At 54.9% G+C, this 66,152-nt stretch overlaps 1 protein-coding gene across 2 annotated transcripts; it reads right to left on the bottom strand.

Annotated features, from left to right (window-relative positions):
* Positions 1-9,305: 9,305 nt before the first annotated feature.
* IFFO2 (intermediate filament family orphan 2) lies at positions 9,306-54,484 on the bottom strand. 2 transcript variants are annotated; one of them, XM_037140069.2, is made up of 9 exons: positions 53,486-54,484; positions 23,705-23,765; positions 22,387-22,482; positions 21,037-21,177; positions 19,648-19,787; positions 16,125-16,245; positions 15,894-15,986; positions 14,806-14,936; positions 9,306-13,590 (listed from the first exon to the last, which is right to left on the bottom strand). In XM_037140069.2, the coding sequence occupies exons 1-9, from the start codon at positions 54,157-54,159 to the stop codon at positions 13,485-13,487; spliced, it is 1,563 nt and encodes a 520-aa protein (XP_036995964.1). In that variant the 5' UTR covers positions 54,160-54,484; the 3' UTR covers positions 9,306-13,484. The 2 variants fall into 2 exon arrangements, with proteins under 2 accessions (XP_036995964.1, XP_036995965.1); XM_037140070.2 differs by lacking the exon at positions 21,037-21,177.
* Positions 54,485-66,152: the final 11,668 nt, after the last annotated feature.

The raw sequence follows: 66,152 nt of genomic DNA, 5'->3' as shown, positions 1-66,152 counted from the left end.
ACCCGGACCCAGTCACCCTCCACCTCCCGGCCTGGGGCTGGACCACTCAGCTTCCCGGGGCCAGGCGCCTAGATAAGCAGCCTGACTCCTTGAAGACTGACATCTATGAAGAGAAAAGCTGAGCTGGTTATGCCTAGCTTTTCTTTCAGAATTTCTGGCCCCGGAACCAGCTGCTCCTGCACTTTATTCCCTCCCCAACCCCCTACCTCGGATTAAAATTTCAGTTTTCAATTGGAGAAGTTTGGTGAAGGCTTGAAGGTTATTTAAAACAGGTTCTGAAGCTTTTCTGATGACAGGCATCTATTCCTAAACTACTGTTCCAGCGTTTCTTACACTCTCTTCTAATTTATCTGTTTATATTTCCTCCAGCAGCGTGTTCCAAGAACCTGCTTAGTAGTCCGATCCAATCCTGATTGCCGTTCCTCCCTGTCACAATGGCAAAATACAGAACTTCCTTGGGCCTGTTTCCCTGTCTATAACGTGGGGGGAATGATGCACACCTTAAAATGACTTCATTATCTCATATTTACTCTTTCTTCAGAAGATCACACTCAGGGAATATAAACAGTTGGTAGTGGGAAAGAGAAACTACAGTAAGCTTAAGTCTTGGATATGGTGAAAAGCAAATTGGAATTGGTGGTGGTGCTGCAGGAAAATGACACAACCAGACACCGAAAGATTTCTGGAATAGGAGGTTTATTGACATGCATGGGCCCAGAGGAGTCAGTCTCCAAATTCTGAGCCCTGAATAAAGGGAAAACAGCCATTTTATAGAGTGGGGGGATAAGAGCAAGGGGGAGGCCTGTCCTTCAGACCAAAGCAGGAGATATTGTATAGAAGCAGAAAGCAGAGTGTTTCACTATCTCTGGTATGTAGGCAATAAGCTAGAAGAAACAAGGTAAATCACTGGGCTGTTAAATATCTGGGATGTAAAAAACAGTCCCCTAAATGCTGTGCTATATTTTAAAATAGCTATAAATTTTCCCCAACATCCTCCCCTTTTATGCTAAACAGCACTAGTGCTTGTTTAAGCATAACAATATTCTTCTTATAGGAATAAACAAGCCCCCGCTTTTCCTGGATTCAGAGCATTGATGAGGTTTCTTTTCTTATTTTTCTCCTCCTGTGACCTACTATCAGGGAGGGGTTCTGAGGCCCCTTTTGTCTTCTGGATTATTATATACTTCTTTGTAGAACTACTTACATAGTCCTAATAAAGCAAACAAAGATTCAGAACAAAAAGAATACAGATCGTGTAAAGACTAGGTATTTCCTCCTGCTATCGCCTACAATTTCAGTTTCATTATTGCAAAAGAGCAGTCAGAAACTAAGTTTTTTCAACTTAAAATACTTTCATGTCTTTGCTCTTTATTTGCACTGTCCTAACTCCGGGTACTATAAATCAAGAAAGAGCATACATCTGTGTTTCAGGCTGCTGGCATTGTCAACTGTATCAGGTAGGATCTTTAAAGATCTAAATCATGCAGCATGATTTAGATTAACTTTAGATTATCTAAAGTCTTTAGATGATCTAAAGTCGTGTGGCATTCTTTCTCAGTCTACTGGCAAGAGTTCTTTTATACCAAGTTTCAGTCAAAGTCTCTCCTGCTTTCTAGGCCACGTGGCCAAAGGGGGCACCCCAAAGTCTCGTGGGCCTCCTCTACCAAAGCTGCAGGGGTCTGTATTCTACTAAAAGCATGTGGCTTTCTTCTTCACCTGGCTGTAGGGATCTCTATTCTGGCAAAGCTGCGTGGTTTTCCCTTTTACCTGGGAAAGAGGGGGTCCTTACTCCGCTGAAGCTGTGTGGCTCTCTCCCACATGGCTATAGGGATCCTCACTCTGCCCTAAACCATGTTGCTCTCCTCACCTGGGCAGTTATCCCTTCATGTCCTGGAGTCGATCTTTTCTAAGCTCTCACACAGGCCCCCTCCCGAGGGGCTCAGTCCTTAGTTACATCCTGGGCAAGTGACTTTATCCCCCAGTTCTAAGCTTGGCCACACTATTTAACATATCTACGAAACCAGCCAAAGGTTATAGGTATGTCAAATAATTATTCTAGAGGTCAGCTGCAAAACCGTTGCTATGCAATACAGCTCTCAATGGCCCTACTCCATTCGTCCTTTCTCCCTGGGGGAGGGGTAGGATATCTCAATATTTCTTGGACACCCTGAACTTCGGACTTTATCCCAAATCCTTTCTGGGGGCCCCCCCTTGGCTGCACCCCATATCAATATTCTTCCTTTCAAATTTATATGTACTTTATAATTATATAAAGGAAAATGGACAAAGGTCTCATCTTCTTGTAACTGCTTCAGGCTGGAAATGGACACTGTCCTACCTACCCCTGGGTCAGGGGTGCCCTGAAAAGGGGGGGGGGCGGTGCAGCACGGAGAGAGCCCTTCCCGTAAGAGGAAAGACCTTACAGGGTCCTGGTCAGTTGGCTGTCACCTGGACGTTGCAGGCTTGGTGTCCAAAGGCTGGTATTACTGGACTGTTGGCATCCTGGTCAGGTTGTATTCTGTAGGTGACAGATTAGGCAAGAAATTGGAAGTACAATTAAATTATAACTATTACATGACAAAGGCAGGGACTTCAGTAAAGAATGGCTTATCTGGAGGAAGGTGCACAAGGCACGCTACACCTATCTCAGACTTTTGTGGCCCACTATACTTTACTCAGGCTGAGGGGAATACATTAGAATTTCCCTCCTTTCAGATTTCTGAGCCCTTTCTGTCCAAGCTATCAAGGCAGAAAAGGGAAAATCAGTTCTAAAGTGAAGCCCACAGACCGCCCTAACTCTTTATTAACTTATTTAGTTCAATCAAACTGTTGAGTCTCCAGGGGCGATGACAAAGATGGGCTCCTTAGGTGAGGCCTATATTGTAACTAATTACTCATAGGCATAGGCAGGTCATAGGCATACGCCCTATGAAAACAGAAGAACATACAGGTTAATTTATACAATAATCTCTAAACCAGTCTCTGTACTTGTCAGACTGTCTTTTGGGGTGACATTCTATTGCAAGGTCTTTCTTGCAATGACATTTACTGTGGCAATATGACAGGTCCTTTGCACTTGTATATTGTATATCTCTGGTGACATCGCAACCCTGGTTTCAACTCTTAAATGAAAACAAGCTTTCGAGATAGTTAGTTGTGCTATTCTGATGTCTAATATTGAGCATTGTGATTTTCCTTGAACTATAGTTTTTCTCCTTAAGATCACCCTCACTGTTATTACAGGGACTACTTTGGGTCCCGCTTTTGATTTTGACTGTTCATTTGCATAAACACACCAAGAGCAGCCTGGATCACTCATGATCCTTAAGTCCGCTTTGCTGGAACTCACACAGGGAACTTTCAGACTGACATCTTAGTCCGCCCCTCGGGGCACAGAAGTAGAACCACACATCTGCAGTCTGGCTTCGCCTGTACCAGTTGTTTTATTTAACTCCTTGAGCCTCTATTGTGCTTATAGGTTCCTTTTTAGCCATCTTTCAGGAAAGCAACCTTTATTCCTTCCCTGGAAAGACCGGCATGAACTGTACAACCAACCAGAGTACCAGGCTTTTCTCGTGGGCTTTTGCTCGCTTTACAGGTCAATCCCAGTTCCTCTGAGCTTTCTGGTAATGACCAGAACCTATATATGCCTCCTTCAGGTGTGACATTCCAGTCAAAGTCCTGGTTAACAAAACTACTATTAATGACTGGTCTTATTGGTTTTATGTAAAGAAACCTTATATTATTATTTATTCCTTCAGAATGCCAAATTCTGGAGGGATTAGGTAGGGAGAAAAACACAAAGCTTGAAGGAAAATCTTTCTCCTTCTAATACCTATCAAGATGTATCTCTATGCCTTACACCTTCTATTACTAACACTACATAATTGTTTCCAAAACTTTCACATCTCTATTTATTTTGATAACTTCCTACAGACTTTCTGCAATATTCACAAGCTTTCTATAGCCTTTTTACTTATCTAGATTTATCCATAATTCACTTTTAATCCTTGTTCCTTTCCTACACTGGGAAGGACTGTACTTAAACTTAGTATCTGGCAGCTAAAGTCCCTAGCACTATAGGCATCTTTTACTAAAAGTCCCTGTTTGCAGGGACATTTGCACCTTTCTGAAGTTTAGACCTTGCAAACACTTTATAACTTAGATGGTCACTCTTGGACTTCAGTTCGTGACCTTCAAAACTAAAGCTATTCTTATCAGAACCAGTTACACAGAGAACCTGACTGCTGCGGTGTCCACACAGCAGCAGCATATAGCTCATAATCTGAAAAGAAGCCTTAGCCAGTTCCAAGATGGTGATGCCCATGAATGCTCTGTCCTCCAGGTGGGGCACTTACGTGGCTCATCTATTTTATCTACAATGGCAGTACCCCGACTCTGGTCCTGCCTACCTGTGAAGGTCCCAGGACTCCGGTTTCAGGAACCCCGGAAGCCCCCAAGGCCCCTTCCACCTGTGGGTGTGGAGGCACCACAAAGCCACCCTCCACCCATTGGGGTGGTTTACTGAGGCTGCAGTCAGTAGTGGAGGCGGGGCAGAGGTCTCGCCAGCCTCTGAAGTGGGGGCCCTGCGGCTCCGTTTTCGGGAGTCAAGGAAGCCTCTGCCAACCCTTGGTTCGGCAGGTGAGCAGAGCCCACTTGCAGAGGCTGCGAATCCGTGGTGGAGACTTCTCCCACCTGCAGGGCAGGAGAAGCTGTAGTGGGCCTCACTTTCCTGGAGGGTAGCGTCACTACCGGAGCCCCTGCTGTCTGAGGTCCCCCTCATCCATTCTGGGGATGGAGCGAGGCCCCCCTTTTATCTATTTTGAGGATGGGAGGAGGTCTCCTAAAGACTAATCCACACGGGGCACGGCCCCAAGGGCTAGGGGCACTCCCAAACCTAAGCAGCGCCAGTGGCAGCAAATCAGTCCAGCCTCCCAGTGGAACCCAGCCAGAGCTTCCCGGAGAGTCCGGTCCATGCGCTCTACCCTTCTCAAGCTTTGGGGTCAGCACGCAGTGTGCCTACTCTGCCCCGACCTGCGCCCCTTCTTGAAGGACACCCAGCACCCTGTCCTAGCCAGCAGCTCAAACAGCTGGCAAGGGCCCTCCCAGCACCGATCCTGGGCCAGTGTGGCTGAAAGGAGGCCACCCACACACCGCAGCAACACTGGGTTAGTCTCCCTCCCTGTGAACGACCCCAGATCTCTGGCCAGTCCCCCGCCTGTGAGGGGAGTGGGAGAGTCTCTGAAGCCCTGTGGCAGTCCGGTCTGGGTCTAAGCCAGCTAGGCTGAGGACTGTAGGCGCCTGCAACCCTGGCCTTTGTCACTTGCCAGTGGGCTCCTTTTTTTTTTTTTTTTTTTTCCTTTTCAGAGCAGACACGGAGCAAAATCCGAAACACAATTTCAAAACAACACACAGGTAGAGGCACTCTCTTGCACTAATGCGTTCACTGGTGCCTTGCAGAGGCATACTCCTTCAGACCCGGTCTCATGGCAGAGACAGGCTGCTTTGTCTCAGGCTGAAACACACATCAGACCTAATTAACCCTTCCTGGGCAGCAAAGATCAAAAAGTAGATAACATTTCAAAGAGGTCTGAGGGAGTGTCTGTCAGGAAGAGAGTTGCAGAAACCCTGGGAGACACACCCATCCCCTCTTAGACCCTTATCATATCAATGAAACACTCCTAGCAGAGCCGATTTCACAGGTTTATCAGCAAGTCTTTGCGACGCCAGATTTTCCCCAGGACACACTCCAGCAAGGCAAGGAGCTGCACCTCTCCCTAGCAGGCATTCAGGCCTCAGGAAGTACTTCTCCCAGAGTATATGGGGACTCAGGGCTTTGTCAAAGGGGGGGGGGGGGGCTCAAGAGTCCATTGCTCTTTGTTATAGCCCCCCCCCCAGTCCTTCCATGAAGGTCTCCCAGGTGATCGAGTCTGGCCTAGGTTGCCCCCCCCCACCCCGCTGTGAGGGGTCCCACCCGTTATTGACTTCTGACCAAGCTCTGGGGACAGGGAGAGGAAACTGAGGCAGCGTTTGCTACTACAGACAAGCTTTGTCTCCTGCGGCTAGCATTCCAGAGGTTGTCTCTTGCCCTTAGCCCCAGGGGGTAGAGGTACAATTCCTAAAATCAGTCAGAGCGGTCGTCAATATCTCCCTATTCTTGTTTATAAAATTAAATCGAAATAGGCCTGTGAAATCTGCTATTTGCTATTCTCGAATGCAATTACAAGAAAACAACTTCCATATACATCATAGGGTACAAACAAGAATTAAAATAAGGCATTCCCGGGTTGTTATAACTCAAACTCCTAAATTAAGTCAGTTGAAAAATAATATAAACGCATGGGAAAGACAAAAGTAACAGGTCTGGTCACATTTCAATTTTGGGAAGAATTAGTACAGACTTCACAAAGTTAAAGATATACAGCAAGGGCTAGTATCTGAACTCAGGGTGAGACAGTTCAGCATGAAGAATCTGAAAAAACTCCTGCTTGGTTAAGCGTTAAATGTCCTGCAGCATTAATTTAGTCCCTTTAAGTTGGTAGGAAAAGTCTCTCTTAGGTGACCACTCCAGGGGTGTTGGTTGGAATTCCACACAGCTTGGAGAAATCTGGATCAGGAGAGTCTAATGTGTGGAGATGCGTCACCCGCTGGGGAAGTCTTTTCTGTGATATGGCTTCACTCTCATCACCTGCAGTTCTAAAGTTCATTCCGAAAAACAAACAGCATACCCTCTTCTCCAAGTTAAGAGTTAAAATGGCCAATAAAATTAAATTTGGGGTGGGGGAAGGCTCAAGACTCTCCCTTTTTGTTTGTTAAAGAGATTTTTTTAAAGTATGATGAGCCCGTTTTACAATTGCCAGATTAGTTAGATTGTAAGGTCTTTATTGGCAAATATCTTAGAACTAAAAATTCCTCACACCCCAAGACCCGCGCTTGGAAAACCAGCTTCAACGCTACCAGCCCCCCACCCCCCCCCAAATCTTACCTGTTGCTAGGAAACAGAGCTGGCGCTGCTGGTGCGGCCCTTCCAGCAGGGGGCCACTGCTCTGGTCAGTGTTCTCAAACTCTTTGGTAGTAGCGCGCCTGGCGGCAGCTGCTGTTGATGCACTGGAGTCCGGCCTGGGGCCCTGACTCCGCTTCTTTATTCTCAGCTCTGTGACCCTCCTCCTCCTCTCCCTCCCTCGCAGGTGTCTCGGACTCAACCCTGCGTGGCAGCGTGGCAGCGGGTCACCACCGGGGACACGCATCCCCGGGGCGTGGCACGGCGTGCGAGACTTGGCCTCAGCACAAGCCGCCCGGGCCGAGGGGGGGGCCGCGAGCGGCGCGAGGTGGAGGACACTCCCGGAGGCGGGGAGGCGGAGAAGACCGCGGCCTCCTGCCTGCCCTCGGGGAAACCTCCTCCTCCTCTGGGCCCCACAGCGCGACCAGCCCGGGGCGCACTGGGGACAGTCCGCCCTGCCCCTGGCCTCGCCGGCCCCCAGCCCCTGCCCGCCCACCCTGTCTCCAGGGCTAGGGAGGGGAGAGGGAGGGGATGGGAGAGCGGTTACGCCGTGGGAGGGGCAGCCCCGCCCTTTGGCAATCCCGATTGTCCGGGCGCTTGACCTGAGGAGATAGCCCCCACCGGGCTGCCACCTGGAAGGCGCTGGCGCTAGGAGCCCAGCCCCGCCTCTAGGTGGGGATCAGGGGGAAAGAGGAGGGAGCCTGAACCCTCTGGGGACTGCTCCGGGTGCACTTGCTTCTCCAATCAAAGAAATTCTTTTCTGAGTTTCAGGTTCACTTATACAGCTGAGAGGGCTCGGAGCGCTGGATATGAGCTTACCCCCCGAGCCCCAAGATTCAGTGCGGACACACAAAGGGCAGGGGCACATTCACTCACACTTTCACTCTCAAGCACTCTGTATTTAAACAGTCCCTCCCCCCTAATACCTGGTGGCTGGACTGGAACCAACCTAACCGGTGGTTGGACTCAGCATGAATCCGACCCAGATTTCTGATTTGAGGTGATCTGCCTCTCTCCGGTCTCGGGTCAGGTCCCTGGGGCTTTTACCGATTTGGCGCCTCTGGTCTCAGGTCAGGTCATAGTCCGAAACCCTCGCTTCCCATCTGGAGTGAGAGCCGGTGGCCGTGGGCCCCAATCGGGTGGGGCCTGAGAAATCTCAGGGTATGTGCGCACCCATTTCTCCAGTTGGAACTCCGGCCGCCACTTGCTTAACCAGGCGGCAGCAAGTTGACCCAAATTTGTGTAAGGTCGTTTCCCGGCCAATGCACCAAATGTTGCAGGAAAATGACACGACCAGACACCGAGGGATTTGTGGAATACGAGGTTTATTGACATGCACGGGCCCAAAGGAGTCAGTCTCCAAATTCTGAGCCCTGAATAAAGGGAAAGCAGCTGTTTTATAGAGTGGGGGGACAGAGCGAGGGGGAGGCCTGTCCTTCAGACCAAAGCAGGAGATAATTTACAGAAGCAGAAAGCAGAGCGCTTCACTATCTCTGGTACGTAGGCGATAAGCTAGAAGAAACAAGGTAAATCACTGGGCTGTTATACATTCGGGCTGTAAAAAAACAGTCCCCTAATTGCTGTGCTATATATATATATTTTTAAGATTTTATTTATTTATCTTTAGAGGGGAAGGGAAGGAGAGAGGGAGAGAAACATCAATGTATGGTTGCCTTTCGTGCGTCCCCTGCTGGGAACTGGCCTGCAGGGAACCTGCCTGCAACCCTGGCATGTGCCCTGACTGGGAATCGAACCGCGATTGTCTGGTTCGCAGGCCCGTGCTCAATCCACTGAGCTACACCAGCCAAGGCTGCTGGGCTATATTTTAAAATAGCTATCAATTTCCCCCAACAGTGGCTGTCTCTTTGTCCTTGAAGAAAACCTCAGTCGGGTAACCCAGTTCATACGGGGCAATTTCTCCCTGAAGAAGAAACCACAACATTGGACAATGTCAAATCCAGGGCCTGGGGGCTGGGGTGGTCTCATGGGCCATGCGAGAAAACTTATGAAATGGGAGTTTGGTGATTAACAGGGCTGCCATTCCAAACCAGGTGCTTCCAATTACTCAGCCTGCGCGCTCTTTTGGCTTTCTCTTCCCCTTTTGTAAAATGTGTATAATAAATCCTGCTTGTAAAGATTTTATTGTGAGATGCAAATGTAACAGGTGATGTGAAATTTCCCTGTTTTATCATGCACGGGCTAATTAGTTTGTATTAGTGTTTGTATGAGCCTCAATCCTCCTGGCCCGCCCCTAGCACCACCGCTTTATCCTCCATTAAAAAAAAAAGTACACCATCAATTCTAAGACATTTCACTTTATTTAAAAGAAGCCAATATACAGGATATAAAGGGCATGATATTTACAACAGTACAGTAAACAGGTTGGTTTCCTGGTAGGATCAGTAGTCTTTCAAATAGTATAACCGCCACCCCCCACCTTGATGCTAGACCCAGACAAACACCAACAGTGGGGTGGGATGGGACCACGAGACAGGGGGTCTCCCCGGACGGGATTGCAAATCACAGAGATGCTAAAATGTCCACAGAGGGATCTTGGGTGCCTTTGCCTCATTTCTTTGAGGGCTTGGCAGCAAGAAGAGTGAGGGATTTGCCCCAAGACTAACATATAGTCCACCCTGAGCCTGGAAATCACCCACCCATGGAAAACTCCCTGCAGAGAGAGCCCTCCTTCACCCACCTGGTCATCTCCAGACGCCCACTGTAGAAGAGTGCCCTTCTAGGACCAGAGCTTGGAGTCTCCAGGTAGAGGATGTAGGTCTGGGGGAGCCCCCAGTACCCCAATCCCTCATCCTGGGCCCTGAAGGAGCTCATAGACTGGCAGCCCAGGCAGTGGGCACACAGCCAGGACTGTGGGCGCCTCGTGGCACTTCCACTGTGGCACCGGCTGCCTAGCAGCCCCAAGGAAGCGGTGTGGTACCTGAACCCAGAGCCCTGTTGCCACCCACACTCTCCCAAACCCAGCTGATTTGGAAGTGGATCCTGGCATAGTTCGAGAAGCCAATCAGAGCCCACTCTCAAAGCAGCTTGTCCCCTGTCTAGGGCCCCCTCTCCCTCCCCCCCCACCTCAATTCTGAATTCCCCACTGGCCACCCACTCCCACAAGTGCCCTCCCCGCTAAGACTTCCAAAAACCCAGGAGCTGGGAGATCAAGATACAGGGAAATGGGGTGAGGTGGGGTCTATACTCTGCCGAAGCCGTTCATGGGGGTGGATGAGTAGGTGGTGAGGACAGGGGGACAGGGAGAGGGGTACCGATTATACAAAATGCAGCAGCAACATGCATCACGCCCACAGAAAAATGCTGGGCAACCACAACTGCCTACCCTAGATTAAAAAACCCTTCCTTTCATAAAAATAGATAAGAGTATCTTGCTTTATAAATAGACTACATTTAGCTTAAGTTACGCCCTGCCCGAAACCTCTCCCTCATCCCAGGCCAGAGTGGTCTGAGTCTCCCCAACTCGACTGAACTGCATCGACAGAGCCAAGTCTGAGACGGACTTGCCCTTCCGAGACCCCAAGACATATTGCCACAAGAAAACAAAACGCGTTCATGAAGAGTGTGTGTGTGTGTGTTTCACAACCAGGGAACCAAAATGAATTGCTCTCCCTGCCCCTCCCCAACCCTCTCTTTTTATAAAATCCCCAAAAATAGGAGAGTGTGAGAGAGGGCAGACCAGGAGAGTCCACCGAAGAACAGCCTAAAATACCAGCGTCAATGTGACCCTGGGCTGAACAATAGAAAACCAAAGTCAAGTATTTACAGCTTTACAAAAGACAGCCCAGTGCGTCCCGTCTGGACCTGGGGCTGCCTCAGAGAGCGTTGGGGTCTTTCTTGGCAAGCCATGGGCTCACGGCGAGGGGACAAGCAGGGCCCACTGGCCACTCACTCAAAAAAGAACTTGGTGGGGGAGGAGGGAACCAGGCCAAGACCCAGCACCCTGCCCAGGAAAGAGGCCGGGCGCACCCTTGCTGTTCCGCCTTCCTGCACCTACCTGCCCCAAATCTTTGCTCCCCAGGAGAACATAGTAGCTATCTCAACAACCAGCAGGAAGAAACTTCTCAGCCAGTGCCTATCTCTGGCTCCTGCTCTTCCCATAGTCCTTGGACAAATTCAGGGTCCCGTATCCCCAACATTGACGAAGGGGAAAGCAAAACTAATACCTCTGGACGCCAGTCACCATGGCGACCTTAGTCACCCTCAAACTACACTGTTGCCTTGCCTTACTGTCTTAATTCTAAAGATAGGTCTGTCGCCCTCCCACCCCCTCCAGGAACAACCCAGGGCCGGCTTCCACTGGACCACACCCTGCGATGCCTCCCACAGCCCTGCACAGTGGAGGCCTCGGGGGCAGCCATGGCTTGCCCTGCCCCTGGAAACGGAAAATCTTTTTAGCAGCTGAGGTCCAAGCCCACTGGCTCTGATAACCTTTGGTTAAAATAAAGCTAAACTAAAACAACAATAACAATGAACAGCAATACTAGTCAGGTGTGTCTGAACCCTGTAACCTTTAGAACAAGGGTCGGTACGGAGGTGGGGAGGGGCCGTCTCTCCCCTGGAACCGCCGACCCTCCCTGTACCTACCGAGGGACTGTGCGTGTGGCGAAGGAGAGGCGCCGGGCCCGGGAGCCTCTCGCCCTGACCGCCACAGGCAACGGTCCAGTGTTCCCCCAATGACAACAAAAAGGAAAAATTAGGAAAAAAGATAGAGGCTGCCAAGTGCTGATAAATAAAAATAACACACCCTCACTAACACACTCTTTCTCTCTCTCTTTACATATATATATATATTCTGTGAATATTATGTACAGTGATTTTAAGACTGCAAAACAGGTGCGGGAAATGGAGGAGAAAGAAGGTCCTTAAAGGTGGTTGGTACCCTGGGGAGGAAAGACCAGGGCGGTAACCTACCCAGAGGGAGAACCCAGCCTCTGCCTCTGGACAGAAGCAATGGGTGGTAAGGGGTTCTGGCCCTGGGGCACAGTGTGCTCCTTTGACCTCCAGGGGGAGCTGTTGGGCCAACAAAAGCAAAAATTGGAAATCAGACCCACAGGAGTGGGTGGGTACAAATTTTTTTTTTTTTTGGTAAAAAGCAAAACCTGGTCAGCTGGCTCCAAGCTGAGATCTGGCAGGTGGCCTTAACACAGCGCCCTTCAACAAAGGTCCACTCAGGTCTTGGGGAGGACTGGCTCAATTAACTCCCCAGCTGGTCAGTCAAGAGAAGGGGAGAAAGAAGCTCACATCTGTCCAGCAAGGGTGGTTCTCACTCAAGCGCCAACTCCCGCCACCTCCGCTCTGCCAGCAGCCCTCATCGCCCGCCCCTCGTCCCTGTCCGGTGCAGGCCAGTGGCCAAACAGTGGGCGACCGGGGCCCATGGAGAAGCGAGGTGGCGGCAGGTGGGCCCAACAGGGCCCCAGTGAGGAAGGGCCCGAGCAGGCCTGGCTCCCTTAAGACTTTCTCACAGAGAAGCTGAAGCCCTAGAATGCTGTATAGTTGGCTGGAGGGAGAGGGAAAACATCAAGTCACAGGGCAGTAAAAGGTCCTCCAAGCCCACAGAGGTCCCAAGAAAGCAAACAGGCAGCGGAAGACCTCGAGGGACCCAGGCCTCCTTATTGACCTTGACCAAACCCCTTCAGAGGCTGCGAGAGACGCCGCGCTAGCCTTGGCCTCCCTCCCAGCTCCAGGGGAAAAATCATGAGTCTGGGAGAGGGCCTGCCTTTCACAATGTATAAGGCAAGCTGCTTTTGTGTGTGTGTTGTGTTTTTTGCATAGTGGTTTCAACACAGTGAGGCTCTGCCTCCCCCACAGTGCCTTGTCCCTCCGCTTTGCCACTCTATCCAAAAAGCAAATAAAAATTTGTCCTCCCTCCCTCCTTCCATCTTTTCCCTTTCTGATAAGTGGAAAAAACCTTGAGAGGTCCCCACCCAGGGGAGTTTGCGGAGGCAAACAGCTCTGTCCTGGGCGGAGGCGGGCCACCGGAGGCCCAACTCGCCGAGTGCTGGCCAGCAGAGGAGAGGAGGGCAGAGGTCATGGCCAATCAGAGGAGCAGGTGGAAGGGTAGAAAACCACACTATACCCCTCGGGGGCCCCGCACCCCGCCCTCACCTTCAAGTTTTGTATAAAAACACCTGCTAGGAATAATTCTTTGGAGCTCAAAGTGGCTCAGCTTAAGGGAAAAGGCACGGTTAACACTGCATCATCTGGACAGAAGTCTGCATTTGTAACATGGAGAATAGAAATTGAGAGCACCATTCCTTGGGTACCGGGTGGATGGACAGGGGGCACTGGTTGATGGGTGGGAGGGAGGAAGGAAGCAGCGGTCCCTTGGGGCCTCCAGAGAGGGGAGGGCAGAGGAAGTCTGTGTGGTGAGGACTGGAGCCCCACTCCAGGAGCCTTCCTGGCTTCGTGGGGAAGGGGGCAGAGGCCCCATCACCGAGCCCACCAGGCACCGGGGACTCAGTCATCAGCTGACCATGGGCTCCACGTCTGCTTCCCGCTCAAACTCGTCCTGGGTCTCATCTGTGCTTCCTGAGTCGCTGCTGGCCACAGAGCTGGGGGACGGTGAATTCCTGGAAGGCACAAGAGAATGGGGGACAGTCAGAGGGTGGTGGGAGGACCCCGGAAGGGAATTAAGGAACAGGAAGGGCTAAGCAGCCAGCCACTCCTATAAAATCTAACCTCAGAGGGGGACCCTGCTTTCCTTAGAATCTGCTGAGCTCACAGTTGGACGTGGCTCTCAAGAGCTTGTGGGACCTCCTGTACCAGCCTCTAGTTGCTCTGGGGGCTGAAAGCCCCTTTGGGAGCAGAGACCATAGATCAAGTTTGCTTCTTACCCTCAAACCAGCCAACACAGGTCTGGCCACATAGTAGGTGCTCACTAAACACCAACAAACTCAGCATGAAAGGGAGGCTGTACTGGACAGTGGTTAATAGCACTGGGTTCAAATTTTGGCTCTGTCACTGATGAGCTGGGGGTGCCTCGGTCAAACTCCGTAATTCGCCTAAGCTTCCACTCCTCCGCCTGAACCATGGAGATATCGGACAGTGGTTTCTGGGGGATACAGTGAGCTAAAGGTAGGGCGGGCTGCGTCCAGGGGCCCACACATAGCTGCCCCTCCCTCTTTTACAGCCTGAGCCACAGCTGGCAGGAATATAGTCACGATAAGAGAGACAATTACAATGAACATTCATTTGTGCTTCGTGCCAAGAATTTTACGTGTATCGATCCTATTTTATTATCAGCGAGGCTGTCTCCCCAAGAGGCTGCGTGTTCCTCAAAGGCAGGGGCTCTGTCTGAGTTGTGTGTCCTCCAGCAAATACAAGGGGCCCGACCCACTTGGCCCTGGGTTGAAATGTGGGAAAGGATGTGAAATTGCCTCCTAAGGACAAATGGGAGACCCGTTGGTGATGGCAGAGAGGAGTGCCCTGCCTCTCCCCACTCCCCAGTTCAGCAGAAAGCGGGGTGTAAGCCTCATGGGGCCAGGGGCTGGGACTGCCGTGTTCACCACTGTACCCCTATGGCCTTGCACAGCGTAGGCTTCCAACAAGTAGCTGCTGAGTGAGTAAGTGGGGAGAGGGAGTTATGTGAGATTAGATAGGTAACTCATCTAGCACAGAGTAGGACAGTGACTACAACATGCATTGGGTAGATGGATGGATGGGTGGATGGATGGACAGACACAAGGGTGGGGCAGATTAAACGGGCCAGACTTGTAAGTTGCAGCCCCACAAAGAGCCCCCAAGAACCCAACTGCTGACCCCCCAGGGAGGGCAGGGCCAGGCACCTGTCTGCGGAGCCTTTGATGAGCCGGCGGCAGGTCTCCATCTGCACGTCCAGGCCCCGCTTCATGCTGCACATCTCCATGTACTCGTGCAGGTGGCGGTTCATGTCGCTCTTGGCCGTGGCCAGCTCCAGCTGAGAGGAACCAGTGTGGGACATGGGTGAGGCCAAGTCATCCTCAGAGCAAAACCCTCAGCAGTTCCCTCCGCACCACCCAAGTGGGGGTGCCATCACAGTCGCCCCTGGACACCGTGCCCTCGGGGCCCTCCGCAGCCTCTGCTCTCTGCCTACCGGTCAGTGGCATCTAGAACTGCTTCTGGTGAAAAGGGAATGGCTGCTTAGCAACCACGAGGGTGCCCCTCCCTGACGAGCCCCACCGGGTTCTGCCAGCCCCGCTCTGCCCGGCATCCCTGCACTCCTTCCTGTGGGCTCGATCAGAAAAGCCCTCGGGTCCCTCACACGTCTGCCCCTCTCCTCTACCAAGCGACACATCCCCGGGAATGGAGCTCTTCTTTCTCCGGCACAACGACGGCAATGACTCTCACCGAGAGACATGGCCAAGTGCACAGGCTCTTGGGCAGAGTGGGCCAGGCTTGAGGGCTGTTTGCTGGCTGGAGGCCTTGGGCGAGTCATTTGGTCTCTTTTAGCTTCACGTCCCCCTATGTCAAACAGGGTGCTCAGGACCCACTGCCCCGGGGCACCTGGGTACCTCCAGGTCCATACTAGGGTGTGGGGAGACCAGGGAGGGTATACTTGAAAATGGCTCACTCAGTGCCTAGCGTCACTTGATGTCACTCAAATGTCAGCTCTCCTTATCTTGGGATCACCGTCCCAACAGAATAACTTTAAAACAACCTTTCTGGGGCAGACGAGGATCACCACCCCCATTTTACAGATTAGGAAATGGAGGCCCTCAGAGGGGTGTGGCTTTCCTAGTGCCAGGCAGGGAACTGGCAGGCCTTCTGACTTCCGAGCCTGTGGCTGCCCCAGGCTGCCCGCCTCTGCCCATGTGGCCACCACGTAGCCACCAGGGGTCTCACCCATGTGACCTCGGTCAGCTGCACCGGGGGACTGCACAGCCCGAGCCCTCACCTCTATCTGGCCTATCGTTTCCTGGTACTCCTTGTCTCTCGTCTTGAAGAAGGATTCCGTCTCATGGATCAAGTTGCCCAAGTTCTCCTCTTGCTAGGGAAACAGAACAGAGGGGACAATTTAACTGGGCGGTGGGGGAGAATAGGGAGGAGGGGCCTGTGACAGGAGGTAGCGCCCACCCACCCCCAGTCCCCACGTCCGGGCCCTCGGGAAGCCAGGCCCAGGGCTCACCTCGCCCTGCAGGTCGATGGACGGGTTGCAGTTGGTGAAGTCCTCCCAGAGCAGGAGCGTGTCCTCGTTCTCTTCCCACGTCAGGCTGTCACAGTCGTCATCAAAGTCGAAAGTCTCTCGCCTGTGGGGGTGACACAGGAGAGCATGGCTGAACTGGGACCAGGAGGAGAGAGGGCCGGGGGCCCCGCCCCAGCGGGTCTGTTCCTGCAAGGCGGCCCTCCAGAAAGACAGAGTGGCGGCAGAAGGACAGGCCTTACCCATGGAGGGGAACTTTTCTGCATTATATACACTTTAAAATGCGTGTTTTTAAGGTGCCAGGCTTTAAAATCAACGGAGACGAAAGGCATTTTTCCTCCCAAGTCCAGTCCTGTGATTCACTGAGCAGCTCATTTCCTGAGCCCCACGTTTTTATGATTTATATAATCTCTGCAACTTGGGATGGTTGATAGTATTATTCCCGTTTTATGGAGGAGGAAACTGAGGCCCGAAGGAATTCGGTAAACTTTTAGAACAGTACTCTTGAAAGTCAGATCTGAGTTCAAAGCCTGAGTGACTTCAGGGCTGCCCTGGTCACTAGAACAGGAAGTAGGTAGGTGACAGGCAGCCCATTCAGGTTTGCCTGGGCCTGGGGGGCTTCTGGAGAAGCTCCCAGTGTGGTTACCCCTGCTGGGGCTGGGACACCTTAAACAATTATTCAGTCCAACACTCCTACTAGTCACAGGAGAAAGCTGATACCAACAGAGTTAAATCACTGGACCTGCTGAATCAGCGGAGACGGAAGTGGGTCCCAAGTGTCCGGATTCTCATGGCAGGGCTCTCCCCACTGCCTACACCCCCTCCTTCAACCCCCTCCTGGATTCTCCCAACCTTCCAAAGATGGTTCAGGCAGGGGCGGGGCCACTGGGCAGGGCCCAAGAAGAAAGAATTTCTAGTAAAAAGCTGCCTAGAACACCCCCTGGAGCCAGATTTGTCTCCAAAACACCAGAGCCTCTAGGTGGCTCTGTGAGACCAGAGAGCAGAGCTGGGGCCGGCGCTGCAGGGCCGAGAGCCCCGAGGCTGGACTGGCTTCTGACAAGTCCCCAGGGGCCACTAGCACCGCATCACATACTCAACTGCTGACTTCACTTCCTTCCCATCGTCTGGGATCTGAAGGAAACCCCAGGCTGAGGACCAGGAAGTGAAAAAAGACAGGAAGATGGACCAGAGAAAGGGCTGTGAAGAGGCGACCCCACCCCGCCACAGACCTGGAGGGCAGGGCGAAGGAGGGGGGCTGGCCACAGTACAGAGAAAGTAGCAAATTCCTCCCCTTCTCCTTGGCCCTGAGCCCAAGCAACTGATGTGGATCAAACCAAACAGCCCTGACTTGGGTGCATTATTCAAAGACTTCAGTGGAACTGGCCCAGGGCAGTCTCCGCTTGGGTCTCTGTGTTGTCAGCGGGAGGGGGCCAGGCCCCACCCAGGGTGGGGTCAGCAGGGAAGAGGGCGGAAAACTGCAAGCTCAGAGGGGAGACCAGAGGATTTTTTTAAAATGTAGGCAACTTCACCACCAGAACAATCTAGTTGTGTACACACAGCCTGGCCCATGGAGCCCCCCACTTGGCCCTTGGGCCTGCCCCTTTCAGCTCACCCATCCCGGGCAGCCTAATGATTTCCCGGTGACTTTATGAAAATGAGGACAATGATTTCTTCAGAGAAGCCTTTTCATTCAACCAAATGATCCCACCCTGGGTCTGTGGGGGCCTACAATCCTGCCTCCTCCAACGAAGCTGAGGAGTGCCCAGAGCAACATTCAGAAAACCAGCCAAGGGTTCCCCCAAAAAAGATGAGAATAGGAGATTTTGAGGGGTGATGTCAAAGAGGAATCAAGAGTCTGGGAGTCTCCCTGTCACCTTCAAATAGCAGTCCCCAAGACACAGCCCGACCTGGGCTCTGCTTCAGGGGAGCCGCATGTCCAGGGGAGTGTGGGGCAAGCGCAGCCCCTCCAGTTCCCAGTCCCGCCTTTCTTCCTGAGTGGCCCGGCTCGGCTGCAAAGGGGCCAGGGCAGGGAGGGTGCCGCAGAGAGGGCCGAGGCACACCTCTCACAAGCATGAAGACAAGTAGCTGGGGACAAAGCACTGGACTGACAGTGGGGGTCAGAGTCCATCCCAGCCTCAGTTTCCGCATCGGTACAGGAAGGGGATGGGCAGAATGATGTTTGCAGTCTGTAAGGCCAAGCCAGCCCCAGAGCTTTACAGGAAGTCTTAGGAGAGTCCCATGCTCCTAATTTTTGAAACAACTCTGACGCCAGAGGCACGTGCTAAGAGGAGGGGGCCCTCTGGGGGGGGGGCACATCTGGGAGGTTCGGTGCTAGCCATCTGAGCCAAGATGGCAAACCCACCCCTGCTGTTAGAAACCTGGGACCTCAGGGGAGAGAGACATCAGGTCAGAGAGCTCACTCAGCCTGGGACTCTGATGCCGGGAGTGGGCGGTGAGTTGGGTGAGGGGGCTGGAGCTCTGGGGAAAAGCTGAGTTCTCAGGGCTTGGGTGTCCAACTGCACCTCCAGAGAGAGAGGGCAGGGGCTGGTCATGGGAGCAGGGGGAGAAGTGACCCCAGAGACCCAGCCCCAGCCCTGCTCTTTGACTCCAGGCCCTTAGACAAGTCACCCAACACCCAAAGTGGCACCTCTCCTCCTCCCCTCCCCCACTTTAGGGTACCACATGGATTAGAGTGAAAGCTGGACCAGGGTCGAGAACACGGACCTGGAGAGGCCGAGGCCACAGAGCATCCCTGCCCCAGATGACTCTACGCAGTGAGCTTCAGGTAAACCAGCTCTCCGCAGGGGTGGAGAGCGCAGTCCTGATGACAGGCATTTGCTCATTTTCCAACCTGGCAAACTTCAAGCTGCTAACGTGCCATCACTGAAGCTGGAGCAGGCAGATACGCGCCATCAGCTTCCATGAGTTGCTACAAGCTGGCTCCAACCCACCACCAACCATGCCCAGCCCACATTCTGCCGCCTTCAGCCCGGGCAGCATCGTAGTGAGAGAACCGCAGGCAGACGGGCTTGGCTCTGAAGCCGGCTCTGCTGCGTATTAGCAGAGTCATCTGGGCCACGCTGCTTCTGCTGAGTCTCAGTGTCCTCATCTACAAAAGGGGAGTGATGACCCTACCTCCTAGAGTGGGTTGTCTGGAGTCTGTAAAGTCACATTTGTAAAGCGTCCTGCAGACGGGGGATGCGTGGCCAGCGTGATGGGCCCGGTGTGCGGCTCAGCTCGGCCATCCCACCCCAGGAAAACCTAACGGGAGTGGGTCTCAGCCTCGGACAAGGCCCTCACCCAAATGCGACCACCACTACCCACCTTTGGGTCCTTCCTGAAAATGGGGAGCTCCCCAACGTATAAATGTCACAAATGAATGCAAACTTGTTCCTTATGCTGGTCCAACAAAACACACCTGCAGGCGACTTTCAGCCCAGGCCCCAGATATCTGGGGGAGCAGAGAGGGGCTCGCAGCTGGGACTACGGGGACATTCAGAACACTCACAGCTGGTTAAACATGCGTTTCATCTCGTCGGTGATGTTCATGGAGCCGACCTCCTCATCTGAGAACCGGTTCACCTCCCCGTCCTGCTCCGAGATGTCATCGTCTGAAGTCACCTTACGCTCCTTTTTTTTGGGAACCACCTGAGCCGGAAAGGAAGAGAGCAAGGTGACCAGGAGGCTCTGCCGGGATGGAGGGGCGGGGCAGGCTGGGAAAGGAGCGAGCATCCCACGGGGCAGATGGAGTGTGGCTGGGGCCAGCCACGCCGGGAGAGATGCACAGGTCCTCTACGAAGCAGGCAGCGTTAGCAGGAAGCGTGAGGCAGGGAGACGTGCGGGACGGAGGACACACACAGCCTGGACCCCCCCTGCCCTGCTGGTTGGGCCGGCTCAGCTCACCCCTTCACCAGAGAAGCCAGAGGGCCAGAGAAGCCCTCAAGGAGGCGCAGGTGGCTCCGTGCCACCCGGAGGCCCCCTGCTCCCACGCAAAGGCAGCAGGTGGCGGCCCCAGGCTCACCATGCCCCCTCCGCTCCAAGCAGACAAGACGCGAGCGAACCAAACAGAGGCTGAAATGGGCCCCCCTGCTTTCCAGCAGAGGGTCAGCGAGAAGGCCCAGAGGTGCACAGAGGGCCCAGGGAAGCCCAGAGCTCCCCTGGTGATATCCAAACACACACTTAAAGCAACAACACACCATATTGCCCTGCGCTCAAGCAACAGCCAAACCACAACCCAGACTCAAGAAGCAGCCTTCAGAAAATGGTGCGTGCCCTTTGGGCAGCTAGCTGGACTGGCCCCCACACCTTCCCCGGAGGACAGCTGCCAGCGAACCCATCACCTCTTCTGGGGACACACACACTTGCTCGCTGAGGGGGCGGGGCGGAGGCTGAGCGCCTCTTCAGCGGGAATGAAAGACAGTCCGAGGCCAACAGCTCGTGCCTGGAATTCTGTGGCTCATCGGCCAGGGCTCAGGGCCGCTCACCAGTGCACCCACAGCCTGGCCAGGGCTCCTCAACGGCACCCGGTTCTGGCACCCCCGAGGAAGAGGCCAGAAGCCGGACAGTGAACCCAGCGTGGGCAGGTGGACAAAGCCCTGCAGGGTCAGGAGACCTGAGCTCTAGTCCCTGGCCTGCCATTTCCTTCCTGGAGCCTGCCGTGTCCCCCACCAGGTGAGCGGTCTCCTCAGCCACAGGATGAGGCCGTCGGCCTTGATGATGGAGTCGGACCAGCCTGGGAGTCTAGAGTCCCTGATTCTATGTTCTCCTGGGGAGGCCACGCTAACTCTGGGGAAGGGCGTGGGTGGGGTGTGAGGGGGACAGGTTGGCCAGGCGAGGGCAGAGGCCGGGGCTCTCTGGGAGGGTTGCAGTGCCAGGTGGGAGTGGCGGCCCTAGTCACCTGGAAGATCTTGGACACGTCTTCCGAGTTCCGCTGCTGTGCGACATCGCACAGCTTGGCCGTGATATCGATTCGGCGGCAGATGTCCATGTCCACCTTCATGGCCTTTTCTTGTATCTTTGTGTCCAGGTCTGTCATGGGCTGCAGGGAGGACAGCAGGGGTTACGTGAGCGAGGGATGGAGCAAGCATGGGGTGGGGGATTGCTCCCCGGCCCCTGCTGGACAGAGAGGGTGGGAGACCCTAGGTGTTGAGTGGGAGGCCCCGGAGTCCAAGAGGGGCCTTGAGCTTGTCCTGGGTGTGAAGGGCTGGGCCAGCGCTGCTCGGCTGGGGCTGGGGGTGGAGGGGCCGTGGGAGCCGAAGGCTCTGGCGCCGAGTGGACAATGTGAGACCGTGTGCGCTGGTCTCCCTGGGGCTGGAAAGCATCCTCTCAGCAGACACAGTGTCAGTGTGTATTTTGTTAGAGCAAAGGAAAAACAAAGGCAGCTCCCACCGGTGAAAGACTTCCCTTCTTCTCCTCCCAGCGCGCCCCACCTGTCCCCCACCCGGAGGCGCCTGTCAAGGCAGCTGTCTCTCTCTTCAAGATCCTTCCCATGGCTCACAGCACAGGTCTGCCCAGGACAGGGGGCTCCCCCTGGACCCTGGTGAGGATGAGCCAAATGGTCTCCACCTGGAGCCCCGGGGGGGCTTCTCCAGCCACACCCAGCTTCGTGCCCCGCAGGACCAGAAGCCACGCCAGGCTGGGCCTCCCTTGGTCGGGCTCCTTCTCCTTTCTGGAGTGTCTCTCCCTACACAATGCCCGCTGCTTGAATGTGGCAGGAAACCCGGGTCCCCAGCAGGAAGGAGGCCTTGGCTGCCAACAGCTCCCCTCACCCACAGTTACCCAGAAGGGCTCTGATCACCATCCAAAGGACACATACACTGGCCTCTCTGACTTTACAAAGCAACTCTGCGGAAGGCCACCAGCCTAGGCGGCCTCTCAGGCTGCCCAGAGCCTCCCTCAACCCGTGCCCAGACACCGAGGCCCACGGCCACCACCCGCCGCATCACGGCGAGCTGGGGAGGAGCCGGAGCCGACACACACAGACCCTCAGAGGAGCCCGAGCAGGGCGGGATGGGTTAAGCAGCAGATTAATGCATCTCTACTCAGACCAAGGGAAGCGGGAGTGGGAGGGGGCGGGAGGAGGGCGCCTGGTCTCCGATGCATCGGTCATCCTCACGGTCAAACGCAGCCAGCCAGGACTCTAACTAGAAGCCGAGCTCTGGAGCCTCGGAGTGAATGAAGCATTTTGCATGATAGGAGTGAGGGGAGGTCACGACACCAGGGGGCGGCGGCGGCCAGTGGCACTTACATCACTCATGAGCCCCTTAAACACCACCAGCTCGGCCTTCAGCCTCTCGATTGTCTCGTTCATCTCCTCCTGGATGGCTTCTGCCTCCTGCGCTGCCTGTGGGGGCAGAGACCAGGAGGGTTTAGCGGGCTGGGCACCTGAGGGGGCAGGAGGAGCTGGACCCTGGGCCCAACTAGGCCGGGGGCCTGATGGCTGGGGAAGGGGTGTGCTGAGGACCTCACCTAGCCTGGCTTCCCGCCCCTCAGCTTAAAACACTTCTCAAAGGACTATTAACAGCGTGGAAACACCCGTGGCAGATAGAGAGAAAGCAGGTGACTGCAACAAGTGGTCCCAATAGGTTAAAATACTGGGTCAGTTTGTGGGAAATATTTGCAAATATTTGACCAAGCCTGCTTCTCCAAAACGGCAAGGCCAGGTGTGTCAACCTACCCAAACGTACACACCCAGAGTATGTGTGTGTTTGCACGGAAAAGACAGGAAGGGCGCACACCAGTACATCAAAAGCGGAGGGGCCAAACTGGAGAGAAGTTATATTTGACTCTCTAAGCTTTTCTCTACTTTCCAAATATTTGAGCATGAACACGTTATGTTTGTAAAATAAAAAGCACTTTTGTTATAAAAATGGGGGATGTTCATCCCCTCTCTTCTACGTACTGATATTTTAATCTGTCTCTAGCTTTCTCAGAAGATAAATGTTTTAAATATCAGAAAGCGACTTTAAAAATATTTGAAAAAGTGTTCCATGCCTTCTCGTGGGGGTCACTATCCGTGCACCCATTTGACTGAGAGGAAAAGAGAGGCCAGGAAGGGGAAGCTTGTAGCCTGGGGTACTCAGCAAGCAGATGAGTGCAGGGCCCAGAGCACAGAGCTACTGGGTTAGAATATCGAGGGAGGGCCTCTGGGCCACCATGGAGAGCCCACTAGGGCTCAGAGCCCACCCAGTGATATGCCAGCAGCCTCTCCAAGGCACTCGGCACCTAGTCAGGTGCTGCAAGCTGGAGGAGAGGCGCTGAGACACCATCCAGTCCAAGCCTCAGGTGGGGAGAAGAGGCAGGAGAGGGGAGTCACTAGCCCAAGGTCACCCCTCGAGCCGGGAGAGCACCAGAACTGGGACTCAGGCTTCCCAACTCTTGCGCCTGCACTTTTCTGCAACACTGCGCTGCAGCAGGGGATGCAGAGGAGGCCTCTTGGCTCCATCGAGGAGACCGAGGCAGCAGGAGAGAATGCAGAGTAGGGGCTGTGCCCTCTGGAGACCGTGTCCCCGGCCACATGGTCCTCCCGACAGCCTCCCCTGATCAGGACCTCTGAGCATTCTCACCTCCTTTAGCGTGTCCACCATGGTCTGCAGGTTCATGTTCTTGGCAAGCTCCTCCTCCCATCTGTAAGAGCCAAGAAGGACAGGTGGTCAGAGGGGGCCTCCCATGCCAGTCCTCAGACACAGGACAGGCAGCTGCCCTGGGCTGGGCAAGGAAGGCACAGCAAGCAGTGCATCCATCCCGCATGCCCTCCAGGAGCTCCCAGTCTAGGCGTGGTGAAGGTGGGGCAGGGACAGCCAGGTGGACACACGGCCCTAATTCCAGGAGGCACTGCTGAGCGACGTGCTCCCGGCATGAGCACGGCGCCATGGGAAGATGAGGGTGGGAGAGATCGCCACTCCGCCTCCAAGCAAACTGTATAGTGCTGCACAGATGCCACTGCTCCTGCTGTCGCTGCAAGACGCAGTTTCGAGGCCGGCCCTCTGAGCCAGGCTGCAGCCAGCACCACACTCAGGCCGTTCTTTGCACCCGCAAGGAACACACTTTCACTGCACTAATGATTGCACTCTCAGTCTGTGGTCCTGCAGCCTGCCCTACCCAGCAAAGACAGCTCCTACATATCTATTAGCATCCCTATCTTACAGGCAAGGACCTGGAGGCTCAGAGAGGTTAAACGTCCTGCCCTAAGACACACAGCTAGTGAGTAGGGCTGGACTTCATATCCAAGTCTGCCTTGTTACATTAAAACAAAAATGTAATATTTGTTTTATTATGTTTAATAATATAATAAATATATTTATTCAGCACTTATTTCATGCTGGGCCCTGTTCCAGGGGCTCTACGTGTGTTATCCATGCGTGCACACGCTGGCTGAGGCAGAACGGGAGGTAATGGGAAGAGAAGACCCGCCGGGGCTAACGGTACCCCCAGCAACCGCTGGAGGCTGGATGAGATGATCATATCATCACCGTAACAATTCCAGCTCACCTTAACTGAGTGTTTACTTTGTGCTCGGAACCCATCTACGTGACCTAATTTGATCCTCAGAACGACCCTCCAGCACAGGTGCCTCCATCAGCCCCAGGTTACAGGTGAAGAAAGGGAGGTACAGGCAGGGGCCCAAGGTCAGGGTGAGGACAGGTGGGGCCGGGACTCCAACCTGGGGCCAGAGACTCCAGATTGAGTGGCTGCCACCCTGCTGGGCTCCTCGTGGACAGGGCCCCATCCGAGACTGAACCGGCTCCACACCCAGGCCCCTCCCCCTCCACAGAGGAAGCTGGGGCAGGTTCCTTCCCCCTCTCCATCCTGGGACAGACAGACAGACGAGCTTCTCGCCTTCCTCACCCCACTGCTGCCTCCCTACAAGGCCTCAGAGCAGGCAGGTCTGGAGGCCTTTTAGGATGCTGTCCGGGCCAGCTAAAAATAGGCCAGAGGGGAGGAATGGATAAAGAGTGGGTTACGTCACCAGCTTTTGGAAACAAGAAAACAGATACTGTTTGCACACACAGAGGAAAATTCCTCCACTCTCCCACACAAGAAGAGACGGGCCTGGCCAGGGCTCCCGGATGGCTTGTGTGCGCACATACACACACACACACACACACTCGCCTCTCTCCTGTTCCCTTTACCAGCCCCCACCCAACACTGGCAGCAAGCCTCGATCTGCGGTGGGCCACAGGGTCCCAAACCTAGAGGGCAGTGGGGCTGGGTGGGGGCTCCTGCCAGGGATGAAGGACACAGAGAGAGCTACGGAGGGTCCAACGCAGGCTGGACAACTCACTGAATACACTCACTGTACAAACAGGGAAACCAAGGCCCACAGTGTGCCAGGAATCTGCAAGGTCCCCTGGTATGGCAAAGGCCAGGCCAGGAGGTCATTCCTGGGCCCAATGTGGGGGACAGAAATCCTAGGTGGGGGACATTCACAAGCTACCCTCGCCTCCACCCAGCAGCAGGGGGCATCCAGGACTTCCCTCAAGAGAGGCCAATGCCAGAACACAGGTCCCACGGGGAGTCATCTCTCCTGGCCACGCTGCTCTGAGTAGGGGCGGAGAACTTGATTCCAAGTCCACTAAGCGAAGGGGTGTGAGAAAGGGCCTGGCCTCACCACTGCTTTCACAGAAGGGGGCAGCGAGGGATGAGGACTCGGGCGGCCAGGGGCATCTCAGCCATCACCCCCCTCCCACCCCCCGACACACACCCATTCCCCAGGCTCCTAAAGATGAGGCCCAGCCCCCTCTCACTTGTCATTTCAGCAACCTCCTCAGGAGGAAGGCGGGGCAGGAGTCAACAGACCCATTGTACAGATGGGGAAAATAAGTCCCAGAGAAGGAGAACAACTTTCCCCAAGTCAACCAAGAGCAAGAACCCAAGCTGCGTCTTTGGATCTCCAGACACGTCCGCAGCTGTAGGAGCAGCTCACTGACCAGTGAGCACGCCCGGGTGCCACGCACGCCCTGGGCTCAGTGCCTTGTACACACATCTCATCAGCTTCCACATGGACTATTAACCCTCACGGGTAAAGAATTTTCCCCCAAAGGCTTTTGCAGAGGAGAGAGCTGAGGTTCAGAGAGGTGAGGTAACTGGTCTAAGGTTACGCAGCTAGTAAGCAGGGCTGGGGCTGAAGCCAGGCCGCTGGTAAAACTGCGACAAGCATGGGGATCACCCCGGAATCCTGCTCGGATGCAGCCCTGGATCCTGCAGGGCCGGGGTGGGGCGGACACGCTGCATTTCTAAGGAGCTGCCCTGCAGATGGCACTCTGAGTGGCCCCATACCTCGCTAGCGATTCTAAGCTGCACCCTAGCAGATGAGCTTGCACAAATGATTTCTTGGGCCTTTTGTGTCCAAGGCTGAGCTGGGTGGGCAGCCGGCACTCCTGGTCCCAGAAGGCAGAACACTGACCCCAGCATGTAGATAGCAGCTGGCCTGGCAGACTGAGTCCGCTGCCCGCGCTGACGTACCTCCCAACGGCGTGGGGAGGCCTGGCTCTGCCGACTCCAGTGTTGACTGTGCAGAAAAGCTTTGCCCTTCAGCTGCACCGGCTGGCAGGGTGAGAGGATGACGACGGTGAAGTGCTTCTTAAGTTGCCCCAGACACCCCACATTCACTGCGACTCAGCCCAGGAGGAGGGAGCTCGCAGCTCCATGGAGAACTGGTCCGCCAAGTTGTGGGCTATGAAATTTCAACACCTGCTTCCCAGGCACTGCGCCCTCCCCGGACCTGGGTCAGCCCCCAGGAGTACGTTTTTGGCGGGACGGCTGTTTCAGGCAGAGGGATGGCGAGAGCAAAGAGGGGCAGCGGGAAAGACAGGGAGGAGCCGGCGGACACTAAGAAGGGGACACGCCTACTCTGGGTCAGGGGCTGGTGGTTGTCATGTCCTTTAAAGTTCACTGACCCCACCACACAGCAGAGGGGGTCACACAGAAGAACCCCTCCCTATTGTACGGGGAGGAAAATGAAGGCCCAGGGCACAGAGACAGCTCAAGCCAGGGCCAAGGCTGTCCGAATCTCTTAAGAGCCGCCTCTGCCCACCCCAAGCCAACAGCTGTAAAACTTCCAAATTCTTCAAGTGTCCCATAAGAGAAAGGAGAGGGGGGCACACTTATTGGTCACCTTCTGGGTTGTGTTCACCATGTTAGGCATTCATACACACGTAAAATCCATCACTTAACCCTGCCACTAAGAACTGATCCCACTCGGCAAATGAGAAAACAGAGGCTCCAAAGCACCTCAATTTCCCTGTCCCTCCCTCCCTCACAGGCTTCTGGAATCTTACGCATTCACCCAGGCTAGTCTCAAACGCCACCCCCTCTCTGAGCCCCTGAAGCCACTTCCATGAGTCTCCCCCTGCCCCCAGCTCCAAGCCCCTGCTCGAGGCAGCTGGACCTTGAAACCCCACCCTCCCCAGGTGGCTTGACAGAGATATCTCACCACGCACGGCTCTCACCCCACATACCAGCCACCGTGCCAGAGACAGCGATGGACCACCCTCCACCTTCCCCACCTCCAAAGGGTGCTCAGGCCCTGGCCCCAGGTCTGCTGTGCCCAGATCCTTTCCCTCTCCACCCCGCCTGTGGGCAAACGCCCTACAAGTCTCGTGTGTGCCAGGTCCTCAAATCACTCAGTGCACGATGCTGAGAGTGGCCTCCGAAACAGGCCTGGTAGAGAACCACGGCGAGGAGGGTGATGATAATACCAACGGCGCATCTGACATGGTCTGAGTGCTTCCGATGTGCCGGGCACCGTTCCGAGGGGCTGCACGTGCATAACCTCATTTCAATGGGTCGCACAGTAACCTTAAGGTACATCCGTGTCACTGACGAAGCTCAAGTCCAAAACCACTAGCCAAGATCTCACAGCCAGGAAGGCAGGGCCGTTTCTAATTTACAGGAGAAAACTGATACTCAAAGAATCTCCCGAAGGCTGAAGGGCACCAGGGTTCACCTCGTCCAAACCCCTGAGTGTACAGATAAGGACACCGAGGCCCAGGGTCACGCAGGGAGTGGGAGGCAGGGTGCTCTCTGCCCACGGCCTCAGCCAGAGTTCCGGAGGAGGGAGGAGCAGGAGGGCAGGGAGAATGGGCCCCGGCTCTGCCTCCCCCAGCATCTGCCTGCGCTTCTCGGTGAGAGGGATTGCGGCCCACCACCTCCCAGGGACACTCCAGGAAAACCCTTCCGCCCCCACACTCCCTGAATGTGAAATCAGGTTCCCAGGGAGGAAGGGCCTTCCCAGAAGGGCTGGGAACAACAGCCTTCCCAGAAACCCCTGGGGTGCCACTGGGGTGTGATCCACACATGGGAGCAGGGGTAGGTGCTGGACAAGGGCAAGGGCAGGGCGGGAGGGCCTCCGGACCAACGCAAGGACAAGCAGGGGCTCGGACCACGGGGCCCACGAATCTGGAATGTGGATGTGTGGGCCGGTGGCACAGGGAAGCCCTCCAGCACCCATCTCAGGGGGTCTCAGGCACCCTGTGTCCTGGCCTGTTGGCACATAGAGGAGACAGGGGTGGGATGCCTGTTCTAGGGTGGGAAAGAGGCACAGAGGAGGGGCGCCGTCAAATAAGCCATTAGAGGAGAGGGGTCTGAAGCCGGGGTCCGGCCCTTGCACCAGTCCAGAGAGCTGCTGGGAATCACTGTCCCTGTGGTCACTGCTGGACGTCCTCCCTGCACCTACAACCCCCCTGCACTCGGCGAGGAGTCACACTGTTGCTGCACGAATTTGCTGAATGAATGAATGAATCTCAATTGCAACCACTTCTCAGCCCTCCCGCCCACCCCCTCCCCATCCAAGGCCCTCCCTGCCTGGAAGGATCATCTTCTGCCTGCACCCCCCACCCCCAGCCTGGGGGCTTCCAGGAGCCCAGCTCCCAGCACCAGCTCTCTGCTCAGCTCCGTCTGTTCGTCCACTTGGCTGGCTCCGGAGCCTCTCCAGGGAGAGGCCAGGCCAGGCCAGGGGGAGAGACAGCCAGGGCAGGAAGCAGGCAGGGGGAGAAAGCTTCCCTCTCCCACTTCCCACAGCCCTCCGGCTGGGGAGGGGATGCAGGGATGCCAGACAATGAGGGCAGGGAGGGGAAATGACTCCCCAACGCCACTGCCGCTGAGCTCTGTGGCCTGAGCAACCATCTTAGCAGAAGGAGCACACGTGTGAGGCCAGTGGCCAGGGGGAGGGGCAGCACCCACCCCCAGCCAGATGTGGTCTCCAGGCTTTCCCCAGGAGCCACCGCTGGGTCACGTGGTGGACGAGAAGTCTCAGCCCGCGGCTGCAGGGAGGGGACGGGCAGCTTCAAAGTCAGCCCCGACTCCCAACACTAGGCCAGTGTCCCGCCTCCCCCATCGGCCCGAGATGACACACAGCCTCACAGGAAAGGGGCTGACAAAGCCTGCTTACTGTGGGGAGGGAAGCCAAGCTGAAGTCACTGGCAGAGAGACTGACTCACAGATTTTTCACTTCCTCTGTGATCAGAGAAAGAGGCTCTGGGGCTCCGGCTCCAGAGGAAAGTGGAGGCCACTCCAGCAAAAGGATTCAGGTTGCAGGGACAGCCTTGGGGCTTCTGGGGAGAAAGTCCTGGAGATTCCTGGCCAGCAAGACGCTGGGTTCATCTAACCACTTCCCAGCTGTGTGAGCTTGGGCAAGTCAGTTACCCTCTCTGAGCCTCAGTCCTCATCTGTGAGATGGGAAGCTAACGGGGGCGGTGGTGAGAACCCCATGGGGTGGGAGGTATGGGCGCAAACACCCAGCCCCGCCCCAGCACACGGCAGACAGAATGCTCGGCGGCTCACTTTGAACTGCAGAATGGCACGCTGGCTCCAGCAGCCAGACCTCAGAGAGCTGGGAGGCCAGGGCAGGAACGGTCCACACCTTTCTGAGAAAGGTGAGGGCGGCACGCCCAGGCCGGCTCAGGTGATGGGAAGGAAGCTCAGGTAAGGCTGGGCCAGGAGCCCCCCGGCAGAAAACTTCACTCTGGGCCAACCATGGGCCTGGCCCTCTGGCAAAGGGCAGACGGGCAGAGAGGGATTTCCACTGGGCCACGGGGAGCTCACCCCACTGCAGCACAGCCAGGGGTAGGCTGCCAGGTGACGGCCAGGGGTGTGCTGGGGTCATTCTGCTGCCTGTCCCCTGGGCTGTATGCACTGCCCTGGTTTTCTGTGAGCCCACCCACAGATACCCAGAGGCACCTCTCCCCTCCCTGCCCCTCGCTGCCAAGCCGGGGCCCAGCCTGTGCCCTGACTGGCAGGTTCCACTTCAGACTAATCTGAAATGGAGGGAGCTGCCGGCACAGATGCCGACTAGCGAGCCCTTCCTTCAGTGAGGTTGTGCAGCGGCCAGTGGGCTAACAGATCAGAGTGGGCACTTGGTGGGGGGGCCGGAGCTGCGTACCAAAACCAAGGCCCCCACCCCCTTAGCTTCTGCTGAGCCCCCCCGAGAGCTGAAAAATCACAACTGAGTCAACTTCCTCTTTCCACACCACCTCCCTTGTCTAATATCACACACAGTTCACGTTTGTGGCAGAAAAGCATGGAGATGAGCGAAAAGGGCAGTGGGAGTGGGTGGGGCCGGGGGAACCCTGAAGCACGTGGCGCACTCATCTCCGGACCTCCTTCTCTCCTCTGGCTTCACTGTACCTTCTCTCTCCAGTAAAAGGAGGGCTGGGTCCCCCAGCCGTTGAGCAGGGAGGCCCGCGGTGCTCTCCCGGGTACCTACCAGCACGGCCACGCCACTCTCACCCTCCTCCTCCCTGTGGCTCCCATCAGACTGGGCTGCCGATCCCAGCGAAGGGACGCCTGGCAGGCGTGCCCAGGAGAGGCCCGGCTGCCCAGCTGTACTCTACTGCTCAGAAGGAAACACAAATTAAATGCCAACTGATTGTCTCCATGGAGGAGGCATTAATTTAATGTGAACACTTAACCAGGGCAGCCGATTCCATTACAGGCGGCAGTAATGGCCCGCGCAGGCCAGAGCTCAGCAGCGAGCTGGTGATGGGCTGGGTTTGAGCGGCCCCGCCCTGTCAAGGGTGCCCCTCTGCCCAGCGTGCGGCCACCACACGGACACTCTCTCCACCTGGAACAGCGGATCACAGCAGATGCGGCCTGTGCAAGGCCACTTGGGCGTAAGCAAGGGGTCTGATGCCCACAGGGAAGTACCCTGTGGGGGACAGGGTTCTGGGCTGGGAGGCAGGAGGTCCTGGTTCGAGTCTCGGCTGTCACTAATTCACTGCATGACTCCAGCAAGTCCTTTCCCACCTGGGCCTTAGTCTCCTATCCTGCGTATCTCTAAGAGTCCCTCCGAGTATGAGTCACTGTTCCTGTCACCCAGTGTCCATATTCGTGCTGGTTCCCAGTGTCACTTTGACTTCGTGGTCATTTGTTGAAAATACCTTTGGAGACCCAGCAGCTCTGTAGGTGAGAAGACTGAGGTGAATTGACTTGCTCCGCATCAAGTCCGGGTCCATCTGACGCCCATGCCTGAGCAGCTCCACAAACCCCACTCTCTCTCTCCTTACCGAGACCCCAGCTCGCTGCTCAGGAAACACCATCTCATGACCAGGCTGGGGCCAGATGCATAGATGGATGTGTGCCCACGGGTCACAGTCACTGACTTTGAAAAGAGCCACTTACCCAGGCTATTTGCTTGGGCTGTTTACTCACTTCTCAAGGCCTGAACATTCCCTCTCCACCAGCCACGACTGACCGCCCACAGCCCTGCCACCACCCCAGCCCGGCAACTGGCCGGGGCTGCATGATGGCTACACAGGCCCTGGGTTCGGAGTCAGACCAAACTGGGTTCAGACCCCAACTGCACCGGGCACGTGCTTCTGGGCAGACGCTCTCCTGCCCGAGCTGCCCCACTTGGTCATTGTGAAAAGGGGGTCATAAAGGCCCCCTCTTCGGGGCTGCTCCAGTCTGTGAAAGAGATGACATACACAGGCTCTGAACACATGTCCTGCCCTGTCCTCCCTGAGGTCGCACCCTGGTCTCTCTGGGTCTCAGTTTCTTCATCTATAAACAGTCTGTTTCTTTCCACTCTGCTGCTTGGGGCCTGCACAGCGGGGGAAGGCTGCAGGGTGTCACCAGGCGCCCAGGCACTGGCCACAGAGGCCCCTCACTCTCCCCCACGGGACGAGGATGCCGGGAAGGGCAGATGTGTGCTTCCGGCCCGTCTTTAAGGTGGGGGGTGAATGGAAGCGCCCACCTTGTGGGGCTGGTGTATTCAAGAAGCCGCATGGTTAGCGCTGAGCTCAGAGCCCTGCTCCTGGTAAATGTTCCATAGACGGATGCTACACAGGGTGGGCAAAAGTAGGTTCACAGTTGGGAGTACGTGAAACGGTTCATCCTTGTATTGTTATTTATGAATCATTGTATTTTTCCCATACAAACAACTGTAAACCCACTTTTCCCCCACCCTGTATCAGCCTTGTCTTTATGTCCTTCCCACTGTGGATAACGGGCGGCTCGGCCTGGGAGGGCAGCTCTCCCGAGGGGACTGGCCAGGGTCCCAGGCGCCAGCAGGCTCCCTGCGTGCTAAACCACACCCGCTGCTGTCGATGCCTGGTAACACGTGGGGCCACCCAACGAAGACACACGGCAGGACTTCCCTCCCGAAGGTCCAGTCCTGCACGACGCCCCGGTGCCGGCACAGACCCGGCACCACGGACGCCACAGGGCGTGTGCACCAAGGCCCAGCTCTGCTGGCCATCAGCTTAGATTCCATCTTCTTTCCCCCACGACAGACACATTTCCCAAGTGCCCACTCAGGAGCCAGCGGCTAGGGCGCAGGAGTGGATGAAGAGTACTCTCCTCTCACTGAGAGAGGGCGGGCGTGTCCTGGGGGTGCTCATCCTGGGCTCTCGGGCTCCAAGTTCAACGACATTAAGCCCATTCACATCTTTGTGCTACCATCACCACCATCCGTCTCCAGAACCCTTCGCCCGGCAAAACTGAAACTCTGTCCCCATGAGACAGGATCTCCCAGTTCTCCACTCCCCTGGTCCCTGCCCACCATCATTCTTTCTGTCCCCCTGAATCCGACTATTCTAGGTGTATCATGTAAGTGGAATCACACACTGTTTGGTCTTCTGTGTCCGGCTTACTGCACTTAGCATGTCCTCAAGGTTCATCCACTTTGTGGCGTGTGTCAGAATAGCCTTTCCTTCTGCACCGTTTTAAATTTTGAATGATGTATATCACCTAATCAAGAAATCAAAGCATTTGCATTCTTAAACAACAAAAATAGCTGCTCATTTCCCCTTGTTTTAAATTGCATGAGAACTTCACAAGGATTACACAAGAAATTAAAAAAAGAAAAAAGTCAGGTAAGCCAAACAGAAAAACATAAAAATAGAAACGCATCCAAGCCCCGGTCCCAAGACAATCAATGTTAATATTGGATTGTTATGAGTATATCCTTGTTAAGAGATGCCTTTTTTTCTTATGAGATCTTTTAAAAATGAAAACGGGATCAGTCCATATTCGGTCTTCAGGCCACCTTTTGCCCCTGAACAGCACTGGCAAGCCTCCTCGGAGCAGGTGACACCGCAGGGGGCTGCGGCACCACTGATCTAATGGGTCCTGCGCCGTCATTCCCAAATCCCAGCAACCTGAACACTGTGAGGAACTTCTGGGCACGCAGGAGTGCCTATCAGTCCAGATGTCTGCCTGCAGCGGTGCTGGGTCAAGGGTGGGGACCGAGAAAAGGCCCCCGTGCCCCCCTGAAGACTTGTGTGTGACGGGGCGCACTCTCAAGGGGCTCGGCCGCTGGAGCCTGGGCAGGGAAGGACAGGTCCCTGAGTCCTCCCCTCAGCTTCCCTATTAGTCAAAAGGCCCAGGGGAGGAAGACCCCCAACATCAGTACTTCCCTACCACACACTTATTTGGGTAACACATTGCCCTCCCCAAGGAGCAAGAGCTGGGAGGGGCCCGACCTCTTTTCTGAAAGGGTGGAGGCACCAGCCTGGTGTCTCACGAGTCCTGGAGCAAGTGGCCACGCGCTGGAGGGGGGTAGCACGAAACGGCATCCCCCACAGCACCTCCAGCCCTGGGTACGTGGAGCTGCCTCGATACCCCAGGGCCTTTGCATGAGCTGACTCCGCCTGGAAGGCTCTGGCCTCCGTGCCCCCTTTGTTAACTTCTCTTTCACTTTATGCCAATTTGAAAACTCAGCTTATATGCCCCTTCCTCCAGGAAGCCCCCCGACTCCTTACTCAAGGTCAGGTGTCCCTCTTCTATATTCCAAAGGCCCTAGTCCCATGCTACCGAGGTCATCTGTTCACGTGTTGGGTCTTTCTACTTAACTCAGCTCGTGCAAGATCAGGCCCAACTCTGGTTCTACTGCAACTGCAGAGCCCAGCGCAGAGCCTGGTGCACAGGCACCGAATAAATATTTGCTGGATGGCAGGCAGGTCTACTGAGCGTAGCGTCTGGGGCCTTCCTTAGGAGATCCAACCTGTAGGCAGTCAGCGCGGATCGGTTCAACTACGTGACCTTGGACAGGCCCTCCCTTGCCCTCTCTGCTTCACTAGTCCACCTCCACAGTCTTTGCCAGCTCTGCCACTCTCATTCCATGACCCTCTTCTCTCACCCCCATGCCTGGGCCTTCCTCACAGGGCTCCGTTCCTGGGACTTCCCCTTCCTGCCCACGCCTGGCCAAGCCCCCAACACCCTCCAACCAGTGCCAGAAGGCTCTCTGCCACCTGGGCTTTAGCTCTTGCCCAAATCCAGAAGCCAGCAGGGGTTCTAAACACCTAGGCCAAGAACAAGGAGGCCCCCAGGGTCTGGCCCAGGAGGCTGCAGGGCCCCACCCCTGATATGTTTACAGTTTCAGGAAAAATAGCAACTCCCAAGGCTATTTTGGAAACCTAATTTGCAGCTTGGGTTTCTCCCTTGTTTATTCCAAGTGACTGTGCCCACAGGTAAATGCAAGGCACTGTGGGACTGCAGCTCAACGTGATCTGCCCATCAGAGGCAGATAGCTCACTTGTTCACCCAGCAACCTGGGCCAACTGCCTCCCAGTCCAAGTCTCCCTTATCACCTGCAGCCCAGAAGCATTGCTCACTGACAGGAGTTGGCACGCCCATCCTGGGTTTAAACCAAGGATCTGTCTGCAGCCTTGAGCAAGTCGCCTCTCCAGGCCTCAGTCTCCTCGTCTGGGAAATGGAAAGTGACCCCCAGATGAATTAAATGAAGATAGGCAAGCCCAGACAGGCTCCATGCATGGTAAAAAAAAGAAAGAAAAATCACAGAACGTGGAAATGGGGTCCCAGGGTGTCAGAAAGGGAAGCTCACAAGTTCAGGCCACGTGTCAATGAAAAGCCTGAAGCTCAGAGAGGTAAAGTGACGTGCCCAAGGTCACGCAGCCAGGCGGCAGCAGAGGACAGGAACCCAGAGCCCACGTGCTTCCTGCCAGGCCACTGATGAGAAGGACATTCCTGAGTGGTCACCAGGGAGGAAGGAAGGAGGAATGACGAGGACCCGGGAAAACAATTAATTACATGCGGGGCTTGTGCAACCAAGGACGAGTCCAGGCAGGCACCACCCAGGTGAGCAGTACCCTAATTGCCATAAGTGGCCCGGAGGGTTGCAGGCACGGCGGGACAAACTGCCATCACCTGCACCAAGACAGGGATTAGTGACTAAACACAGCTCAAGGGGACAGACTCATTACTCCCTGCCAGCCTCCTGTCGTCATGCAGGCCCTGACATTCAACTTGATGTAAACCAGTCGGAGGACACTGCCCCCCCCCCCAACACACGCACAGGTGCACAGAGAGTGGCCCTCCCACCCGACTTTGGGGCTAGGCTAGCCCTCTCCCAGTAGGGCCGGGTCAGTTCCCATCTTTCAGTCCCCTCCAGAGAGGGGGATGAACGGGAACAGACAAGAACATTCTGTGACAGTAAAGCCCCTCCCTGAGTCCTTCATTGGAGCCTCTCTTTCCCTCGCCCTCATTCTGCCAATGGGGAAACTGAGGCTCGCAGAGGTCTGGTGGCTTGTCCAGGGTGACAGAATCATTAACATCATGAAGTATTAGTGTTGGTGGGCACAGTTGGCTCATTTAATCCTCGCAACCAACTCGGGGGGTAAGCACTGCTATTGTGCCCATTTTACAGATGAGGAAACAGGCCCAGGGAAGTGAAGCCACTTGTGCAAGGTCACAGAGCTCGAGAGTGGCAGGGCCGGTACTCGAATCCAGGCTGTCCCAAGCTCAGCACCACCAGACTCCCCTGCCTCTGCTCGTCTCGTGGGATACTGGATGCTGCATCAGAACCGATTCTCTCTTATTCCAGATCCTGGGCTCCTTTGCCCGTGCAGGTGGCCTTATAATGGGTAGGGGAAGGTCAGGAAGAATGGACCCCCGTTGCATGGCCTCCAAACTGTACGAGTGAAATGCAGAGGCCCCGGGCTATGGCCCCTGCAGTGAAGTCCCCCCAGGCCGGGTCCAGTGGCCCTGGGAGTCCTTCAGACACTAGAGACCCCCCTTCAGAGCAATGCCCCAGGCTGCCCAGTCGGTGCCGGGGGCCTGGCCCAGGGGAGGCAGAGGTTTGCCAAACCCAGCCCTATCAAGGGACCAGAACAGCCTCTCTTCTCACACCTGATTGGGGCCACTCTTCCCCGGCAAGAGACGGTCCTCCGGCCACACGATCCCTGGGCCGGACTTAGCGAGAAGCCAAAAAGGAGATGGCCCAAGACGGAGGGTGAGAAGGAGCGACCTGGGGAGCAGGCGAGGCCACTTGCACCTGTGCCCTGCCCCTTACCCACTGTGCCATCACTTAAATACGGTGACGTCAGACAGACTCAGCTACTCCCCAGCTGGTGGCCTGGTACAGGTGACTTTACCTCTGTGAGCCTCAGTTTCCTCATCTATAAAGTGTGGGTAACGACAATATCTACCTCACGGGGCTGAGGACTGTACAAAATTGTGAATACCAAGCATCCTAGCAAGTAGGCCCCACTCCCAGCTGCTTGGGACGGGGGAGGTGCTCTCCCAGGGTCCAGGGTCCTGGGCTTGGCTGAGATGCAACATCCCTCCACATGGAGGCTTCATCCTCTGGATCCCCTCTTCCCCACGCAGGGACTGAGGGGCTGTCTGGTACCCAGAGTCTCCAAGAGCCCAGCACACAGTAGGCCCTCAACTGGCATTTACCGGATGAATGAGCTTGTGAGCATGAGCCATGGGGCAGAGCAGCGAGCAGAGTCAGGTGTGAGTCCAACTCCACAAGCACTGACCGTGGGCCCGTCCCTGTACCTCCAAGACCCCTCCGCACAAGGAAGCTCTTACCACCCCGGGAACTCAGGCCCTCCCCTACTCCTGCCCCTGGGAGACCACAGCCCAGCCGCCCCCAGAGCAGCCTGCCCCTGGTGGGCCCTTGCCCAACTTGGATGGCCTGCTAGGGACAGACAGCCACCCCAGTCGGCCTCCTCCTGGTGACTTTGCCTTGGGACAGATGGAACACCTTGTGGCATCTGTCAAGCCAGATGGCCTGGTTGGCCTGAGGGCCAGGACACCAGCTGGGAGTCCAGCCTCTGCAGGCAGAGCTGCTTAACCCCTTCCTGCCCCAGCCGCAGTAGGTAGTGTCCCCTTGGCAACTTAACCACTGTGCCTCCTATCCTCCACCCTTGAGAGTGAGGGGCCTCGCCAGGGCCAAAAGGGAGGCAGGGAGGCTGTGGGATGAGAGGGAACCAGGGGACAGATGGGAGAGCAGGAGGCCGCTGCCTGGCCCTGAGGACAGGCCTGGTGGATCTGCTGGGCTCTGAGGTCAGGCCTGGACCGCCAGGAATCTGCCATCCCGGAGGGCGCGTGGGGGAGGGCGCGTGGGGGAGGGCGCTGATACTGCGAGGGAAGCCCTCTGGGGCCAGGTGGAACCAGCTGCTTTGCTTCCAGGACACCCGTCTGGGGCAGGGACCGCCAGGCCAGAAGGCCACCAGCCACCTCGATTGGGCTGGAACACCCACTTCTGGGCCAAACCCTGGAAACAGCCCTGCCCTGTGAGGGGGACACCCAACCCCACCAGGCCGGCTGAATGGCCAAAGACATGCCGCTCAACTTCTCTGGGACTCAGTTTCTCCACCAGGAAATGGGGAGGGGGCAAAGTGACCCCCTGGGCTCTATCTAGGGCCACTTCCGGCTCAGAGGGTTCGATGACTCCAGAAGATGGAATGCATCGCTGTTCTAGAAACCTGTGGGGTCCTGAAGGGACCGGCCAGACCCTTCCACATGGAGCATGCCCAGACCAGTGTTCATGAGTCAGGAGAGACTCAGGCGGGAAGAGAGTGAATTCCGGATGGGGGGTGGGGGCGGGGGCGCTGCCTTGAGAATGTGGGAAGGGCCTTCACGAGGCAGCTGAACTCCGCCCCGGCCCCGACTCTGTGGAAGGCTAAACAGCCGGGAAGGCTGCACATGCGATTAGGGCTGGGGAACAGGAAGCATTCCCAAAGCCCAAGGCCACAAGGACACTGGAGGGCACATCTGGGGAAAGTTCTGGAGTGAGCTTCCAAGGCAGTGAGGTCTTTATAGGGTCTGCAGCAGCTCCTAGCCTCAAGGTGAGAAAGGAAAAGATGACCTCTGGAGACCCCCTTGTCCACAAGGAGCAGTAGTGCCAGGCCTCAGAGCCTCCACACTCAGGAATCCAGCCAACCTGTCACTCCAAACGGACAAGTATGTCGCCTCAGGGCAGAGCACAGCCAAGCTTGGCTCCAGGCTGGGGCCGGCATTCTGGTCCAGCCGGCATGTCCTGAGGTCTCCTAGGGCAGCGGCCGCAGAGGACTCCAGAAAAGCCAAGAACACATCGAAACAGCCAAGCAGGGAGGGGCTGCTGGGTGAGAGGGCTGCCCGCCGGGAGGGGAGAGCCATCTGTCAGCACAGCAGAGGGGCAAGGATGGTGGGGGTGGGGGAGGGCGGGGCCCGCAGACCTGGCTGGGAGGCGCAGGCCTGCCACCAACATGCTGCGCAATCTTGGGCAAGTCACTGCCCTTCTCTGAAGAAACTGCGTTGGGGGAGAACTAAACAGTCTCTAAGGATTCTTCCAGCTCTGATTTAACAGTCATCTGGCAAGCTCCCTGTGGATAGGACTCTGCCTTTCCGGTTCTTGCAGTATCCGCCCCAGGGCCCAAGCACAGGGGTCCCAAAAAGGATGGACAGATGGACAGATGGATGGACCAATGATAAAGTGGGGTAATTGCTGACAAAGAAGAGCAGAAGGTCCTAAGAATCCCCTGAAATGATTCTATACACCTGCCCAGAAGGCCTCCTGGGATCACTTTCTCATGGCTACTGACATTTAGTGTCCAATCTCCTTCTTGTAACTTGTACATACGTGTGCATACACCTACAGGGGCATGGTTACACATGCAACACACACTCCAAGCATGGTAACCCAACTCTGAATCCTGAGAATGGAAGTTGGAGCTCTGGATTCCCAAAGCCTTGAGATTTCACTGCCCAGGGCACCCTGGCTTTCTGAGATGTACTTCCAAATCTGGATTTAAAATGAGATTCAACAGTGGCGGGACCCAGTGGGGATCTTTTAAGCCGTTAGGTCATTTCCGCTGCTGAGACTGTCCTCATCTGTGCGGTGGCATGACCACAGCCACCCTCCAGGAGTGTCCTGATGTCCAGAGAACATGTCCCTGAAGTTTGACCTGCTTTGGGCACACGCGATATTCTTGGGAAGTGGCGAGGTGAGTGTTATAGGATTATAAGATCCCAGCTTTCTCCCTGAACGAGCTAAGGGAGAGCCACGCCTCCCAGGGCTTCTGTGCGTGAGCCCAGCAACCCTTCTGGCCCGTTCCCACCTTGGGGGTGATGTGCCCGGACTTCAACTGGGCAGAAGCCACAAAGCAGCCTTTGTCTCCCAGATGAAACCCTAAACCAGCTGCCCTGACGTCAACCCTGGAAAGACAATGCCAAGACAGCCTTCAACGTCACCTCTCCTCCAAGATCTGGGAGCGAGCACTTTACCCGTGAAGCCTCACCGAGCAGCCCGTGGACTGGACGAGAACGGAAGCCACCTTCCTGTCACCTTACAGAAGCCCAGAAGGAAAACAGCCGCCCCTCTGCCTGCTGAGGGGCATGGCAGGACCGGAACTTCCAACCTCCGTATCTCAGCCCAGGGGCCGGGGCCAGGACCATGCGGCCCATTTCTCAGCCCGGAAGACTGCGCTCATCAGTGTGATAGGAAGTGCTCTGGAAGAGTAGGCCAGACCCAGGTTCAAATTCCAGCTCTACCCCTGCCTCGGACTGGGGATGCGACCTCCGGAGGCTGCGTCCGCATCCTCACAAGGAGGCCCCTGTTCCTAGGTGGCAGGGACAGGGACAGACTCCCCCCATTCCAGCCCGCTCTCCAACAGGCCACTGGAAGCCGCTGGCTCTAGGGGACATGCTGTTATAGGCACAGCCTTGAAGACTAGGTCTTGTCCTCCCAGTGACCTTGTGCTAACAGTCTGATGGGGGGCAGAGGGGATATGACTCCTCCTCGCTGCTGGAGAAAGGAAGTGCCCTGAACACAAAAGGCCAGCCTGCAGCCAGAAGAGGAAGGGGGTAGGCAGTTCCCACTGCATCGGCCTGGGGGCTGGAGAGGGCCAGGCTTGGGCAGGAGGGACAGAGAGCGAAGCAGCTAAGTGGCCAGCGCCCCACTTAGCACTGGGTGTGCACTATTTCACTGAATCCCCGAGACAACCCTGTGAGCTAAGGCTGTCATCCCCATTTTACAGACGAGAGAACTGAGGCTTGGGATGGTGCTATGAGTCCAGACGTTCTCACCCCAGAGTTAGCACGCCCACCCGCATGAAGGTCCAGATAGCGGGCCAACGGTGTGCACGGAGGAAGAGCAGAAAAAGCCATTTCCTTCTGATTCTCCACGGATTTATCACACCTAAGGCAGGAGTCCCCAACCCCGGGGCCAAGGACTGGTCCTGGTCCTCGGTCTGTTAGGAACCGGCCTCCAGCAAAGCTCCCCTGAGCTCTGTCTCCTGTTGCCCTCCCAACCCCCACTCAAAGCCGGTCCCTGGTGCCCAAAGGTTGGGGACTGCTGCCTTAAGGCACAGAAAGGAACAACCTATGAGTTGAGGCTCCCTGAACATCAGGTTAATCCCTGCTCTGCCAGTAGCTGGCTGGGCCAGGGCCTCAGTGTCCCCAAATTGGATAAGTCCTGATGTTTGAAATGTTACAATTTTCCTTGAAGGCAAGTGTGAAAGCAAGCTGTATAACATGCAGATTTTCCGTACGAAACTGTGCAGAGGTCCAGTACCACTAATGGTCAGGCTGCAGCCCCAGCCTGGGGACTTGGGAAACAGTGTTTGTGGGGGTGGAGGATCAGCCCTTACGGGTCACCCAACACCAGCCCTGGAGACGGAGGTCCTCAGACCTTCCAACCCAGGGTTCACCCCTGAGAAAAGGGGGTGGAGAGGGCCTCACTGGACCGGGCTTCTCAACAGCCCTGTGGGGCTTGTCTGCCTATTTTATGTAGGAGGAAACCCAGGCACAGAGCAATGACGCAGCCAAGCACGTGGCTGGCATATGGGGACGGCAGGTTAGTCAGTCGACACCCTGGACCCCAAAGCCGAGCCGAGGCCAGGGAAGTATGTGCCTTTTGTTACAAGGAGACAAACCCGTGGCAAGGCGACCTCACGGGTCTCTTCCATAGGCCGGGAGGGCCCATCTACAGCACTGAGGACCTAGGCCCAGGGCCGAGCAGCAGGGCTTGGTCCCTGCGGACTCCATTTGACAAGCTCCAAGTTCTGCCTTTGAGGGGGTTTGTTTACTCCAAGCGTCTGGCGTCAGGGGGTTTTCAAAAACCCTCCTGAAAGGACTAGCAGCCCCGGAAAAACCCCTTCAAAGAAACCCCATTCAGGTGCCCGGGCTCAAGCCCCTATTTGGCTGTGTGACCTCCAGACAGCTGCTCCCCTTCTCTGGGCCTCACCTGTAAACTGGTCATGGGTACACAGGTGGGTGTGGGGAGGACAACACAAAGTACTAAAGGATAAACACGCAGGTCTTTTTAAAGAGACAAAAGGCACATCTAACCGTCCGGGACAACAGGGTAATGGCCTTGCCTGGAAGCAGGGGGATGGGTAAGCAACCTCGGAGGTCAGCTCAAACCCTCTGGGCCTCCCAGGGGGTAAGAGGAAGTTACAGGTGAGAGGGAAGGGACAAGCCGGGAGAGGTAAGGTGAGCAGCCTAGCCTCCCGCGGCCACTCCCCAACCTGCAGCTAATCCTGGGTTCAGACCTTCCTGGGTGGGGGCTGGGGGACTGCAGTGCCCATGACCAGAGCTGACCTCCAAGACCCGGCAGCCATCCTCCCACCAGGCAGCCACCCCTGCCCTCCACCACGATGCACAAAGGGTCTGGGGTGGCCAGGGGGCAGGGTCCTGACCTCAGGACCACAGGATGCGGACGGAGACCCAGACACGTGCGTGCATGCACGCACGCACGCGGTCTCACAAAGCCCCAGCAGCAGACAGAGAGCCCCCAGCCCGGGCACCAGGCGGGGTGGGGTGGGGCACGACCCCCTTCACAGCCCTCCCCTGCCTCAGGTGAAGCACAGAGCAGGGGTGAGAGAGCCAGCCATAGGGAGCAGAGTCCAAAACAAGGAAGAGGGAGAGAGGGTGCAAGAGAGCAGGCAGAACAATGAGGGCGTGAAGGCCACAAGGTGGGGAAGAAGGGGAAGAGGAAAGGGCAGGCAGGCCCAGGCGAGCCGTGTCCCAACTCCGGCCGGGGCTTAAGGAACGAGCTCTAGATGAGGCACCTGCATGACGATCTCACCTCCAGGCCTTGGTACGAGCTGTTCTCTCCACCTGGAGCGCCCTTCCCCCTGCTCCTGAACTCTTCCTGGACCTTCAGAGCATAACTCAGATGAGGTCTCCTCCAGGAAGCCTTCCTTAGCTGGCCCTCATCAGGTTCAGGAGCGTTCCAGAATCCCTGGGTTTCAGGCCCCGCACTGTGCCACCAGGCTCCCACCCAGAGCTTGAAGGCTCTCTGGTCCTGAGTTCTAACCAACCACTCAACGAGCTTTCCCCACAGCTACTCCAGCCCCAGTCTCCCCACTGCACCCCCGGATGGCCTTCTGCCCATTACCACAGCAGGCCAGGGGCAAAAAGGAGGCCCTGGGGAGATACACTGACCCTGCCCAGAGAAGAGCTCATCTGCCGGGGAATCTCACAAGGGCCACTTAGACCAGCAGCTCTTCCCCTCCCCCAAGACAGCAAACAGGAGGCAGCAAGCCAAGAACCATTTTAAATAACCCAAGTAATAAAAAATGGCCAGTTAAGAGGGCGGAAGGCAGTGTCTGCACTGCGGGGGCGTCTGTCCATCGAGGAGCAAGCAAGCCGGGGGATGTGTGAACCTGCACACACGAAGTCAGAGCCCACAGGCCAGAGAGCTCCGAGCAAGCCTCTGAGAGAGCAAGGAGACAGGCCCCGCCCGGAGCGGCCACGAGGAGGGCTCCTGCCCAGACCCGCCCCGGGGCCACGCAAGCCCTGCGTCTGCTGCTCTCCCCAGTCGCCCGGCCTCCTTCACCAGTGTCTGAGCCCCACAGCTCCACTCACTTTCTCCTGCCGTCCGTGCAATACGACTGGCCCCACTTGGCAGAGAAGGAGACGTGGCTCAGAGAAGCAAATGACTTCCTCAAGGTCACGGAGCTGAGAAGCAGCAGAAAACATGCTTCTCCTTTCCTCCCAGCTCCCAAGTTCCACACACTGCTCCGCATTGTCTAGCTTTGAGGGCCCCTCTCCAACACCCCTCACAGCTTGTCTCCAGATCTGGGGGAGGCGTGAATATAAGTGCAAGGGGAGGATGGGACATCTCAGGGAGCTTCGAGTAGCCCTCGGTTGCAGCTCCGAACAGCTCCATGAAGGCAGATTTATCACTCCCATTTCACAGACGTGAAAACTGAGGCTCAGAGCAGGAACACGCTTGCAATAGGCATGCCCCTTCCTGGGTGGGATGTGGGACCTGATTTCCTGGGTTCCGGTCTGGGCTTGCTGCGTACAGGCTGTGTCTTGGCCCAATTCCCTTACTGGCTCTGCGGCTCAGTTTCAACATCTCTAAAATGGCCTAATGATAGTGCCCGACTCATAAGGTTATTATGAGGTTACATGAATTAAATGCAAACTGCTTTAAATGGAGCCTGGCAAAGAGTGAGCACTATATAAACAATTATTTAATAAGTTAATTAACTAATAAATACGGAGTGTTCCCCTAGTAGGCACAGGCGCTATTTGAGCAGGTGCTTGCCACGCGGCATCGCCACATTTGCCTATGTGCCCCGTCTCTGAGCTCCTGAGCGAAGGGCTGTCTCCGGCGTGGTGGGTGCCCAGCCTCTGTCAAGAGAACAGAACTGTGGTTTCTCAGACATCCACACCCCGCAGTCTCCTCTTCCCCAACAAGCGGCACGGAGTGACTGCAACGAGTTCCCCATTCGTTCCCTGGCAAAGTTCACGGCACCAAGTGAAAGCAAAACTTAGGGAGACCAGAGCCCCGGGGCGGAGGCCCAGCTTCTCTCCAGCCACCAGAATGCCTGATGCTCTCTTCCGCCTGTAATCAGTTAGCGTGAAGCCCTGGCCACTCCCAGGGGCTAAGATTTAGGTGCTAGGCAAGAAAACAGGAGCACAAAGCCCGAGTGCGGGACCCACGTCCAGCCCTGGCTTTGCTGTAGGAGTCCAGGCAAGTTACGTTCCCCCTGAGCCTTGGTTTCCACCCTGCAGAGTTGCCACAAGTTTGAAATCAGATCACGTGGAAAGTGCCGGACAGGTAGTAATATCCCCTGCTCCCCATCCCAGCCCCTGCCAGGCCCGCCAGCCCAGGGGTGCTACCTTCTTTGGCTGAGACCAGGAACTCCCCTTCCCAGAGTCAGACCCCATTAGGATGGTCTCCAGAGAGCTGGGGGGCAAGGAGGGGCTTAGGATGGTGCCAATGCCTGTGACTCGTCAGCTTCTCAAGAAAGAGTCACCGTAACGCGACAGCAGGAAGTACTCCCAGTGTAGCAGCTACCTCCCGTTCTGCCACCAGCCTCGGTGATACTGTGACAGGCGGTGGGGAGACCCCGTGCCTCAGCCTGCCTCTGACCTGCCTCAGCTGGCATGGGACGAGGCCAGCCTGTGTCCTGTGTCGCCCCCGGGAAGAGCACGAATGTGGGATCTGGAGACCCAGGCTGACCCCGCTGCAGAACGGGGGCCAGAGGTTCTCTCTGAATCTCTCATCTACAAAATAGGCATCACAGATTCCCATCTCTGGGGTTGCTGATATAACAGTTCTCCTGTATTTAAAGAAGCTGTCCTAGAGCTTAGCGTGTATATAGTAGGTGCTCAGTTGGTGGTGGCTAGTAAGTTGTAATGACTTTTTTTAAAACTTTTTTCAACATGCTTTCACACTCCATTACTTCAATTAATTTTCTCATCAACTCTGGGAAGCAGAACTCATAAGGAAACTTACCCCCACTTCACAGAGAGACAAACTGAGATGCGAGAGATGAACTAGCATGTACAGAATTCAGACCGCCTCGGTAAAGGTACAGAGAGAGCGGTCTTCACGGGGCACCGAATAAGCCCACCTTCCCACCACCCCCACCCCCAGCTGCACAATGGGAAGTTTGGGCAAGCCGGGATCACAACCGGGACCCCATGCCACCGGGGAGCTCAGCCAGCCACAGCCCCTCAAGGGGACCAGAGGCATTTACCAGTGAGTGAAGACTACCCTCTCTTGTACAGGGAACTAGAGTAAGAAACCACATCCTGCCCAGGAAATCAAGTCCCCAGTGCCCACGAAGGGTGGGAGGGGGCACCGCCCTGAGAAGCAGGCAGCACCAGCATAAGTCTTCACCAGCCTCCCATCTGGCCCAGAATTTTCTAAGTATCTCACAGTCGGCAATGCCCAGGGGCTGCACAACCCCCGGACGCTGCCAGCAAGGGCATGAACCACCGTCCTCCCAGCTTCCAGTTTGATTCTCAACTTCTGGCCACCTCACAGAGCCAGCACCGTTCACCCTTAGGGTGCCCACCCTTCTGCCCCTGAAATCTTGCCAGCTAACTCTTCTGAACTTCACCATTTACAAAGAGCTGCAGCTTCGTGAGCCCATTTACTTCTTCCACAAACTCAGGATACAGAGCTCAGCATTCCGCTTTGGCAGATAAGGAAATGAGGCTCAGAGAGGCAAAGTGACTGGTCCAAGCTCACTCAGCTTCCATCTCCTGTGCTCAGTCCCCAGCCTCTGGCACCGAGCAATGATGTCGATTCAGACGCGTTGAACAGATGTGTCGGGACTAGAGCGTGGGTGTTCTGACTCCAAGTCCAAACTCTTCCTTCTCCAAGCTGCAAGTCCCTGAATGTGGAGCCCATAATGGTCACCGTGTCACTGTGCCTTACACCCCCCACCCAGCCCCGACTGGGACCTACCAGCACACAGCAGCCAGGCACAAAGCCTCCCTTGCCACACGGGTAAGTTGTCAAGGGGGCTGTGGCCAGTCCGGTCGGGCTGCGTGACTGACTACATGATGAAGAAGACGGACCCAAAGCCGGCCCGCAGAGCTTACAAGGGGGGACCCCTAGAAACAGAAATTATTTCTAAAAAATTGTGTAGTTATTCTTACATGTTTAAACTTCAGTCACCTTCAAAGTACTCTCTGTCTGAGGCAATACAGCTATTGAGGCATTTTTTTCACCGCTCGAAAGTTTTTGAACTGGTCGGTTTTGGTGCTTTTTAGTGTTTCTGTTTTTTTGTTTCACCTCTTCCACATGGGCAAATGTTTCCCTTTGAGGACCTTCTTTTCTATTTTTTTAAAGATTTTATTTATTTATTTTTAGAGAGGGGAAGGGAGAGAGAAAGAGAAGGAGAGAAACATCAGTGTGTGGTCGCTTCTCATGTGCCCCCTACTGAGCACCTGGCTCACAACACAGGTATGTGCCCTGACTGGGAATCGAACCAGCAACCCTTTGGTTTGCAGGCTGGGCTCAGTCCACTGAGCCACTCCAGCCAGGGCTGAGGTCTTTTTTCCTCCAGGGAAACAAACAGTTGCTCAGGGCAAGATCAGGTAAAGAGAAAGGGTGGAGCATGGGGGTCACGATGTTTTTGGTCAAAAACTGCTGAACACTCAGCATGGTGTGGGCAGGTGCACTCATTAATCACCCATTGTGAAATGGCAAACGTGTTGAAAAAGCCTTCAAAAAAATTTCCTAGGCCAAATGCTACCTCTCACAACAATACCAGCTGGTACACTGATACAAATGGGTTCCTAGAACCCTCACCTGGCAGGGGAAGCCTGTACTACAAGGGCCCGCCCTCCAGAAGATAATCCCAGTTTCCCTGGAGGTCCCCCTGGTACAGTTGGCAGAGGCACAGACACATCCCAGGCAATTATGATTCAGCGTGTAGGGTGCTGTGATGGGGGAGACAGTGGGTGCTCAGAAATGCCTGATGAAAGAATGTCAGGGAAGGGCAACACACTCTAAGCCCCACACAGGGGACAACTGCACTGCCTCCTGCTTGACCCAGGCCTTCAGCCATCCCTGACATGGGGAATAAACAGAACACCAGGCCAGCTACATCTCCGCGATGTGTTCAAACGCCAGGACTCCAAATGCAAAGCCCACAGTGTCCAGGATCACTGAGTTTAAATCAATTACCCTGGAAGTCAATGCCTTGCCTTGCAGCAAAGGGTGCGCTTGAATTCTGGGTCTACCCTTCCGTGTCCTTCAAACACTGACACGTGTGGGGATGTGGGCCACAGGCCTAGAGAGAGAGCCTGAGAGTGAGTGTGTGCGGGGGCGCGTGTGTGCCTGTGTTGCAGGGGGACCTCGCCTGCATCCGGTGGCCAAGGCTGAAGCCCCGCCCCACATTCCTGGGAGAAGGAATCTTCAGCGTCAGCTGTCTCCCAGCTTCTGCTTCCTTTTCTTTTCTGGGACTTCATTCTCTCCCCTCTAGTTTGAGGCTCTGAAAATCCCTCCCAAATTTGTCCCCAGAGAGAATGCCAGCCTGGCCAGGAGGCTCTGGAACACTGAGGAGCTAGATGGAGGGGGGGCTGTGTGTTTCTTTTAAATAAAGGAGGTTGGGGGGGGGAGATTTCCGGAGGCACAAATCAACCGCTAAGTAGGAAGAACACCCTCCTCCGATGCAGGACAAAGAAGTAGCCCTTCGCCCCCACCCCCAACACCATCCTGGCGCCTTCCACGGGACATGTCCTGAAATGGATGTGTGGGGCGGTCCAGCCTGTACTGAGGGACCCCTATAAATGAAGAACACAGACGCTGTGGGGGGAGGGGCGGGCTGGGGTGCAGGACACTACAGAAGACCAGGTTCCTGAACACGTGAGCTCATTTATTCCTTCCCAGTCTCTGGGGAGCAACATTTTTCTCCCTCTCACAAAAAGCAGAGAACCAGAGCTCAGAGAAGCCAAGCAATCGCCCAGAGTCACTCAGGGTGCCAGAGTGACAAAAGCACCCCTATCAGTGGCAGCTTCAGAAGGGACCCTAGCATCCACGGAAACAACAGCAAACAAAGCCCCCCGCTGGCTTTCAGGGGCAGTGTTCCAGCTTTGGGGCGGCCCGAGGCCAACACCCACCTGCTCATGGGTCGTCGAGGACTTGAGGGGAAGGCAGGGCACACTCCAGCTGGCTCGCCCCCCAGCTCTTTCTGGAGCTATCCTTTCAGGCTGACAGCCCAGCCCCTTCCGGTTCACTATCAGAAATAGTTGCGACAAAAGTCCCTCCCATCCCTGAAAGTGGCTTTTCAAAAAATGCTTCAAGGCAGACACACAAAAAGGTGTGAACATTCGTCCAAGCCCCGACTCAGGCAGATGACAGATAGCTCCCCACGGCACACAGGAGTCTGCCTGCCCACTTGGCTCTGCCGGTCAGTCCCCTCCGGGCCTCAGTTTCCCCATCTCAGCTGACCCTGTGATTACTTTTATTACCCCCCCTTAACCTCAGAACCCTGTTTTCCAATTGAATCTTGCTCAGAATAGCAATCTAAGAGTTATAGAAATGGAGCTTCTGTGGCTGACATGGACTGGCTCCCATATGCTCAGCCTCCCAGTGTCCCCAGAATGACCAACCCCAAGGCACCCTGCTCTGGACCCCAGGGTTCCAAAGGACCTAGTTGAAAACCCCCAGAATAAATGACCATGGTCCTTCCTGGTCATTGAAATGAAGTTCCAATCACCACAGGTACCAGGGAAAAACAAACTAAGCCCTTGATGCTGACTTGAGTCAGGGGTGCAGACACTTGGCAACCTGCAGGGGAAGGGAACAAAGCCACGTGATACCAAACCACACTGGACCTGGGGGGGGGGGGGGGGGGGGGGGAGGAGGCCCAGACTCTCATCCCAGGGGGCAGAAAGAGCAGCCCTGACTCAAACCCCTCAAGTCACAGAGCCAAAGTGTAAAGCGAGCTGGAAGGGACCACTTTATACCAAATGAACCTCCCCATCCCCCCACCCCTGCATAAAGGTGGAAGGCCTGAGGCTCAGAGAGAACAGCAACTGGTCTGAGGTCACACAGAGGCTGGTGGCAGAGGCAGGCCTGGCGTCTGGGTCTCTTGGAGGCCCATTCAGAGAACTCTCCACTTGTTGCAAGTTCAGAGATTCAGCTGGAATCTCCCAGGAAAAGCCCCCAGCTTGCAAACTCAGAACAGGATATCTGGGTGGCGCTGGGTGGTGACAGAGCAGAAATGTTTGTTTTGGTTTCCATATCAGTGCTTGACAACCTTGCTGGTGTTGTTACAGTTTCAGCAACCACATTTTCCTCCCAGTAAAGAGCTCGGAGCTCATCAGACCAAGGCCAAGTCAAAGCACTGGTGAGCAGGGCTGGGGCTGGGGGTCCCCGGCCAGGGACTCTGGTTCAGGTTGGTGTTTCTGCCAACCAAAATTCCTGTGCCATTGCTGATGGCACGTGAGATGATGGGAGGTGGTAAACAGGTGACTTTTTAAATTTAAACTTTATTCACCCAGGTGAATGCGTAAACCAAGGCAGTGTATTCGCACAGTGGAATATTACTCGGCAACATAAAGGAAATACTACCGATCCATGATACAACGTGGACGAACCTCAAAAACAATACATAAGTAGGAAAAAACAGACACAAAAGACCACCTAATGCATGATGCCATTCGCATGAAATGTCCAGAAAAGGCGACTCTAGAGAAACAGAGAGCAGATCAGTAGTTCCCCGGCTGGGGCGGGATGGGGGTCAGCTGCCCGTGGGCATGAAGGCTCTTCAGGGGGAGATGCGAGTTGTCCTGAAACTGGATGGTGGTGATGGTGGCACAACTCTGTGGATTCACTAAAAGTCACTGAATGTTGCGCTTACTGTGGGAGCATTTTAAATAAAGCTGTTAAAAGTATCTTACATAAGCAGTAACACAGGGGTTGGCACGTGGATACGGCCACAAGTGTCATGGAGGTGGGAGCGGAAATGTCTCCAAACTGGAGAGCGCTGAGCCACACATCTCAGGCTGCCCTTCGGGAAAGCAAGTGGGGTCTCCGAGCTGTGTGCTCCCTCCCCCAGGTGGACCAGAGGTGATCCTGCAACCTCCCCTTTCCTGGCGCAGGCTCCTTTCTTGGCTCACTGCTTGGGGCTCCATGCTAGACACCCTGGAAGAACCTGAGGCCTTTGGAGGCCAGGGCAGACGCCTTTGGTCTCGGGCCTCAGTCTGCAACTGCTCGCTCTTACGGACAGGAAATCAGAAGTGGGCCGGGATCACAAACTCAGATTTATTTATTGCGAAGGCTGGGAAGATCACCTAGTCCAGAGGCTTTTAAACTTTTTAAAAAGTTGATCATCTGCCCACCCTGCTCACAAAAGGAAATTCTTACGAGAAACCCAAATATAGAAACACGTAAAACCAGAGTGTTGCTTCTGTAAATTTATATGGGCTCGAATATGTAACAGCTAGCGATTCTGAATTCAGCCACTGGGGTCGAAGAGGCTATTCTGATCTGTTAATATTTAGAATTGGGATCATGGGTGACAGCGCCACATTCCATTTAATTTTATCTCCAGTTTTGGCCGCAGAGCATCAGGAATCTCCTGACTCACACAGACGAATAGCTGCGAATGGGAACAGTTTTAGCAGGTTGCTTCGCAATCTCAAAATACTCTTCAGACAAACAGAGATGGCGGAAGGAGGGCTTGCACCTGCGTCCGATTACTAACAGGTTAGTGCAGAAGGGAATTTGATGGGTTAACGTGCAGAACTTAAGAGTGAATGAGCACATTTTTATGACCATACTAACATGTTAATGTGTTTTGAAATATTCATTTTTGTTGAATATTCAAGGAATCCCTAAGGCATCTCTGAGGAAGCCTGGAGCTTGGAGGTGATATACCACCCACCTCCTCCTTCACAGATAGGGAAACTGAGGCCCAAGTCAGGGAGTATTACTTGCATTGGAAAAATCTGACTTGAGCTCTGAATCAACTTCAGAAAAGATGTGTCTCCCCAGTTCACCAAAAAAAGGGAAGAGAAGGTGCACATAGCTCCCAGCGGCGGGAAGAGAGACACCGGCCCTCCACCTGTCTCGGCAGCACCCGTCTCATTCCAGGCCAGTGCCAGAGGCTGACATCACCCCCCCACACCCTGAGTGCAACTTAAACAAAGCATTGCACAACACCAACCTACCTCTCCTTAAGACTGACTGGGCACAGTTTTTCCATCCCCTTAGTAGCCAGGTCCAAGAGCACACACACAATAAAACAAACCACACACACCTGGGCATGACCACACACTCGGCAGTGGCAGACAGAAGGGCCCATCCCTCCGAGGAGTTTCACCATCCAGAGCAAGTCCCTGTTTCCCCACCCCACCCACCCAGCGAAGCTGTCCACAGCGAGCAGAGAGGCCTCTCCACGGCCAGGCACCAGGCCATTCTCAAGCTCTCAAGAGAGACAACCAGCCCAGAAGAGTAGCTAGGGTACAGTGGGGTGCAAGACCTACCCCAGAAAGCCAGGCCCTGCATGAGAGAGCCCTGAGACTGCAGGTATCTGTGTCCTGCCAGCCTGACAGACACTACTATCTTGAACGACATCAACTTGATTCTTTTACACCTTCCAAGAAGCGTCACCATCCTACTCTCCCCTCGTGCAGCTGGGAGTGAATATCATTGCTCCTTTTCTCGGGTGAGCAAACGGGCTTCCAAGTGGTCCAACAACCCCACTGGCTGGTGACGGAGCTGCCATTTGATTCGAATCCTGACCAGTAGAGGAAGAGGAGGGAGCCCCATGACCAACTCCCCTGGCAGACTCTGTGCTGCTGTGAGCACCAGGACCCAGGGAGTGGAAGGAAAGGTCCTTCTCAGCACATCTTCCAAATCTAGGAGTTTGGAGCCCAGGTTCCCAATGCAGAGTTGCCCATGCTGGGACAGCAGAGGGCCCACGCCCACCCAGGCCTGAGATGCTACAGACAGACCCCTCTCCTCTTATGGGAAAGTGGAGCAGACAGCACCATCAGCCAGGCTGTAGGCAGGAAACAATGTTAGTTTCCCACCTGGGTAATCTGGGCTGGGTACTAATGTTCTGGCTAGTCCTGTAGGTAGTCTGTCCCGAACTCTACTCAGAAATGGTGGTCTGGGTCCATTCACTGTCCAGTCTTCCAGTCCAAGGTTATCTCCTCTGGGGGGCCTTTTGGGGCCTGAGTTTGCTGGGGCCCAAGAAACCATGATAATGAGGGTACGGGGGGAAGAGGATTGAAGGGAGGTATTTTTAAAAGCTTGTGGCCAATCTGATGTAGGGCTGGTTATCCAGCCCAGCGAGCTGTACCTTACAGAGATGGAGCAAGAACACAGAGCCTACGCAGCCCCAGAGAGTGGGGAGAGATCCATCCAGCTTCAAATACATAATCTCATTTAATTCAAGGGAAAAAAGGTCAGTGGGTTACTTTAGAGTGTTTTTCTTTTCACCCATGGAGGGAAGGGAGCTCACCTCTACATCCTTGAGAAAGTACCTGGGCTAGGAGACAGACGACCCAGGAGGTACTTAAAATCACTAGTTCAAATCCCGGCTTCACTATTTATTAGCCAAGACACCTTAGGCAAGTCACTTGCATCTCATCTATGAAACGGTGGTAAGAATGCCCTACACTCTGAGTTGCCGCGGTAATTAAATAAGATTACTTAAAACATCGATAGCTGTTTGGTCACCTACAAAACAAAGAACGTGTCTGGTCCAGCGTCGGGTTGGATGTGTCCCCTGCTGTAGTCAGCAACCGCCCCCATTCTTGGAACTAGATAACTGAGCTTTCCCAGAGAAGGCAGGGTACTCTGCAAACAGTTTCCAGCCCACCTGCTAGGACCAGCTGGCTGCCACCTGCCCCCCACCCCGAACACACACATTCCTCGGCCGCGCGAGGAGAGGGGGCGCCGCACTCACCTCCGCTTGTACTCGTCGCGCTCGCGCTTCACCTTGGCCAGCACGTTGTAGAGCGCGCGGATCTCGGGCGTGATGGTGTCGATCTGCACGCCCACGCCGTCGGGATGCACCCACGACACGCCGGGGCCCTGCACTGTCTCCACGCCGCCGCCGCCCGTGCGCCGCACCTGCGTGTAGCTCCAGATGGTCCCAGGCAGGCGGCCGTAGAGCTGCGGGTGAGAGCCGCCGCCGGGGGGCAGGCCGCCCAGGGCCACGGCGTTGGCATTGGTGCCGGCCGCCGCGCCGCTGCCGATGCCCTGCCCGCTTCCGGGCGCTGGTGGCCGTAGCAGATCCGGCCCGGTCTGCACGGCCTGCTCGCGAGTGAATGTCCTGTAGCGCAGCCGCCGCTCCCGCTCACTCTGCTGCTGCTCCAGCTGCTTCTCTAGCAGCCGGTTGCGCCGCTCCAGCTCATGCACCTTAGCCAGGAAACAGCGGAAGCGCACGTTGAGCCCCTTCAAGAGGTGGATGTTGGAGCCCAGGTCGTCCCGCAGTGCCGCGGTCACTGGTGACGGCCCTGGCCCGGCCCCTCCGCCGCCGCCGCCACCGCCGGGGCAGCCCCCGCCACCGCCGCCGCCGCCGCCCGGCGGACAGCCGAAGGCCAAAGCCATCTCTCCGAACAGCAACGAGTTCACCATGCGCCGGCTGCGCAACTCAGGGCCCCGGGCCCGCGGCTCCAGGGGAGGCTCCAGCTCCGGGCAGGGCTCCCGGCGCGGCCGGGCCAGGTTGGGCGCGGGCTCCAGCGCGGCCGGCCAGGCGGTTCCAGATGTGTACCAGATGCGGCCTCCGCAGCGACTGCGAGCCGGACTGCCCCCGGATGTGGGCGCGGAGGCAAGGAACGGGATTCAGGCTGCGATGGAGGCCGCGGCAGCTGCTCGAGGTAGTGAGGGTCGCGGATACCGGCGCCGGGGCTGTCAGAGACGATGTGGAAGCGCCGCGGCAGCAGCGCGCAGAGGACTCTTGGCCGGCACTGCCCCTCTGCGGCGGACCCCGCCCACTGCAGAAACAGACCCCGCCCACAATAGCCCCGCCCACCGCACCTCCTGCGGCGCTCCCCATCCCCGGGGCCCCGCCCATGAGACGCTCAGCGTTGGGCCACGCCCATGGAGTCTGGCTCTGCCCACTCCCGGACTTCTCCGCGTTCTCGGCTCCAATGACACGCTGCCTGCAGCTCTGGCTCCGCCCAGGTCCTCCCATACCACCCCTCCCCTGCTCAGCTCCTGCCTCCCCGCGTGGCTCTGATTCTTTGCTGGGGACACGTACTGCAGAGCTGCACCGGGCACGCGGTTAGCTGGAGCCGCCGCAGAGCCAGCACGGCTTCTTAAAGGGACCGGCAGCCTCGGCAGCTCTCGTTTCCCCCTTTAGGTAGCCCTCGCCACCACGTCTTCTGCCATGTTCTCTATTTCACTTCTCTCTCACCCCAATTCTCCATGCTCAAATTCCCATGGACTGAGGAAGACCTCCGTCTGGAAGGGCTAGGGGACCTTAGTATTCGAAGGTGCATCCTCACCCCACCCCCACTTTACCCTGGGCGGTCTAGATCGACCTTCCCAGGATAAGGCTGCTACTCCTCCTGCACGTTCCCCACGCGGTGGACTCTGGCAGGCTCCTCGACCACGTGTCCCCAAGATCCGCCTAGGCATTGCAGAGCCCTCTAGTCCCCACAGCCCATGGAGGCGCCAGGCCTATTCCAGAAGGCAGGGGGAGGGAGAATGAGTGAAGACCATCCAGGAATATGACACCCACCTGCTCAGTCTGAGCTGCTCTTGCTCCCCTAACCGGAATGACCATTTCCCCACCATCGTTCACTCACGCACTGAGATGAAGCTGACCCCAGAGCTGCGGTCCATTTCATTGAGCTGCTCAAGGGGCAATATCTGGAAGTAACCCGTCTGGAGGGCACAGCCAATCCGAGGATGCATTCATTCATTCTTTCTTTCATTCATTCAAATCTGTTTTTCAGAGCTACCACCCTAAAGTCCAAATTCTCCAATCTGGTGTAGCTAGAATCAATTTGCAAACATCTATGATTTTTTACGTGTTAATAATAGCTCCCATTATGGAGTGCTTAGTATATGTCGGGTGCCATATTAGTTATTAGCCCCATTTTACAGAGGCCACTGAGACCAGAGGAGCAGCAAACAGTCCCAAAGCAAATGCTCTGACTGCCCTTAGGACTATGCTGGCCTCTTGTCCATTTCCACCTTTGATCCTCACCACAAACCTCAGAGGGGAGGTGCCCCCCACCTTGAAATGCCTGTGGGTTGCACTGCGCGCACTTAACCAGATATGTGGCATTGTCCAGATTCTTCTGGACACATTTTCTGAATTGCAATTTAATATTTGTCTTGTTATTAGTGTTTGTATTTGCCTTGTCTCATTGAGTATAAGCTTGAGGGCAGGTACCCTGTTTTACGGGGACAATGGCTTTGTCTTCTCAGCGACAAAAGAGACACAAAGGCAATGTGGGCTTGCTCTAGGGTGAGGTCAAGGCTGTAGTGTTTGTCTGCTGTTTTTGATGCAGTCACAAGGGCAAACCTTCCACATGTTTCCTTCCTTCACCCCCAGCTCCTTGCTTCCTTCCTTTCAAAATAGGCTCACCTTTGCCACACTCAGCGTGAAACTGGCCTGTCCTGAAACCTTTCTCTGTTTATCCCAACCGTGCATGGTCCCAGCTCTTTCTTTACTCTTTTGTTCTCTCATGTCTTGGTGATTTTCTTGTTTATCTAAACGAAAAAGTCAAAACCCCTTTGTCTTAAAACAGAAGTTCATGGACACCCACAAGGGGGCTGAGGGTGGAATTCTGAGGTGTCCACAACATTGAGATGGACAAAAATCGTATCTTCATTTTCACCAATTTCTTAGCATTTCCTTTGATCAAAAATGCAGGCAAAGTCCTTGTGGTTTTACCACTAGTAGAAATCACAGCTCTTTTCATATCACACTTCAGTTACTACAGATATCTCAAAATATTGTTTAAGCCACCGTAATTCTGAAATTAAGATCATATCAGGCTCACCACTAAATCTTATATAATGTATGAAGAGAGAAGCACATGTTACTATATCACAAAAGTTTTTAAAACTTTGATAACTATTTTAGTAAGAATTGTTTTCATTGTCATCTGAATGCAATTTTTAAAAATGATTCTGAGAAGGGATCTGCAGGCTTCACCAGATGCTCCAGGAGCCTGCAAGGGCAGACCTGGGGGAATGGTTCCCGGCAGCCTTTTCTAGCAAGCGTCTCTGCTGCTAACAGAATTGCCTTGGAGTTGGGCTGGGAAACCCTGGGGAGGGCTGGGGGAGCAGGGTACCTGTCCCTGTCCTGGGCACTGAAGAGAGTCAGACAGTCCACAGTCATTTATTGAGCAGCGGCTCGGACCAGACCCTGCCAGAATGCTGGTGAAATGGTTGTGAGCAAGAACTCAAGGAGCTCTGGGGAAGCTAATGAAGAGAGACAGCCCCCAAGACCATCCCGAGACGTGGGAGGGGGTTCAGAGGAGGGAAACCTGACCCGGAGCAGATGGCTGAGCAGAGAGACCAGGCGATCGGAAGGAAATGGAGGAAGTCACACCTGGACTCCAAGTGACTTCCCACTGAGTCGTAGAAACAGGGGAAGAACAAACAAAATGGCCAGAACATAGTTCTGTGACCTCGTAAGTGCAAAAGTGAGATGCTGTGTATCTCCATCTTTGTGGGTTAGATGAAATAAATGGGTACAATTTACCCGTTTCAATGGTTTTTAGTAAATTTACCAAGTTATGCAACTATCACTGTACGTCCATTTTAGAATATTTCATCTCTGCCGATAAGATCTCACAAGCCCATTTAGTGTTACGCCCTATTTCCAACCCCCGCCCAAGGCAACCACTGATCTGCCTCTGTCTCCATAGGTTTGCCTTTTCTGGGCATTTTGCATGGCTGGAATCACACAATACTTGTTCTCCTGAGTCTTGATTCTTTCACTGAGCTTAGAGGTTTTGAGGTCAGCCCATGTCATAACATCGGTAAGGCATTCCTTTTCACTGACAATCTCTTTTTAAATGTTGATTGTTGCAATTTGTCATTCATTACCTTACTGACTTTTCTGCACTTCAGTTCCCACTCCGGAAACAAGACTAATAAAAATATCCATTTCACTGGGTGGTGGTACCGGTGAAATGAGTTAATACACGTAAAGTCGGCATGTAGTAAATACTAACAAATATTAGCTATTTTCCCACAAGCATTTTCAATCTTTTTGCTTATGCGAATGTGGAAAGCCCATAAATGTATCAAGAGCAGGAAAAACATAAGCATCTCAAAGGTCCCGCACCCGGCCACCCCCTCTGGCATCTGAGTCCTCCTGCCGCCAGGAGAACAAATGCCTCTCTCTGTTGTGTCCCCCCACCCTCGGGCTACAGCTTCTAGAACATTCTCATCAGGTTTCTTCACGGAGAAATGAAAGAGAGCAGTAAAACGTGACAGCACAGAGGAAAGGGCGTGGCTGCAAGGCCCTCATGATGCTACAGGTGAAAATTAATCCTTTAAACAAAACAGCAAATTCTTGAGGTGTCCCATCTCTCCTCCCCGAAAACAATAATGACGAGAACAACCAGAGCCAAGAAATAAAAACCCAAAGCTGGCAAAAAGGGCAACTCTGCCACGCCTCAACAGCCGTGGCACGTTGCTGGACCTCATCCCTCCTGGGCACCTCCGGGCTTACAAGTGGCTTACGGTGCCTGCTGGCTCAACAATTATTCTGGGTGGGTTGGCCTTCCTGGAAAAGGGCGTGGGTTTCACTGGCGTCAGGGCTCCAGAGTGTCCCGGTGGCTACCCAACAGTGATGTTGGTCAACAGCCATGGGGACGCCCAGGTTCCTTCCGGCACCTTCCCCGAGCTTCCACAGGCCTTTCTTGGGAAGGCCAGTTGGTCAGTGCTGTATAATCTGGCCACGAGGAGGTGTGGTTATGAGCAAGGGATCCAGATTCAAGCCCCATCCGTGACCGAGGACAAGTGACCCCACTGCTCTGTGCCTCAGTCCCCCTCTGGACCACCAATGGAGTGGTCATGTTCCCTGTGAAGATTAAACCAGTCCCTGTGTGTAAGAAGCTCAGAGCAGAACCTGGCACGTGGTAAGTGCTAGCTGTTTTGAGCCAACATTCCTCGAACCTCTAGTATGTGACAGGCACCATTCTAAGTGGTGGTTTGAGCTCCACGTGACCGGAAGTCAAGGCCAGGGGTTTCAGAGGCTTGACCAGGGCCATGCTGGATTACTCTAGGGGGAGCCACGAGTTTGGGGTGGCCGGCTTGCTCTCAGGCCTTATTCTCATAGGACAGGCATCTGTTGAACATCTCTTTTACCCCACCTCTCACTAAAACTTCACATGATAAAGACCCCTCTTACAGATAGGGAAACTGAGGCTTGGGAGGGGTGAAGGGACCTATCCATGGCACCGCTGAGCTCCGAGCCCAGTTGAACTCCGAGCCCCATCCATCACACTCTCACTGAAGCTGCTTCCTCAACAACTCAGAGGTGGGACATTCAAACATAGACCTGAGGGCTGAGCTGCTGAAGTCGTTTCCACCCTCCTATTCCACAGCGCAAACCTTCAATGAGTGGAGAGAGGTGCAGAGAAGCGAGGGGCATGGGCATCATCGAAGGAGCCCAGAGCCAAGATGAGAAGCAGCAGCGCCTTGCTCTCCTGCCCCTGGGCCTTTGCGCATGCTGATTTCACCTCCAGAAACATGGTCTCCCTCCTCGCTAGCCAGCGAGTTTTCACTTATCCTTCAGATCTTAGCTTCGGCCTCTGTCTTCTTTGTCACTTGCTGTCTTGTTTGACTGTAACAAGGTACAACCTATGTTCAGGAAAGTGCCTCAGTGTTACACGTCCAGCTCAGCACATTCCTACCTATGCACACCCCGATGCACTCACCTCCCAGATCCCTTCCCACACACCAGCAGGCTCCCCGGAGCTCCCTTTCCCTGGCGCCCCCCAAAGGCGGGCAGGTGCTGGCCTTTCTCACCACGATTCCTTTTCAACCTCAGGCAAACGGACTCACACACCGCATCTTTGGCTTCTTCTGCCCAATCTTAACCATTTGAGACCCATCCGCGTAGCTGTATGTAGCAGCATCTTGTTCTTTTGCTTTGCTGTGTGCTATTATATATTATAAAGTTATCACAATTTATTTATTCATCGTACCTCGAATGGACATTGGGCCATTTCTAGTTTGGGGCTATTTGGAGTGAAGTCTCTACGACCCTACCCACTGGAGTCTCTTGGTGACTGTAAGTGCTTGTGCCTCTTGGGGACAAACCAGGGATATAATGGCCATGTCCTAGGGGATATTTGCATTTAGAGTGCCAAACAGTTTTCCGAGCTGGCCATTCAGTAATTCACAACCCCTTCCGCAGGGTCTGTGAGTTCCGATTGCTCCATCCTAGCGAATATTGAGTATGGGCAGTCCTTTTTAGTTTATATTTTCCGGTGGATGTGAAGGCTAGCACTTCCCCCCAGAAGCCACTCTGCAACCTCCAGGCCAGAGTAGGGACCCCCTCTCCTTCCCCCTGTAGATTCGCTTGCTGTAGCATTTCTACCCATTCACACTGCCCGCCTCGTCTCATGGGGGCGGGGCTCCTCAAGAGAAGGAAGGACACCATCGGCTTGATCCAAAGCTCCCTTGGGAAAGAGAAGCCAGGCCCCGTCATCCCACTTCCAGGCCACTGACCAAGTGCTGTCTATTAAGTCCTTGGAAGGGTGCCTGGCAGAGGGGGTGGCGCCCCGAGGTCGCACTCAAGCCTGCAGCCCTCCCCCAGAGATGTCCTCTCCTGCCTCATTCTCACCATGGGAAGCTCTGTACACATCCATCACTGCCCGAAGACGTGGGTCCCTGACTTCACAAACCAGCCAGCACCAGGAGCCTCCTCTTTGCTCCCCACGCAGCACGTCACTCACTGCTCACGTTTCCCTGCTCAGGCCAGGCTCACAGCAATGGCCGAGGTGCCAGGCATCAGATTAGGTGCTTACCTGAAGCACCTCCTCTATCCCAACCTCAGCAATTTGAGGGACGGGCCGTCCTTCCCCTATTCCAGATGGAGAAACTGAGGCTTGAAGGGGAGGAGCCAGGTGGCTGAGGGGAGACTCTTTCCCTAGTTCCAGGGCCTGGAGATCACAGGTCTGAAGCCTAAAGCCAGGTCTTGTGTGGTTACTGCCATGTCCGCACCAATCTTGGGACTGGGGTAGGGGGGGGCCCTGCTGCCACGGCCTGGGGGACCAGGATGAGCGGGTCACTGTCCGGGAGGCCCTGGGAGCTCCCAAAAACCACAAGGCAGGCAGGCAGGCAGAGGTGTCCTCACCCTCTGGGGTCCCCCCCATCTTCCCCACTGGCTGGCTTTGTGAGCCTGGAGAATCTCCACTTACGTCACCTCTGATTTCTGGTTTGCAAACAGCTTCTCACGTGTCAGACACAGCCCTCAGAGGAGGGCAGGGCAGGTCCTCTGTCACCCCATGGTCCTATTTCTGCTGAAACAGACACCCCAGCAGGGGCCTCCTCCTGGGAGGTGACGGTGAAGAAGGTGAGTCAAAGGTCTGCTTCCCAGAGTGCCGCCCTTCCAGTGCCAGGGAAAGGAGGAAAGCATCCTTATCACAACTTAAATGACACATCACAGACGTCACTACCTTGGTGACTTCCCTGACAGCTGTTTCATAACTGTGGTGTCCTCAGCCAGCGAGAAGCTTCCTTGGTCTACAGCTGCCCTATGCCTTCCGGTCCAACTCCAAAGGGACAGAAGGAGTCACTGAGGTGTCCAGCAGTGGGGCATTGACCAAGTTCATGGTGGTCGTGGCACATCCCTGAGAAGTCACACTCAGCAACCCAGAGGGTAACACACACCCGTACTTCCTGGTGCAGAGAGAGGCCCGCCAGTTACCATGGAAGTGAAAGGCACGTCCGTGGTTTAATGGAGTTAAACTCCACTAAAAACTGTGTGTCGTATGTCCGCAGGGCTGTCTCCGTACATATGTAGAAAAATCTGGAAGGACACTCAAAATGTCAGCAGGTGGCTCTGACTTTCATGAAGTGTCTTCATGTGTTTCCTAAATCGTGGCTGTCACAGGGCTCGGTGCCAGGTGTGACGGGGAGGCTTTACCAGTGGGGTCTCATTTTTTTAATCCTCACACCAAGACAAGGTCAGCAAATTCCTTCCCCATTTTGTGAGAACGTATTCCTTTTATGAGGAAAAAAATGGAGAAGCTACTTTCACTTTGAAGGAAAAAAACCCATTTATCCCTTATGGCTGCACAAACGACACTGGACCGAGTGGGAAAACTGAAGACCCATGGGACATGGTCCTGGACTCCAAGAAGGTTCCAGCCCCAGGTACCTATGTAACTAGAACGCTTGTTTGCATCTGGTAAGTAGACCAAGAGAGGCACTCAGCAGTGTTATGAGAATACAGAACACCAGCTGAGGCTTGAGGGAGGATACAAAACACATATTTATTGAGTACCTACTATGTGCCTCTGCTCTGAGCACCTTATCTCATTTCAGGCTCATAGCAGCTCTTGGAGTGGACACAACTTCCATCATTGTACTCGAAGAAAATCCAGACTCACCAAGGCCCTGGAATTTTCCCAGGGCCATGAAGCAGGAGCAGGGAAGACAGAACTCTAGCTTCCGTCTCCAAAGCCAGGGCCGTCTCTCCCAGTCCTGACACTCCCACCATCCCCAGGCGGGCGTGCAGGACAAAGCAGCTTCTGAGTTGCAACTTGCTTTGTAGGTGATATTTCAATAGCAGCAGAGGCCAGTGAAGGCCAGTCGCTGCCCAGGCCTCAGTTTTCTCACCTTTGAATTGGGACTAATAATGCCAACCTCATAGGGTTGCTGTGAGGATGAACAGAGAAATCCAATGTATTTCGAGGCAGAGGCACTGGATCACCGTGTGTGTAAGGCACCTTGAAAACATGCCGGCACACGGTGAGCACTTACATAAATAGGGGCTGTAGTGGGCTCTGGAGTCGGCCTGCCTGGGTTTGTGTCTCTTCTCAGCCATTTACTGTGTGACACTGGACAGGTGACTTAACTTCTCTGTGCCTCATTCTCTTCATCTGAAAAATGGGGGTGATAAAAAATGTCCCAATCTTCTAGTTTTGTAAAAGACAATTAAATGTGGGAATGCGTTAAGGGGTTCAGGGCAATGCTAGTACATAGTAGGCATCGAGTAAATGGACATTATTATTAATGTTACTTTGTATTGCACAGGTTTCTAAGCTCTCAGAGCCTAATTTTTGCTGTTGGGTATTAACAAAGACATCCCTGGGCAGGGTAGGAACACCCCCAGTTTCCATCTGTCAACCTCTTGGCTGGCGAGAGGATGATGGTGTCACAGGTCGTGATAAGCAGGGGTGTCCAGCGTTTTGGCGTCTCTGGGCCACACTGGAAGAAGAGCTGTCTTAGGCTACACATTAAATACACAATGTTTACAGTAGTAAGTTTACAATTCTGTGTTGGGCCGCATTCATAGGCGTCCTGGGCCACATGCGGCATGTGGGACGTGGGTTGGACACCCCATAAAGGGTGGAGACTCAGGAGTCAGAGGGGCCTTGGAAGGAAGGGGAAGGACCTCCCCTAGGACAGAGCGAACGAGGGGGAAAGGGCGCCGCTCACAGAACTCTGACGTTCACGCCATACGCAGCCCAGTCCTGGCAGTACAGTATGAGGCAGAACACAGCAGTCACGGCCTGGCGCGGCCGTGGCTACGGGGCGGCCATGGCTACGGGGCGGCCACTGGGCGCAGTGTTACTTGTACAGAAAATCATTCAACCCTCACAGCAGCGCCGTGAGCTGGTGCTCACATCCCCACTTTACCGATGAGAAAACTGAGCCAGGGCTTACGCCTGATGTCTGCAGCTGGTTGGGTTGGGGGGCAGTCTCAGGGGACTGAGCGCTTAGCTCGTGGGTCTGCCCTGACTCCACGTAGTTTGTGTCCGAGCTGAACCGCATTGTTAGAGACTCGGCTGGCATTGGAGAGTTGCGGAATTGGGGCGGCACATGCTGACACTGTGTGGTCTCAGAAAAAAGACATCGCATGATCAAACTAAGAATTCAAAAAAGAAAAAGACAGTGTCAAGTGCTTGGAGGAGGCCCTCGGGGCTTGGAGAAGGGTGGCCTGCTGTGCTCCCTCGGCCTGGCTGGAGGCCACCCAGCTGTTCAGTTATGAACTGGGCATGTTTCTGTCTGTGCAAATCCCGAAAGTTATGCTTTGTTTTTTAACTTTTAACTACAAGCACGTCTAGGGCCAGCTTGGCTCTGCAGACAGCAAGGTTGCACTTCCCGAGTTAGGTGTTTGCTCCCAGACGGAGAGTCCCTAGTCCTGGAGACAACCCGGGCACCAGGAGTTGAGACTCACACCAGGTAAGAGTCAAGACTGGCACAGAACCTACAGGGCTTGTCTGGTCCGGCCCCCTTCCTCCTGGACGTGAAGTATTAAGGGGCCCCACATCAGGAGGTACCATCTCACTTGGGGCACTAAGACTCCCCACAGCCTGACTGTGGTGCGCCACCGTCACAGGCCTCCTGAAGCTGTACACAGGCGTCCGGGGGGAGTCCTGGGGCTGTTTCCGGTGGCTTTTCCAGTGGACCCGTGTCCTCCTGCCACCAGGCTTGTAGGCCCTTGACTCCCTCTTCTTGCAACTTCGATGATAATTTTTAGTGATGCTTTTAAAAGATGCTTCCAGGCCTTTGGGCACTAATGTGTCCGCAGCCCAAATTCTCCACCATTACTGTGATTAGTATTTAATTAACGATGCTAATTTCCTGCCCTGGTCATCAACGTATCATTAGGTGATTTCAAAACATTTAGCAGAGGTTGACTCACGCCCCACAGGCTTGTCAGAGACAGGTTTTTTTCTCCCCTGACATAGGTGACCTGGATTAGAACTTAGGACGCCATGCTGGGGGCCAGAAGCCCCCAGGAACAGAATCAAGCACAGGGAGGCAATTTACCAAATGACATCAGGGCTGCCTCCCACGAGATGACATTGGGCTGGAAAAGATGCCACATTAAATAACGTTGACTTCTTTCATTTTTTCAATCCTCACCCAAGGATGTGTGTATTGATTTAGAGAGAGAGAGGAAGGGAGAGAGAGAGAAATGTTGATGTGACAGAGAAACATCGATCAGTTGCCTCCCTTCCTTATGTGCCCCAACTGGGGATCGAACTTGCAACCTAGGTGTGTGCCCTGACCAGGAATGGGCCTGGCGACCTTTCGCTTTGCAGGACAATGCTCAACCAACTGAGCCACCCGGCCAGGGCAAACTACGTTAACTTCTGCAATGAGATACCCACGTATTCAGTCCATGTCCATTTTCCCCCTGAATGTGACCAGGAGAAGGTCCCAGCCCCCCACTCCTTTGCCCCGACACCCCTCCGTCCCTCTCCAACAGAGACTGGGCTCCAGGCTCAGACCCCTGCTCTGGACCCGGTCAGAATTTAATGACGCCAGTTTGTTTTTCTTTGCTCTTTTTATGATCACCTTCCATTTATGTGAAATGGTGTTGACGTGATGCACAGTTTTCTCTTCAAAGGAATGTATTTATGTAAGTAAAAGGCGAATCTAAGCCAAGTTTTAAAGGATAAAGTCTGGGTCAGGATCGACAGACTGCGGCCCGCAGGCCACATCTGCCCGCTGCTGTTTGTGTAAAGATGAAATTGTTTTTTCATCTTTACATAGCAGGGGGGAGGGAGTCCAAAGAATAATATTTTGCGATATGCGACAAATCCATGAAATTCAAAGTTGTGTCTATAAATTGTTTAAAGGGCTCATGCCCTGCTCATTGCTTTGTGTTTCGTCTGTGACTGTTCTCACACTGCAACGGCAGACTTGGGCAGATGCAACGGAGACCAACTAGCCCACGATGTCTAAAATTCTTGTTGTTTAGCCTTTTAGAGGAAAAAGTATGCTGACCCCTCGTGGGGGTATTTGGCTAACAGGGCAGTGACCTTAGAGATGGTACCAGTGAGTGAAGCGAATCCCTCATCAGAATTCTGGGTTTGTTTCACAGGTGAAAAGGAAACTGAGGCCAGAGAAGTTTAGCCACTTGCCCGGCATCACACAGCCAGTCAGCAGCACGTCGGGGTTTGAACCTAGGTCAGACTGCAAAGGGGCATTTGGTGGGCAGGGCTGACCAAACACAGGCTTTGTGATCTTGCTTCCCGTAACTCCCACCCCTTCGACCTCCTCACGTCCAGCAAACACACTTTCCAAGCTGCACGCCGCTGTTCATGTGCCTCCCGCCTCCTCTTCCCGTTGTTCCGTCCAGGTAGATGGCCCCTCCTCTGGACAGCCTGCCTCTCAGACCTCGGGCAGCCCCCTCCTCTAACCGCTCCCCCCTCCCATCCCTTCCTGAAGATAAGGCTCATCTCCCCAAGCTCAGGAAAGGCCCCTGGAGGGTGGGACGTGTGTCTTATATACATGCCCAGTGATTTCGCAGGACAGGACGGGTCCCCCGTGCCTTGAGCCTGGTCTAGAACCTCCTGTAGTTCCCCGAGCCCATCAGGCTGGCTCATTCATACCTCTTCACCGATGCACAGGCAGTTCCTTCTGATGGAAACACCCTCCCTGCCCCTTCTGCACCAAACTCCTATTCA

Source organism: Artibeus jamaicensis, unplaced genomic scaffold (genome assembly GCF_021234435.1).
Source record: "Artibeus jamaicensis isolate MK-2021 breed Jamaican fruit bat unplaced genomic scaffold, CSHL_Jam_final scaffold_847, whole genome shotgun sequence".
NCBI classification, from domain to species: domain Eukaryota; kingdom Metazoa; phylum Chordata; class Mammalia; order Chiroptera; family Phyllostomidae; genus Artibeus; species Artibeus jamaicensis.
The sequence above is the reverse complement of the archived record's forward strand: the minus strand, read 5'-3'. Positions and strand labels throughout refer to the sequence as shown.

Coding starts and splice junctions, on each gene's coding strand:
- IFFO2 (XM_037140069.2), bottom strand. CDS start 54,159: ATGGTGAACTCGTTGCTGTTCGGAGAGATGGCTTTGGCCTTCGGCTGT. Junction 15,987..16,124: donor CCATCGACCTGCAGGGCGAG/GTGAGCCCTGGG, acceptor CTGTTTCCCTAG/CAAGAGGAGAACTTGGGCAA. Junction 13,591..14,805: donor ATCAAAGGCTCCGCAGACAG/GTGCCTGGCCCT, acceptor TGTGCCTTCCAG/GAATTCACCGTCCCCCAGCT.